At 43.5% G+C, this 72089-nt stretch overlaps 1 protein-coding gene and 1 long non-coding RNA gene across 2 annotated transcripts; both read left to right on the top strand.

Annotated features, from left to right (window-relative positions):
• The first annotated feature begins 17963 nt into the window (after window positions 1-17963).
• Window positions 17964-38134, top strand: LOC121232912. The gene is made up of 3 exons (XR_005931760.1): window positions 17964-17974; window positions 33496-33501; window positions 38049-38134. It is a non-coding gene; the product is annotated as an uncharacterized LOC121232912 (long non-coding RNA).
• A 3627-nt stretch (window positions 38135-41761) lies between these two features.
• Window positions 41762-43276, top strand: LOC121232859. The gene has a single exon (XM_041121327.1). The coding sequence runs from the start codon at window positions 41762-41764 to the stop codon at window positions 43274-43276; it is 1515 nt and encodes a 504-aa protein (XP_040977261.1).
• The last annotated feature ends 28813 nt before the right edge of the window (window positions 43277-72089 follow it).

The following is a 72089-nucleotide window of genomic DNA, read 5'->3' as shown; positions in this document are numbered from 1 at the left end:
AGCAGGAACCCCAGATGCCACAGCTCCTCGCAAATTGACAGACACACAAAAGGCTGTGTTACAACAGATAACTACTAAACTAGCTCACAAGAGTCTCAGCCGTTATACCCCAGAAATCCCATTAGAATTGCATATAACTATGCAACGAGAAGGAGCAAACGGACTAATATATCAATTCATTGATTCACGGGTATGTCCTTTGTTATGGCTGTATACCAGTTATCCCAAACAAGCTGCACCACAATTTTTAGTAGCATTGGCAGATGCAATCTCTCGAGGACAACGATGAACGCAGCAGTTATCAGGGAGAGATCCTAAATTTATTTCAACATCTGTTAGTCCCCGTAATTTTGAACAGTTACTAATGTTTGATATGTGTTTACAAGCGGCCTTAGCAGATTTTATGGGGCAAATTATCCCGGCTAGGGGTGACCCTCTGTGATGGGTTGACCCTGGCTGGTTGCCAGGTGCCCACCAAAGCCGTTCTATCACTCCCCCTCCTCAGCTGGACAGGGGAGAGAAAATATAACAAAGAGCTTGTGGGTCGAGATAAGGACAGGAGAGAGATCACTCACCACTTACCGTCACGGGCAAAACAGACTCAACTTGGGGAAAATTAACTCACTTTATTACAAATCAACCAGAGTAGGGTAATGAGAAATAAAACCGAATCTCAGAACACCTTCCCTCCACCCCTCCCTTCTTCCCAGGCACAACTTCACTCCCGGCTTCTCTACCAACCCCCCCAGCGGCACAGGGGGACGGGGATGGGGTTTACGGTCAGTTCATCACACGTTGTTTTCTGCCGCTTCATCCTCCTCAGGGGCAGGACTCATCACACTCTTCCCTGCTCCAGCGTGGGGTCCCTCCCACGGGAGACAGTCCTCCACGAACTTCTCCAACGTGGGCCCTTCCCACGGGCTGCAGTTCTTCACGAACTGCTCCAGCATGGGTCCTTTCCACGGTGTGCAGTCCTTCAGGAGCACACTGCTCCAGCGTGAGTCCCCCACGGGGTCACAAGTCCTGCCAGAAAACCTGCTCCGTGGGCTCCTCTCTCCACAGATCCGCAGGTCCTGCCAGGAACCTGCTCCAGCGTGGGCTTCCCACGGGGTCACAGCCTCCTTCAGGAACCCACCTGCTCCGGCGTGGGGTCCTCCACGGGCTACAGGTGGATATCTGCTCCACCGTGGACCTCCATGGACTGCAGGGGGACAGCCTGCCTCACCATGGTCTTCACCACGGGCTGCAGGGGAATCTCTGCTCCGGCGCCTGGAGCATCTCCTCCCCCTCCTTCTTCACTGACCTTGGTGTCCGCAGGGTTGTTTCTCTTACATGTTCTCACTTCTCTCTCCGGCTGCCGAATACTGCCTGTTCCAACTTTTTTTCCTTCTTAAAAATGTTATCACTCTCATTAAGAGTCTATTATCATCAACCTTCAAACCACAAACACCCATTTCAGAGAAACCCCTCCAAGGCCTCACTGTGTTTACAGATGCCTCCGGAACGACTCAACAGGCAGCTATAGCCTGGTTTTTGGACAATCTATGGCATACCAGAGCTTGGAAAAGCCAAGGATCTGTACAAATTTTAGAATTACATGCTGTGTTAACTGCTTTAACGACTTGGCCTACCATCCCTCTAAATATTGTAACAGATAGCGAATATATGTATAACTTAACACAACGATGTAAACGAAGTTTGCTGGGGGGGACTGGACCTGCTCGGGAACTTTTGTCAGTATTAGAGAAAAGACAAGAACTTGTATTTTTTGCACATATTAACAGTCACACACAAATACCGGGTGCTTTGACGGGGGGAAATGCTCATGCAGACAAAGCAGCAGGAACCCTCATTCTGACAGTAGGTATCCCCATTTTACAACAAGCCAAACTTTCTCATGAATTTTTTCATCAAGGAGCTAAAGCTCTAGCAAAACAATTCCGACTACCCCTGTCTGATGCTCGATCAGTGGTCGCTTCTTGTCCACACTGTCGTCAAACTAACTCTTGGACATGGGGAATTAACCCCTGCGGTCTACTACCGAATCAAATTTGGCAAACAGACATCACAGTCTACGAACCTTTCAAACCCCGGAAGTATTTACGCGTTACTATAGATACTTGCAGAGGCTATATTTGCCCTACTGCCGAAACTAAAAGTAACGCCACAGCCACCATACGACATCTTTGTCACGCCATCAGTGTCTTAGGGATTCCCCAAGAGATAAAAACAGATAATGGCCCCAATTATGTTAGTTCTCGAGTTCGCGAATTTCTGAATAAGTGGGGCATCTCACATATAACCGGAATACCCTACAATTCTACAGGACAAGCAATCGTTGAACGAGCCCATCAAACCCTAAAGACACAGTTAGAATGTCTTAGGGAGGGGGAGAAGGTACCTGTAAGCTATCAAAATGAACTGTTAGCCAAGGCCTGCGTGGTAATAAATCATATGCCACGAGGCGACTCAGATCCATCTCAGCATCACACCGCGGCACAGCGACATTTTTCTACCGCATTGCTATCTGACCGTACGCTGGGAGCACCAGTTCGGTATCGAGATCCAATCACGATGGAATGGCAAGGGCCGGTACCCATTTTACAATGGGGGCGAGGATACGCCTGTGTCCAAACAGACTCAGGACCCAGATGGGTACCGGCCAAATGGATCCAACCAGATGTACAAGGAACCAATAAGGATTAACAGCCTACAAAGTGATACCCCCAAAACTGCGGGGAGGACTCTGTTCCAAAGGACAATTGAAAGCCTGGGCACCTACAGAAGCACAATTAATCAACGTGACACGTCGAGAAAAAGGAACTGTACAGGTAACGAAATTGGACAGCTCTTGTGACCCCAACGTCCGTTTACCCACTGATTTTTTATACTTGACACTCTCATCAGTTACTCCAAGTAGGACCTTGGATAAACAGAATGAATATTCAAGCTTTAGCCTGTTTGGTTTTAAAACAAGGAAACGCCACTGCTCGAGCCATCGACGCATTAACAGCGCTTCAGGAAACGACAACAAATCAATTACAAGCACTACTTCCACCCATAGATTTTCTACTGGCTCAATTTGAGGTACGATGCAAACAAAACAACACCCTTTTTCCAGAATTTTGTTGTTTAGGCTTTACAAACAACACCGAGACACTGAAAACCATCAGACAACAAGCCGAGATCATTCGACAACTCCAAGATGCTGTAAAAACTGATAGGGATTTCAGGTATTCCTGAGGATTGGTTTGGCTGGTTGAAAAAATGGGGTTTCTCCATCATTGGAAGTCTGTGTATTTTGGCCGTTGTCTGTATGATCATTCCTTGTGCTTTGGCGCTTTTGAACAGTATGTTAGAATAGTTAAACAAACTATGCACGCTTATGTATTATACTCACCTATTGCGAGCGAGACTGTTTAGATGAGCTTAGGGAGGGGGAATTGTGGGAGAATTTGTGGGAGAAATTGTGGGAGGACGAAGGAAACTGCACAAGGCACAACTGTTGTTGTAAGTTTGCTAACTGCACAAAGGCACAATTATTATGAGCTTGCTGAAGAATGCACAAAAAGTAGAACAAGGTCGGGCGTACGTGACTGATAACAGGAGGGCGATGTGACTGAAGACAGAGTGCAAGACAGCATGCAGGCGGAGGAAACTATTCGCGTGATTAGAGGACTTTATGCAATTAGACTATTGTTTAAGCGCATGAACGGCACATGTTAACCAATCAACAAATGGCTTATGCGTGAGTAGATACTAGAAACATATATAACCGAGTGTTGCGCAGTTAATAAACGGAGAAATCGTTTGATCCACAGTATCTGTGTTGGTCCGTTTTCTCCCCAGGGCGAGTCCCTGGCGATGTGTCGTTTTCCCTAAATTGTTGCAGCGGAGAAAGTGCGACAGTAACTGACTGCTTATGTTGCAGGAGTTGTGAGCCGTCTTGAAGCCTCTTATTTGAAAGAAACAGATCATAAACCGTTATTCGTGTTATTTCAAACTCTTTTGGACTCGTTAAATCATAGAAAAAACCCAATATTTTATTATGCACGTGCGATCGCACACTTCACTGCCTGGACCATTAGAGAAGGTAATAGTATGGCAGATTGGTTTGCTGGACTCACCATCCTTCCTAATGCATTCGAGCAAGCATGGTTTTCACATGCCTTTTTTCACCAAAATGCAAAGGCATTGCAAAAAACATTTCAATTCACTTTTAATCAAGCCCGTCAAATTGTGACAGCTTGTCCGGATTGCCAACAGACGACTCTGTCTTTATCATATGGACTCAATCCGAGAGGCTTGCAAGCTTTAGAGATTTGGCAAACTGATTTTACTCACATTACAGAATTTGGTAGATTAAAATATGTCCATGTATCTAGTGATACTTTTTCAGGAGCACTTGTGGCCACCGCCCACACAAGTGAAAAATCCCGTGATGTGTGTAAGCATCTCTTACTCACTTTTGCAACCTTGGGTGTTCCACAGCAACTAAAAACGGACAATGGTCCAGCTTATGTATCACAAAAAACACAAGAATTTTTGCAACTATGGGGTATTCAGCATAGCACTGGTATCCCTCATTCTCCCACTGGTCAAGCAAATATGGAATGTGCTCATGGTTCGCTAAAAGCGATGTTATTAAAACAAAAAGGGAGAGTAGGGAATCTCTCTCCACAAGAAAAGTTAGCTAAAGCCACTTATGTTTTAAATTTTCTAAATCGCTGGTCTGATGCAGGCGGTCCACCGATATTTAGACACTTTTTATCCACATATCAGGAGCGGCTGGAAGTTAGGGGTAAGGCCATGGTTTTAGTTAAGAATCTAGAAACAGGGCGATGGGAAGGTCCATTTGCATTAATAACCTGGGGGTGAGGTTATGCTTGTGTTTCCACAGATACAGGCCCACGATGGACTCCCGCTCGATTTGTACGACCATCATCATCTGGAACATCCTAGATGGTGTGGCAATATGGATACCACGTCAGCCAAAAACTAACGTGTGGGTCACCTTGGCCAACATGACAGGTCAAGATTCTCTGTGCATTGCAACCCCATCACAAAGCCCATGAACCAATAGACAGGATGGCTATGGTTTGTGCAGCGTGCCTGGCCAGCGAGCGCATGCATCATAGGCTCCCCATATTGCAACTGAGGCGAATTTTGGCACCCGCTGGCCACGTGTGCTGAAACCTGTTCCTCTGCAAATGTATAAATACCGGAATTTTCCGAAGAGCATCGGGCTGGTGTACGGCAAGGCCACCGTTGCCTCCGTGGGGATGCCCACGTAAAGCTGGCACCTACCGATTGCTGGGCTGAGCTTGCGGAGCAAGACGGCACAAGAATGTACGGATGGTCCATCTTCCTCACAGTCCTTGGATGGACGTAGTCATGGATACCACTGCAAGCCAAAGAAAACATCTGGATGACCCTGGCTAACGTGACCGGACAAGATTGCTTATGCCTCAGTACAGCAACACCAAACAATCCCTTTTCCACATGTTTAATAGGGGGTTCCGCTGGCATCAACGAAGTTTAAGAACTTCTTGATGGAGACCCCTGTGCAGCAGGCCATGGACTCAATGGATGGGAATGCCTGGTTTCCATGGATCGGGCATTCACCATCATTGCCACCCCAGGAATCACTAATTCTGGGGTCCCTGAATACAGATTGGTGTAGCATTATCTGATTTACTGTTAGATGTAGATAGTATTAGACATGCAACCTTACAAAATAGAGCTGCTCTTAAATCATTAGTTAAGACAGTTTTGATTTGTCTTGTAGTGTTTTTATGTATTTTAATCTGTGTGCCTTGTATGTTGCAATGTGTTCAAAAATTAATTGATAGATCAAGTAAGGCTGTGTTAATCATAAACAAAGAAGGGGGAAATGTGGGAACACTTGACTCAGTGACCACCTGTGGAAACAATGATATTATTGCTCTGGTTGTCAGAAAGCCATGGGAACAGTGAGGTTCCTGGTGAAGTAATCATGCTGAAAGAACACGGAGCCAAGAATTGTGTAGAGATAAGATAGTTGCTGCTGAGTGGAAAATTTTGGAAACTTTCTGCCTATAACTGCTGGCTGTTGCGTCGGCCACAACTAGCAGATAAAAGGACTCGTTTTGTTCAATAAAGGGTCTTCATTTGCAACCAGCTTCAGAGTCCGTTTTCAATTGCTACATATGGAATGTTCAGTCTGTTGGAGGAAGAAACCTTTCTGCACCCAGCTGTGTTTGCATCATTTAGTTTTAGCATTCTTTGATCTGACATCTAACTATAAGCAGCTGCTGTGTAGTAACATGGCCATTTTGACCTATTGTCTAAAGGTGTAATAGTATGAGTCATGTAGACCAGATGGCACACAACACATTGCACAAAACTGGCATGTATGAGAAATAGTGTGGCCAGCTACTGTATCTGTCAACAACAGCTATAACTTAAGCCACTGCTGCTGAAAAATGTTACTATGCTAGCCTCAAATCCTGTAGAGACATCCAGCTCTTGGCTTCTCTTGAAAAAGAGTTCTGTTAGCAAACAAAAGGACCGAGTTACCAATTCAATTTACATTAGTCACTGAACAGCAAAAATGCTAAGACCAAACACAGAGCCACTAAACGTGTATGAAAGGTGACCAGACCATCTTGCTTTCCCTTCCAGATCTCAAGGTTCCCAGACCTGCTCTCACAGTTCTGATGTCTGCATTAACACAGGCACAGTGTTATACTGATAGCATATGTCCATACATTCCGTGTGATTTGCTCAAATTTTTATGGTTTTAATATTTTGTACCTGCTACAAAAACTGGTTTGCTGCTAGATAACTGTATAAGTGAGATTTGATATATGATCATATATGGTTGAAACAATAGACAAAGGGTAGCCGGGGAGGTAAATACAAAAGTGTAGTCAAGTGATTAACTAGTAATTACTCATAAGTTTTGCAGTTCTTGGCTCTTATGACTAGATGTTCCTGTATGTAGTATTGGGCAAAGATGTTTGAAGTTATACAAGCAAGAATGAGAGGATGATACTGAAATGATAATTGGATCTCAAAGGGCCCCACCTAGAGCTGCTCCCAGAAATAGTGATGAAAGAGAGCCCATGAATAGTCCTGTCACAGGGCGAACAAGAGCTAAACAGAGCAAAGTTATTCAAGCTCCTCTTCATCAGGCACTTGGGACTGAGGGTGTGGCAACTATTAAAGTACCCTTTTCTATTGTGGATTTAAATAATTGGAAAGTAGCAGCTGGGAGCTATCGGGAAAACCCTGATCAAACAGCCCATGCTTTTGAAACAATGATTCAGACTCAGGATCCTGATTGGAAAGATATACAAGTAATAATGGATGTACCTTTTGATAGTACAGAAAGAGATATGATCTGGAGGGCTGCTAAAACCCAGGTAGAAGCACAAGTAGCTTCTGGAGTATTACAGGGAACAGTGGAACAAAATTTTCCATCTACTGATCCCAAATGAGATCCTAATAATTTGGCTCAGAGAAGACTGTTAGATCAGTATCAAAAATGGGTTCTATTCGGAATTAGAACTGCTATGCCTAAGGCAATTAACATGTCTAAATTATATGAAATTAAACAAGATAGAAAGGAATCTCCCACTGAATTTCTAAGCAGATTAAAAGATGCTGCTAGGAAATATACTAATATGGATCCTGAGTCTGAAGAAGGAAAAGCTCAATTGGCTCCTTTATTTATAGGACAATCCTCTGATGATATCAGAAGAAAATTACAAAAATTACAAGGAGCAGATTCTCGAGATTGGGGAAAATTATTAGAAGTTGCTTGGGTGGCATATAGAAATAGAGATGAATTACAGACTAAAAAGAATGCAAGGTTAGTAGCTGCTCTGGAAGTAGGAGCTGGCATGGGACGAGGCAGAGGAGTTATTCCTCGAGGAAGGGGATGTGGTCGAGTGGGGCGGGTTGACCCTGGCTGAACGCCAGGTGCCCACCAAAGCCGTTCTATCACTCCCCCTCCTCAGCTGGACAGGGGAGAGAAAATATAACAAAAGGCTCATGGGTCGAGATAAGGACAGGAAGAGATCACTCACCAATTACCATCACGGGCAAAACAGACTCAACTTGGGGAAAATTAACTCAATTTATTGCCAATCAAACCAGAGTAGGATAATGAGAAATAAAACCAAATCTCAGAACACCTTCCCTCCACCCCTCCCTTCTTCCGGGGCACAACTTCACTCCTGGATTCTCTACCAACCCCCCCAGCGGCACAGGGGGACGGGGAACGGGGAACGGGGTTTACGGTCAGTTCATCACACATTATTTCTGCTGCTTCATCCTCCTCAGGGGCAGGACTCATCACACTCTTCCCCTGCTCCAGCGTGGGGTCCCTCCCACGGGAGACAGTCCTCCACGAACTTCTCCAATGTGGGTCCTTCCCACAGGCTGCAGTTCTTCACGAACTGCTCCAGCATGGGTCCTTTCCATGGTGTGCAGTCCTTCAGGAGCACACTGCTCCAGAGTGGGTCCCGCACAGGGTCACAAGTCCTGCCAGAAAACCTGCTCCGTGGGCTCCTCTCTCCACAGATCTGCAGGTCCTGCCAGGAGCCTGCTCCAGCGTGGGCTTCCCACGGGGTCACAGCCTCCTTTGGGTATACACCTGCTCCGGCGTGGGGTCCTCCACGGGCTACAGGTGGATATCTGCTCCACCGTGGACCTCCATGGACTGCAGGGGGACAGCCTGCCTCACCATGGTCTTCACCACGGGCTGCAGGGGAATCTCTGCTCCGGCGCCTGGAGCATCTCCTCCCCCTCCTTCTTCACTGACCTTGGTGTCTGCAGGGCTGTTTCTCTTACATGTTCTCACTCCTCTCTCTGGCTGCCATTTCTGTCTGTCCCAGCAACTTTTTTTTTCCTTTTTACAAATGTTATCACAGAGGCGCTACCACTATCGCTGATTGGCTTGGCCTTGGCTGGCGGCGGGTCCGTCTTAGAGCCGGCTGGTATTAGCTCTGTCTGACACAGGGGAAGCTTCCAGCAGCTTCTCAGAGAAGCCACCCCTGTAACCCCGGCCGCTACCAAAACCTTGCCAAAGGCAATACATCGAGGAATGGGACAAGGGAGAGGAACTGGATTAGGGTCACCAGTGGGATTAAAACAGCCCCTGGGACCGAATCAGTGTGCATACTGTAAACAAGAAGGACACTGGAAAGGGGAATGTCCCCTGAGACCTACAAGGTCACAAGTGATCCCAATTTCGACCACACAATCTCAGCAAGTTCCCCCTTTCTTGGGAAAGTTGAGTGAAAGTATCTGACGGGGACCAGAGGGGAGTCTCCCAGCAGAACCTCTGGTTACAGCTAACCTGGGAGAACAGAAAATTGAATTTTTAGTTGACACTGGAGCCACCTTTTCAGTTTTAAACACCTTAGAGGGGGAGTTAAGTTCTGATGGAATTAGTATTGTTGGTGCGACAGGTGAACGAGAGACTAGACCCTTCTTTAAAACCTTTGGCAATGAAATTAGGAAAGCAAAGGGTCACTCATCAGTTTCTGTATTTGCCAAATTCTTCTAAACCCCTGTTAGGGAGAGACCTACTTGAGAAATTGGAAACAGAAATTAAATTTAAAAATGGTGAGATTAAAAGTTTAATTCCAGAAACTAAACATATTGAAGCAGTGGCTTTGTTGTTACAGGACAGTTACTGAAAGCAGAAGATCATACCAGTCGAAGTAAATAATGCTGTAATTCCAATCGTCTGGGCTGGGGAAGTTCCTGGTAAATCCAAAAGAGCAGAGCCTGTGAGAATTGATTTAAAGCCAGCATCGAGTCCAGAAAAACCCGAAACTGGGAGAAAAACACAGTATACATGGACAGTCTTGCCTTAAGGCTTTAAGAACAGTCCTACCATTTTTGGAAATCAATTGGCACGAGAATTAGAGATTTGGAAGAAAGAAAATAACCAAGGAATCTTGTTGCAATATGTGGATGATCTGTTAATTGCAGCTGAGACAGAAGAACAATGCACAAAGTTAACTATTAGCCTTTTGAACTTTTTGGGAATCAGTGGATACCAAGTGTCAAAAGAAAAAGCCCAAATAACCCAGAGAGAAGTAACTTATTTGGATTTTGATATCCTGAAAGGACAGAGACAATTAGGAACTGAGAGAAAGGAGGCAATTTGTCGTCTCCCTGAGCCTAAGACTCTAAAAGAATTGTGAGCATTTCTGGGAATGGTTAGGTGGTGTCGCCTGTGGATTGTAAATTATGGCTTGCTGGTCCGACCTTTATACGAGCAGCTCAAAACCTCAAACAATGGATTTATAGATTGGACTGATGCCGGGAAAGCTGCTTTCAAACAACTGAAACAGGCTTTAATGGAGGCGCCAGACCTAGGCCTGCCAGATCTCACAAAGACATTTGAACTTTATACTCATGAAAGAAAAGGTATAGCTCTGGGTGTCCTGGCCCAATATCTGGGACCAAGTCGGCGAGCTGTGGCCTACTTCTCGAAGCAATTAGACAATGTGAGTCTGGGATGGCCTGGTTGTCTGAGAGCCGTCGCTGCAACTGTGCTACTGATCCAAGAAGCTCGCAAGTTCACCCTAGGACAAAGAATTACAGTGTACGTTCCCCACATGGTAATCACTGTGCTCGAACAGAAAGGGGGGCATTGGTTATCCCCTAGTAGAATGCTGAAATACCAAGTGGTGTTGCTGGAGCAAGATGATGTTTACTTAAAAACTACTACTATTGTTAACCCTGCTGTGTTTTTAACAACTGATCAAGTTGAAGGAGAACCAGAACATGACTGCCTGCAGACAATTGAAGAAGTCTACTCCAGCCAACCGGATCTCCGAGATGCGCCACTGGAAGAAACATATTGGGAACTATATGCCGATGGAAGCAGTTTCATCCGTGAAGGAAAACGTCTATCAGGATATGCGGTAACTACTACTGAGGAGGTAATTGAATCACGAGCTTTGCCTTCAAATGTATCTGCCCAAAAGGCTGAATTGATAGCTCTTACTCAAGCACTGGAACTAAGTCAAGGAAAGTGAGTCAACATTTGGACAGACTCAAAGTATGCTTTTGGAGTAGTACATGCACATGGAGCAATATGGAAAGAAAGAGGACTGCTATCTGCACAAGGAACCACCATTCAGCATGCAGAACAAATACTGAAATTGTTAGAAGCCATTCAAAAGCCAACAGCAGTCGCGATAATGCACTGTAAAGCACATCACTCAGGTAGGACTGTCCCTGAAACAGGTAACCGATTGGCTGATAGAGCTGCTAAAGAGGCTGCAGAAAAAGGCATCCTAGCACTAGTTCCAGAGAAAAGTGTAAATTTGCCTAAAGATGCTCCAAATTATAATGAAAAAGATGAAGAATTAATTATTAAATTGCAGGCTAACAAAAATGAAACAGGATGGGCTGTAACACCAACAGGTCAAATAATAGTCCCACCCGCAATAATGAGAGAAATTGCCTGAGTTGAACATAACAAAGTACACTGGGGAACAGAAAACCTTGTTAAGCATTTACAAAAGTGTATTTTGAGTAGAGATATGACAAAAATTATTCGAACAATTACAATGGGATGTGAAATTTGTATATGCAATAATCCCAAAACCCTTGTTGCCCCGGGGGTGGAAGCACAGCCCTACCATTTGTCACGGACTAGTCCAAACTGCACTGGAACAGGGCGATGCCCCTGAACATTTACAATACATAGATGACATCATCGTGTGGGGCAACAAGGCAGAAGTGTTTGAGAAGGGAAAAAGAATAATTCAGATTCTTCTGAAAGCTGGTTTCGCCAGAAAGAAAAGCAAGGTCAAGGGACCTGCACAGGAGATTCAGTTCTTGGGAATAAAATGGCAGGATGGACGCCGTCATGTCCCTATGGATGTGGTCAACAAGATAGCAACTATGTCTCCACCAGCTAACAAGAAAGAAACACAAGCTTTCCTAGGCCTTGTGGGCTTCTGGAGAATGCATATTCCAGGTTATAGTCAGCTTGTGAGCCCTCTCTATCGAGTAACCCAAAAGAAGAACTATTTTGAATGGGGCCCTGAGCAACAACAAGCCTTTGAGCATATCAGACAGGAAATAGCTCGTGCAGTAGCTCTTGGGCCTGTCCGGACAGGACCAGATGTACAAAATGTACTCTACACTGCAGCTGGGGAGCATGGTCTCACCTGGAGCCTCTGGCAGAAAACACCAGGAGAAACCCGAGGTCGACCATTAGGGTTTTGGAGCCAGGGGTACCGAGGATCAGAAGCCCACTACACCCCGACTGAAAAAGAAATACTAGCAGCATACGAGGGGGTTCGAGCCGCTTCAGAAGTTGTTGGTACAGAAGCGTATCTCCTCTTGGCACCACGATTGCCCGTGCTACACTGGATGTTCAAAGGAAACATCCCCTCTACACACCATGCAACCAGCGCTACATGGAGTAAGTGGATAGCATTGATCACGCAACGGGCTCGACTGGGGAAATCTAACCGCCCAGGGATTCTGGAAGAGATCATGGACTGGCCAGAAGGGAGAGATTTTGGAGCAACGCCTGAGGAGGTGGCTCGTGCCCAAGAGGCACCACCATATAATGAGTTATCAGAAGACAAGAGGCGTTATGCTTTGTTTACTGATGGATCCTGTCGTGTGGTAGGGAACCATCGGAAGTGGAAAGCTGCTGTGTGGAGTCCCACACGACAAGTCATTGAGGCCACTGAAGGAGAAGGCGAGTCAAGTCAGTTTGCAGAAGTGAAAGCCATCCAACTAGCCCTAGACATTGCTGAACGAGAAAAGTGGCCGGTACTCTACCTCTATACCGACTCCTGGATGGTGGCTAATGCCCTATGGGGGTGGCTACAGCAGTGGAAGAAGACCAATTGGCAACACAGGGGTAAACCCATCTGGGCAGCAGCATTGTGGCAGGACATTGCTGCCCGTGTAGAACACATGGCTCTAAAGGTACGTCATGTAGATGCTCACATGCCCAAAAGCCGTGCCACTGAAGAACATCGAAATAATGAACAGGTAGACAAGGCTGCCAAAATAGAAGTAGCTCAGGTGGACCTGGACTGGGAGCGTAAGGGTGAGCTATTTGTAGCTCGATGGGCCCATGAGACATCGGGGCATCTAGGGAGAGATGCAACATATAGGTGGGCTCGTGATCGAGGGGTGGACCTGACCATGGAAGCCATCACACAGGTCACGCATAAATGTGAAACATGTGCTGCAATCAAACGAGCCACCAGAGTAAAGTCTCCCTGGAACAGAGGGCGGTGGCTGGGTTTTCGATATGGCAAGGCCTGGCAAATTGACTACATTGGACCACTGCCACGAACATGCCAAGGCAAGCGCTACATACTCACCATGGTGGAAGCAACTACTGGTTGGCTAGAAACATATCCTGTAAACCATGCCACTGCCCGAAACACCATCTTAGGCCTCGAAAGGCAAATTTTATGGCGACATGGTACCCCAGAAAGAATTGAATCAGACAATGGGACTCATTTCTGAAATAACCTCATAAGCTCCTGGGCAAAGAAACATGGCATTGAGTGCGTGTACCACATCCCCTATCACCCGCAAGCATCTGGAAAAATTGAGAGATATAATGGACTGTTGAAGACTATGTTGAGAGCGCTAGGCAATGGGGCGTGGAAGCATTGGGATACAAATTTAGCAGAAGCCACTTGGCTAGTTAACACCAGAGGATCTGCTAACCGTCCTGGTCCTGCCCAAACAAAACCCCTACATACTGTGGGAGGAGATAAGGTCCCCGTAGTGCACATGGGGAAGTGGCTGGGGAAGGCAGTGTGGATTCCTCCTCCCATGGGAAAAGGCAAACCCATTCGTGGGATCGTCTTTGCTCAGGGACCTGGGTGTACTTGGTGGGTAATGCGGAAGGATGGGGAGACCCAATGTGTGCCTCAAGGACATTTAACCTTGAGGGAAAAATAATCTGTGATGTGAGTTTTATGTTGTAGGAAGTAATGTAGCAGGAATGACCTGAACTGCAGAGGAGTGAACTTCGCAAGGAACCAGACAAGTGCATCGGTGACCCAAACCAAGCCGGTGTTGGTGCCCAACGATCGAACATACTGCTTCTCCTGCCCTGACCACTCATCTTGATGGATGGGGCCCAAGTCATAACCTGTGTGTGAACATCGGGAGGAGTGGAAGAAGCCCATGGAATACCTATCTGTTAAAGGACAGGGGATAGTAATTAATAAGAATGTATAAATCTGTATGTTGGGTATAAAAGTGGTTTAAGTATGTAGTTACAGTTGTAAGTGTTGGTAAGAAGGGATTTCAGTAATGAGAATTAAATACAATGGCATGGTTAGAAGACATCTGTACTAAATTATGTGGGACCTGAGCATGACGCAAATGGTATGGAATAAGGGGTGGAGATTGTATTGGGTCTGGCTGAGATGGAGTTAATAGTCCCCCATAGCAGCCCTCATAGAGCTGTGCTCTGCATTAGTAGCTAGAAAGGTGTTGATAACACACCAGTGTTTTGGCTACTGCTGAGCAGCGCTGGCACAGCATCAAGGCTGTCTCTCCAACATTTTCACCCCCTCAATGGCAGGCTGGGGCTGGGCAAGATCTTGGGAGGGGACATAGCCAGGACAGCTGACCTAAACTTACCAAACAGATATTCCATACCATATGACGTCAGCTCAGATATAAAAGCTAAGTAAAGGGAGACGGAAGGGGAGGCATTTTTGTCTTCCGGAGCAACCACCACGCGTACTGAAGCCCTGCTTCCCAGGAAGTGGCTAGACATCGCCTGCTGATGGGAAGTAGAGAATAATATCATTTGTTTTTCTTTGCTTTCGCGCGCGACCTTTGCTTTCACTTTATTAAACTGTCCTTATCTTGACCCACGAGCCTTTTGCTATATTTTCTTCCCCCTGTCCAGCTGAGAAGGGGGAGTGATAGAGCGGCTTTGGTGGGCACCTGGCACCCAGCCAGGGTCAACCCACCACATTGACATATAACATCTTCCTTAAAGGGGTACCTTTCCTTCACACTTGACAGGAGTCGCCTCCAGAGGCTGAGGGCTTGTGTCCCTTTTCCAATTGCCTTGTCAATGCCACCTTCCCTGGCTAGTGATCCCAGCTGCTTGGCTTCCCTACCTTCTAATTCTAAGCTATTAGCTCCTTTGTCCCAGCATCGGAGGAGCCAGGTGATAATATGCTCACTTATACGGCGGCCAAAATCTTTTCGCATATCCCGCAGCTCACTCAAGGATAGGGACCGGGTTATTACCTCTGGTTCTGCCTCTTCCTCCTGTTCCCGTGATGACCCTGGTTCACCTTCATCCTTCTCTAAGCGAACTGTTTTTTTGTGTATTTCTTTTTCTGTACAGGGGCAACTGATACTGGTGCAGGTTGGTCCACTGGTTCAGTTGCAGTATCGCTCGCCGGGTCTTGGATAACCGCAGTGTCTGTCGCCAAGGTTTGAGTAGCTGCTGTGCTCATTGCTGGGGCTGGAGGGACCTCAGTGCCCGTTGCCGAGGTTTGAGTGACCGCAGTGCTCATCATTTTGTTGTTAGGTCCAGAGACCTTCTCTTCCCCTTGAGGGTACTCAGTGGTGTCGAACAGGGCTCGATAGGCATGGGCCAGGCCCCAGCACATTGCAGTGATTTGTATCTCTCTGGAGCTGCCGGGGTGACAGCATACCTTTTCCAAATATTTTACTAGTTCTTCTGGATTCTGCACTTGTTCAGGGGTGAATTTCCAAAACATTGGAGGAGCCCACTTTTCTAGGTACTTGCCCATACTACCCCACACACCCTGCCACTCATAATTATCCAGCCTCGGGGCAGACCTCTGGGTGATCTTCTTAAATAGTTGTTTAACCTTAAACAAGAGCTGAACCACATTCAGGAGCATGCTAATTCCCAGCAGTAGGGCTAGGACCGTGCTGGTATCAACATCCCAAGAGTATTCAAATTTTTCAAAATTCTCAAACACCATTGTAACTGGACTGAAGGAGAAAGGAGAGGGGAAGAAAGGTACCCCACCCTTAGACTGGTTTTCCAAGGAGGAAAGGTAAATGGTGTAATTATTAATAGTTTCCCACAGATGGCTCCCAGAGTATAAAGGTGACAATGCTGAGTGCAAATACCGGATTAATCCCACAGCCGACGACTTTATCATACCATAAACCAGTGTTATACAATACATCAAAGCGAAAACCTTAATCCACCTCCCACGGATGATAAGCAGCAGAAGAGGGACTATATACAGCAAGCGAGGTGATACATAACAGAACTTTAAAAACCAGAGCAACAACTCTAAGGACACATAAATCAACATAGTGACCGGCGACTATTAGACCAATATAATGAATGCTTATAACAAATTTGTTTTAACAAGCTCTGGTCAGGTTTTTTGTTATCTCAACCCTTCGGGCCCCACATTGGGCGCCAAAATGGAGTGTCGTGGTTTAACCCCAGCCAGCAACTAAACACCACGCAGCCGCTCACTCACTCCCCCCCACCCAGTGGGATGGGGGAGAAAATCGGGAAAAGAAGTAAAACCCGTGGGTTGAGATAAGAACGGTTTAATAGAACAGAAAAGAAGAAACGAATAATGATAATGATAACACTAATAAAATGACAACAGCAATAATAAAAGGATTGGAATGTACAAATGATGCGCAGTGCAATTGCTCACCACTCGCCGACCGACACCCAGCTAGTCCCCGAGCGATGATTCCCTGCCCTCCACTTCCCAGTTCCTATACTAGATGGGACGTCACATGGTATGGAATACCCCATTGGCCAGTTTGGGTCAGGTGCCCTGGCTGTGTCCTGTGCCAACTTCTTGTGCCCCTCCAGCTTTCTCGCTGGCTGGGCATGATAAGCTGAAAAATCCTTGACTTTAGTCTAAACACTACTTAGCAACAACAGAAAACATCAGTGTTATCAACATTCTTCTCATACCTAACTCAAAACATAGCACTGTACCAGCTACTAGGAAGACAGTTAACTCTATCCCAGCTGAAACCAGGACAAGTTTTATCTTGTACAGCCCAGCAATACATGAGTATTTTCAAGTACCAGCTACAAAGCTGCCAAGGCAATTTATATCATTCCATTTCTTCCTATTGCTTAAGATGTCCTTTTACATCCAGCCTGTGTCTCCCCTCATCTCTGTGTGCCAACAGAGCATATGCTTGCTCTGCAATGTGCGAAGTTGCAATGCCATGCAGGATGAGTAGCTGTTTGGTAAGACAACTCAAGACTCCTTTCAAGGCTCATCTCAGATTTGGGGATAACAAAAAAGAAAAATTTGAGGGACTCAAACATCACAGAATAAGATCGACTCAGGGAAAGGATCTGGGTGAAATGTTGATTTGGAGCTTGAGTTTCTACTTTTTAAATAATATTTGATGTATCATTTATGTAGTGAAATGCATTACATCATCTAACACATTGTCTTTTTTAATAGTACTAGGCCAAAGTTAACTTTAATCTTAGCCAGTGAAATGCCACTGTTTGCCAATTAACCTTTCATTTTTCAGTATCTATTCTTGGTGAAAATGAAATTGCCACAAACATAATTTAATTAGAATCACTATCAGCTTATATCAGTTCTGCTATGTTTTCATCTGCAGCAAAACCCTCTCAAAGCCCATCTTTACTGTTGATAGACTTCCACCAGCGTGATTTTCCAAACAGCAGTTGAACTCCATTTGTGTTCTAGTACTTAGAAAGGCTGAGACCCTATTAGAAAAGTTTGCAGACTAAAGCTCCAGTTCTGAAATCAAATCCATCTAGTTGAACATTTCTACAGATTTAGTGTCCAAATATTCTTACATGGACCTAGCTACTGGACCATGCCTGTTTTAAGATTAATTACTATATTATATGAGAGGAAGTGATAAGGGTACACATGATGGTTATATTAAATCAGTTACTCTTTTAAACAAATGTAAAGAGAACAAAGCAACAGATTTTTTTTCAGTCAGTGGTTTCTTGTTATTACATATTTTTGAGATTTACTATGTAAATTTTCATTATTCTAGAAGCCAGAGATCCACAGTGCACTGTATTATTTACAATTATTTTCATATGGTAACAGATTATCTTTTTCTTTCACAGGTAAAAATTTTCAACAGATGTCTGTAGACCAACCCAAAATAAAAAATCTTACTCCTGCACGGAACAGCCTAGCTCCCATACCCAACCACTGTGCTCACAAAAGTAAGTACAGGCAAGTCCCAGTTACAGTATCATACTGTGTGCCTCTGTAACTAGCATCTGAGGGCTTGAGGGAGGTTTCATGTTCCTTTTTCACAGCATCATAGAATGGCTGAGGTTGGAAGGCACCTTTGGAGATTGTCTAGTCCAACACCCCCTGCCCATAGCAGGGTCACTTACAGCAGGTTGCTCAGGACCACATCCAGTTAGATTTTTAATATCTCCAAAGATGGGGACTACAAAACTCTGGGCAACCTGTTCCAGTGTTTGACCACCCTCAGAGTAAAAATGTTTCTTCTTACTTATTTGTGCCCATTGACTCTTTTCTCTTCATAGGATACCACTGGGAAGAGTCTGGCTCCCTCTTCTTTACTTCCCCCAATCAGGCATTTATACATATTGACATGATCCCCCTGAGCTGCCTTCTCTTCTCAAGGCTGAACAGTCTCAGCTCTTACAGCCTCTCTTTTGAGGTTGGACACTCCAATCCCTTAATCATCTCCATCACCCTTTGCTGGACTTGCTCCAGTATGTCCATGTCTCTCTCGTACTGGGGGCCCTAGAACTGGACACAGCACTACAGATGTGTCTCACCAGTGCTGAGTAGAGGGGAAGGATCACCTCTCACAATCTGCTGGCAACACTTTTCCTAATGCAGTCTGGGATGCTGTCGGCTGTCTTTGCAGCAAAGGCACATTGCTGGCTCATGTTCAGCTTGTTGTCTATCGGGACCCTCGGGTCCCTTTCTGACAAGCTGTTTTCCAGACAGTTGACCCCCAGCACGTATTGGTGCAGGGAGTTATTCCTCCCCGGGTGCAGGACTTTGCATTTCCCTTTCTTGAACATCATAAGTCATAAGTCAGTCCATTTCTCTATCAGGATCCCTCTGAATGGCAGCATCTCCCATCCACTCCATCAGCCACTCCATCCATCTCCCATCAGTCACTCCTCCCAGTTTTGTATCGTTTGCAAACTTGCAGAAGGTACACTCTGCCTCATCATCCAAGTAACTAATGAAGACATTAAATAGTATTGGCCCCAGTATCAACTCCTGGGGTATTCCACTAGTGACTGGCCCACCTCCAGCTGGATTTTGCTGCTGCTGACAAGCCTTTTCTCCAATGAGTTTCATAGAGTTGGCCTAGCAGAAGCAATGTACGTCAATACAGAGGAGAGTTTGGTTCTACATTTGTTTTCCAGAGCAGAGGTGACTGGAATTCTCATAGACATGGGATTTTTCACTCTTAGTTTCACTCTCGATTGCATATGCCTGTATGACTCTGGTAGCTTTTCATAGGGGCAGGACATGATGTGACCTGGTGACTTACAATATGTAAAGAGATGGATGACAGCACCCTAACAACTTCATGGCAGAGAAAGGTTGGATATGTGAGATGAAAGCCAGTATAAGGACTGACTCTTCTTCAGACAGCATGAAAAATATCACAACACACTGATTTTTGTGTCCTTTTGCTAGCGAAAATTAGAGGCAAGAGGATTAGATCAAGATCATCAGGTTTCCAAAAACTTTTGTTATTTTCTGAATGTTACATAGGTGAAAAGATGTTCTATCTCTCCGTGTCTTAAGCACAGCAGATAGACTAGCTCTTACATGAGAATGGGAATCGTTCACTTCTCTCATTCTAACAGCAACTGTTTTGGGTAGCTTCTATAACACAGGAACTAAAATTAAAGGAACCGAGAAAGCAGCAGCCTTTTTTCCTCTGCACTGTCAGCCAGCTCCTCTTTCTCAAGGCAGTAAGAAGCAAGGTCCTAAAGGGCAGGGAAAGCCTCACCCCACTCCCACAGCCCAGGCAAAGTGTCAAGACTGTGAGTGTCCCAGGCTGTATCCAGCCAGTGACTGGGATGTTATTCACATACAAACACTAGCCTTACTCCCAGCAGCGTCCTGCCCTCGCATTCTTGTGCTCCACTAAGCACAAATCCCCCAATGTATTTTGAATGAGGATTTGCAGTTTACTATTTGCCATCCTGTAGATCAGCCAGGTCCTAAAGCATTCACATTTCAGAGCTAAATTTAAGGTTCATTACCTCTTAAGATCTGAGCTTCAGAAGCATTTCTGCAGCTATGACAACATTACTAAAAACAAAACAGCAGAGGTAGCTTTATTGGGAACATCAGATTGGGTACAGGAAATACAGAATCCTGCGCTGCAGCTGCACAGTAAATAAGAGAGGAAGAAGAAAAGTAGAGATATATGGAATACTGAGGTGGTATTCTCTGCCTGCTCAGAGAAAAGAAAATCATCTAACTGTTGCAAGGAGCCACCCGGAGACGTGAGCCGAGTAACAACTGGACACCGATACGGTTAAGGTTGTTCTCCCTTTATTGCCCGAATAGCGTGCTTATATACTTTATTAAGCAGAGCATCAGCTGTCCACGTGCCATAAGCTAAAACACCACTGGTTAATGTCTTTCTATCATGCTCCCGGCTCATCCTCCTGTTAGCTGCTCAAGCCTCTTCACGAGGTGTCCCACGGTTGCTTATCTCATTCTTCAGCATCCAGGAGTTACTTGTCAGGCCCTTCTTATCTTCCTTTTCCCAGCGTACAAGGACACAGCGTCCTTGTCCGTTTCAGCACTTTGTATGTTTATGCTTCATTCTCGCTCAGCCAAGAACTCCCCAACATCTAACTGCTTTCAAAACCCCAGCTCCAAGTCTTCTATTTTTAAGCTTTCTACTAATGTTCTCTGTGTCTTCAAGTTAAAACATAGTTGTAAGCAAAATTTTTAAAAACAATATTTCATAATCACTGGCGTTCTTGCAGTAATTCACACAGACAGACAGGATTTTAGTTCTAGTCTCATGCCAAAAAATATGTTCTACAAATAAGATACAATTATCACAGTTAATAATCATGGTGTAATTAACTAACACAGCACATTTATCCAGGTGCCATTACTGCTTAAACTTCAGCTCAAGCCAATAACACAAAAGCAAAGTTATTTGCAAAATAGATTACATTTCTTCTTTGTTAACACAAATGACACATTTGATCCTGGAGCTTTCCAAATAACTGTTTCAGAGCCAAGATGTCACTCACCCTCCATCCAGATCTAAAAATATTACTGTTATGGACACAGCCTTTATCCAGGCAAATAGCTCCAGCAAGGAAGCTTGAGTATAAACATTTGTGTTTTTCTAATATTTTTGTTACACAAGATGTGTGTTAAAAACATGCAACAAAAGCAGTAGAAAAAAACAAAACAAAACAAAACAAAAAACAACCAGGAAGATAGAAGGATAAAATAAGCATAAATTAGAAAGAGAACTGAAACTAGTTGGAAATTAACAGAAAGAAGAAACATCTCCCAGAAAAGGAAGGGCAATGAAAAAAGGAAGAGATGCTTTAACCTCTAAGCAAAAACATTTAAAAACACAAGTTAGAAAGAGGATAATAGGAATGAAACAGTAGCCTAGGAAAAGAGAACTTGAGTGACTTTAAACCATAGTTTATAAACTCCCAGCCTCCAAATGTTCCCAGGGCCAAAGAGGTCCCTCACATGGCTTCCTGAGTAGCCTTGGCACAGCCTGGCATCTCTGTTATTCTGCATGCTGCTGCTCTGCCCCCAGCACACCCTTCCTATCTCATCATGAGACTCTGACCCTGTCTGGATGCCAGGTGCCCACCAAAGCTGCTCTATCACTCCCCCTCCTCAGCTAGACAGGGGAGAGAAAATATAACAAAAGGCTCATGGGTCGAGATAAGGACAGGGAAAGATCATTCACCAACTACCATCATGGGCAAAACAGACTCAACTTGGGGAAATTAATTTAATTTATTACCAATCAAACCAGAGTAGGGCAATGAGAAATAAAACCACATCTTAAAACACCTTCCCCCCACCCCTCCCTTCTTCCTGGGCACAGCTTCGCTCCTGGATTCTCTACCTCCTCCCCCCTCAAGCAGCACAGGGGGACAGGGAAGGGGGGTTGCAGTCAGTTCATCACACGTTGTCTGTGCCACTCCTTCCTCCTCAGGGGCAGGACTCATCACACTCTTCCCCTGCTCCAGCGTGGGGTCCCTCCCACGGGAGACAGTCCTCCATGAACTTCTCCAGCGTGGGTCCTTTCCATGGAGTGCAGTCCTTCAGGAACAGACTGCTCCAGCGTGGTTCCCCCATCGGGTCACAAGTCCTGCCAGAAAACCTGCTCCAGCATGGGCTTCTTTCTCTCCACAGGTCCTGCCAGGAGCCTGCTCCAATGTGGACTTCCCATGGGGTCACAGCCTCCTTCGGGAACCCACCTTCTCCGGCGTGGGGTCCTCCATGGGCTGCAGGTGGATATCTGCTCCACCGTGGACCTCCATGGACTGCAGGGGGACAGCCTGCCTCACCATGGTCTTCACCACGGGCTGCAGGGGAATCTCTGCTCCGGTGCCTGGAGCACCTCCTCCCCCTCCTTCTTCACTGACCTTGGTGTCTGCAGGATTGTTTCTCTTACATGTTCTCACTCCTCTCTCCAGCTGCAGTTTCTGTTCCGCAGCAACTTTTTTTCCCTTCTTGAATATGTTATCACAGAGGTGCTACCACTGTCACTGATTGGCTCGGCTTTGGGCAGCCGTGGGGCCTTCTTGGAGCTGGCTGGTATTGGCTCTGTCGGACACAGGTGAAGCTTCTGGCAACTTCTCACAGAAGCCACCCCTGTAGCCCCCCTGCTACCAAAACCTTGCCATGCAGACCCAATACAGACTCTCACAAGGAGCCCTGGAAAACAAGCTTACAACTATCACACACCACTCACACAATGCCATAATCATTTTCCAAACAAATATGGGACTTCTCGAGAACTCTGCTGCTCTCACTTCTTCATGTGGCTTAGAAGGTCTGAAGCTATAGTGAGGTTGAAGAAAAGAAAAAGATTTATTTCTAGAGGTCATTAAACAATATTTTCTGGGGATCAGTGGTTGTTTTTGCTGTTATTCATCATGATTTGAAGTTTCTCCTTTTCCAAGTTAACAGCAAGGGATTCCACAAAGCACCCTCCTCTCTGCAGAGGGCCACCATAGTCCACTGCTTGTAAAGGAAGAGAGTCTAAGAGCCATCCCTTCTGCTAGGTAGCACATACTCCTTGGGCAATGCCTCCCTGACAGGCTTATTCTTGTTGCTGCAGTTTGTAATAGCAGCTGCTCAAGAGTCACTGCTGAGTGAAAAAGGCTCCCTGAATTAGTAGCTCTTATAGTATTGTTCATTCTTGGGTAGCTGACTCTGCCCTCTGAATATGAATAATTACTGGTGGTTTTGCTGTATATAGCTTCTGAATGTATGGCAACCAGCCTTAAGGGTTTTGTCTCTCACAGACCCCAGTGCTGGGTCTAGGCTTGTGTGTTTCAATACAAATACTAATACTTGTCATGAAATGTATTATTTCAAAGCCATCCATGTCCCAGTCCTGAAATCCTTATCAAATATCCTAAACTGAAGATCCTGAGTATAGCATGTAGGAGTAGGTGGAAAGTATTGATGTTTGGATGCTGTTTTTTCCTTCTTTGAAGGAGCATGGGTTTGTGATGGCTACCCAGTCATGAGGGTGAAGTTAAACTAAACTGCTTTCACCTTACTTAAATCCATCATTAAGGGCTTATCTAGTACATAAAGTGTTCTGGAGATTTTTACACGGGTGTAAATTTTGAATGCATGAGCATATGCCTATGCTCCAAAGAGGGAGATGAGTGAGCCTCTCAATATGCATTTGGTTTTCACACCAAAATTTCAATGAACTCAAAAGGATTCTATGATGTGCTGGAAAACAAATGGGCTCATTTATTGTACTTAGCCCTGATTCACACAAATTCAATACAAACTAAAGCAAAGCATTAATGTCTTTTTTTTTTCTTGGAAAGAACTAAGCCGTTTCCTGAACTTCTGAACATGAATGAACCTTGAATATGACCTGTGAATTACACTACATTGCCAGAGGCCAGGCAGCTCTAGTACATCACTGCCTGCTCAAGCCATCGCAACTTGAATTGTACTGAAATTATCCTGAAAAGAAAAAAAAAAATCTACCAAAATTTTAAATCCTCTCTATAAAGGTTCTTTGCCCCAAATAGATACCTGGTGAGTCTTAGAGAATTACTGCTCCTGATAAATAAATAATGAATGATGAAATGAGTATATGGCATATGGTACAGGGGAATATGGCAAGAACTTCAGCCTCTTTTGCACAATGTATATATAGTAAAAAAATACATAGATGCAAAGCTCTTCCAGTGCCCACTGAAGACATTAGAGAGGTAACATTTGTTTTCAACAGGGCAAATTTCTAACTTCTTAATTATATACTAGGTAAATCTACAGACACAGAAAGGCTTGCATGACAAGACTGGTGTGCTGCTGCTTTGCTGAGGCATGGAAGCTGCAAGGTTCTGTTTGAACTTCTTTAATATATTTCTGACTCAGGCACAGTCTGTGTCCCCAGATACCTGCAGGACTCTTACTCCTCTAGCCAGTTATTCCCCATCTTGCATTTGGACTTTTGGTGGTTTGGGATTTTTTTGTTTTGTTTTTCCTAAGTGTAGTGGTTTGCATCTGCCTTTGCTGAGTTCTGTTATCTGACTTTCTTAACATTTCTCCAATTTATCAAGGTCATTTTGCATTATAAACCTGTTCTCCAGGAAATAATTACACCTTGAGTGCCTTTTTTTCATCAGGTGTGTGTCCACATTATAGTAATGTATCTACCTTATTTTTTTATGAAAATTTGTGACAAAGTTAATAATCCTTCCTTGTTAAAACTGCATAATTTCTCACTTTGCATCCACTGAGCCAGTGTCCCAGTGATTCTTTTTGATGTTGCTTGATGAGCAGTGAGAAGGCAGACTTTGTAGGTTCAAAGATTCACTTCTGAGAAACACCAAGTGCAGGCAGGATTTTAGGTATGAAAGTTAGATTAACTGATCTGAAATTCCTTAAGTCCTCTTTTCTTGTCTTTTTTATTCTACAGCCCTCAAGACACTCCATCCACTATTCTACCTTTGAGTTCCTCAAGTGTGTTAAATGTTTAGTTTGTTTTGGGGATTTTTTTTAAGATTAAAATTGACTTGTAAGGTCCAGCTTATCACAGGTGTATTTTCATAGGGTTAAGAGAGAATACTCTTCTCCATTCCTCATTTCTGTATGATTTCCCTGAACCTGCACCAGGGAAATTTATGTCAAAGATTATGAAAAGGGAATAATCAAAGGGGCTGCTGGGAAAAATGCAAACATGAAGACTCAGTTTTTCATTGGAGTTGACTAGGAAATAGAATGATAATGTCAGGCTGAGATGGTCACCTTCTGAGCAGAGTGCTTTATAGCAGTATTTTTCCTGCATGTAAAGCATTGGGACAAAACCATGATACCAATCTGAGGACAAGTGGTTGGCTCAGAGAATGGTTTTTAATACCTGACCACTAGGAAGGATTTGTGGTTAGTTTCAAAGGATGAAGCCACCAAAATAGACAGAGAATCCAAATAACCTTCTGGAAGCTGCCATGACTAGTAGGATGAAACTGAAACTAGAATATCTCAGAGGCAAACATTAATAGCCTCTCATATATTCATCACAACAGATGCAGGTGGAAGGAAATCACAGATGGAATGAGAATGCAACCAAGGAAAAATAAATGTGAAAAATAGCAAGGAAGATTCTGTAGCCAAAACAAGGATGGCATTAACTATAGTAGGGAACTCTTGATATGGCTAGACTGAAAAACCTGAACTGTTTGTATACAAAGAAATTAAATTAAAAGAAGTTGATGCAATTCATAATAAATTCCAAGGAAAAAAAAAAGTCTACAATTAAGGTTTTGAATTCTCCTTTTAAAAACTTAGGAAGTTAGCGAGTTGCCTGAGTGAAGGAGCTTGAGGATTTAAATTTAGAGAAGACACAGAACTGCATTAACTCTAAAGCACAAACGCTGTTACGCTGCTGAGTGTGAGGTGGAGATTAAGGATGGTCTAAACCCACAGTTTCTTACAAAACTGTTAACACACAAGACATACAACAGCTGTGGCTCTTGTGTTTCAATGTGGGTCTTAGTGTGCTACAGGGTATTGTGCTTCTTTTGTGGCCTGTGACTTGCAGAGCACGTGTGGACTTATCTTCACGATTGACTGTGCCTAGAGCAACTCAGACACAGTGTCCCAGGTTCTTCCATTTCAATTTTCTAAAATTTTGACCAGAATTTACCCTGGGTAATAGAGCATCCCCCCACAAAAGTTTTGTTAAAACTAATATATTCCCATGGAACGTTTATTTCAGCCAGCCTGTATTTTTTGATGAAAAAACATCTTGTTGAAATCTCTCCAGACCAAGTCTCCTTCAGACAAACTATAGATTCACTGCTTATCAAAAGTAAACCTTTGAACTTATCAACTCTTATTGGTCACCAAACATGAAGTAAATCATTTAACACTGTAATTGTTTTCTTCAGCTGAAGATTAGCCCTGCCAGGCTTTAGGGATTTTTTTATTCATATTTTGATCACATTTTTCAAATGCAGGTTTAGAGTACACACAAGACAAACAAACAACAGTTCAAAGAAAGTAGCAAACTCATTTGTAAAAATGTCATGCTTCTCACTTTCTGTGCACTCTTTCTCTTTCTTTTTCCTCTAGTTCAGCTACCATCTCAGGGTGCTATTCTCCCACCAGCCCCAACCTCCAGATCTCAGAAAAGGGGACATGCTCAAAGTCATTTGCTATATTCTTTCTTGCGTGGTCTATCAGGAGAGCCTCCGAAACCAAGTCATGTCCTACCTGCTATCCCAAGCTAGAAGAAATCTAACCCTGCAGAAGAGCTTGAGAAATCTCTCACCAAACCAGTCGCTGAAAATTAACTCATTACACTGGCCTCAAACACATCAGTTGAAATATATCTAAGAGCTTGTTACAAGATAACTGTACAGTAAAATCTCATTAATTTGCACTAATGATGCTCTTGTGAACTGGAGTGTAAATGAACAAAAACCAAGAAAGGGTAGCACATCACAAAAGCTGCACTGTGTATTTATATAGGCATTTTCATTATAGTTTTAATTTATAACGGAATTACTAAATCAGTATTTAATGTGCTGTAGATCTATTTTGTGAATGGAATGCTCATAACATGCAATCTTGTTGCAGCACAGTGCTGTTAAGCCTTTCATAGAAAACAGGAACAAAGAATAAGATTTTCTGTGTGATTTAGAAGTTGGAATTAGGGAAACAAATTGACAGGGATTCTCTGTAGTTTGTAAATGCAAAGGTGCTGATTCTGAAGCTGTGTGCCATCAAAAATATATTTTTAAGATTAAAAAAATAACCTTGAAATAAAAGGCAGTTTTATCAAATGAGGTTTTTTGGCTCTTTGTTTTTTCACATATTTTCTACACTAAGTTTATGGGGTTTGTGACTTTAACAAGCCAAAAAAAGTACAGTGAAACACTAATCCTTGTGGGACAGACAGGGCTATAGCACATGCTGTTCAAAACTGTTCATTGCACTGACAGATTTGCATCTCTTTCATTTAATACTTCATATTCCTCAGTGACAAAAATGCAATTGTGTATTGTTATTTTCATAAAACAAGGATGGCATGGTCCTGAGTTATTAGCCATTATTTCATCACTTTGATCACCAAACTGAAGAAGAAAATCTAACTAGACTGCTGTTCAGTCAAGAGCCTTGGCAAAGTGCTATAGCCTTTAACTAAACATTTTGCAAGACTGTCCTTTCCTAGAGGCTGACAAAGAAGCCAACATCCCCTTATTTCTTCAGGATTCTTATCTAAATCTTGCTGCTATTACCCTGGAGGCTTCCCCACTTCGGATTACAGAGGGGCTTGTTAGTAGCAACCAAAGCGCGCGCGCGCACACACACACACACACACACACACACGGGGGGGGGGGGCACACTGCAGGCAGCATGGGGCAGGGGAGTAGTCCCCTTCTGTCACCCCTTCTGTATCACCATTGCTAGTAAATCTGTCCTACATTAGTTCTACATCAGCAGCTCATCCAACCAGGACATAGTGTTTCTGTTTATCTCTAGATAAATGTTTTATTAGCTGTACAAATGTTTCTTTTGCTGTGTCACAGTAAAAGACAAACCTAACATGAAAGAGAAGATAATCATGTAATCATATTCCAGTAGCTGCAGTTTCCAATTTCCTTGGGATAATGACTGTGAATAGGATGGCTGGTGGTTGTCACAGTCCCAGAAAGAAAAAAGCACATCACAACAGCTGTTCTGACACAACACAGGGAAGAGGGAACTTTTACACACAAATAAAAGGATATTTTATTTATTTTTAAACATCTAATCCAAATGTCAGGGTATAAAGCTTAAATTCAACAAGTGATGTAAACCTCTAGCTTCTTGCTGAAATCCATGAGAATAAAAAGCTCATGTGCTTAGGCCTGACAGGCAACCTAGTCCCTGAGGCTGGACGGAAAAAATACTGCATGACAAAAGCATGCTCCATTAAAGGAAAAATCAATTCTGGCATGCTCTGTCTTTGCACGTGACCAGTCCTGCTCAGTCCAGCCTCACTGAAAAGTCCAGAGTCCTTCCTACAGCAAAGCAGACTGGTATCTGCTCCATGGGGTCATTGCCTGAGCTGCTCTGCTCTCCAGAGCCCCTAAGCTTCTCTGCCCTGGAACTCCACTAGTTGCAACCCCCAAATTCTCTATTCCGACTCCAGCCCTTTTACACCTCTCCCTGTGGCTTCACACAAGAGGCAAGTGGTTCATAAGTCACTTCCTAGAAACATTCAAGCTTCAGTGCAGACCTTAAGGCACTATTAAAGTTGAAAAATCAATGGTACAAAGCAGATGCTTTTGCTGCAGACGGCAAGGAAGAGAAGGAAAAAGTAGTTCATACAGCTCTGGCTGGCAGCAAATAACCTCTATGTCAACCATGTCAGTGTAGACATTAGAAGAATGAGGTTTGTCTTTGCAGACTGAGCGCCCAAAGTAACCACTCTGGTAGAGATTAATTATATTTAGTTTAACAAACTGTTTGGAAATGGATACAGTGTGTGGAAGGAAGAGAAGACCAAATGGCACAGCAAGAAAATCTCAGTGAGATCAAATGTTTGTAACTCCTGTCGCCACTCTAGCCCTTTTGACTGGGTGAGAACATCGAGCTTTTTGCTATAAACTGGGATGCCTCAAAAGAGGCAGGTCACGTGCTGTAACTTCATTTTTTCCTGAATAGAAGAGGATCCCTGTTGCTATTATTGGCTTTGAAGAGGGGGAATCTCTCTTATCTCTTGAGCTACCCTGCCTGTCCAGGGACCAGGAGAGTCCTGGGCTACCTAATAGCAATCATGTACAAGCTGTGGTGGCACCCATTTGTTTGCCTGCTGCAGTTCCATGCTGGAGACAAGGATACAGGAGCAGTCTGTGTTGGCTTCCCATATAGGCTTGAACAAATTTCAAATGTTTCCAATACTGCAGCAAGAGAGAAAGGGAGAGACATTCCCCCACACCTTAGGCTAGACACTTCCGTTCCCAGAAAGGAAGTAATCAGCTTTCTGGTTTTCCTATTCAGCAGTGCTTTGTTAACACAGCATGAGTGTGTTACTGAAAAAGCCGGTCAAAGAAACTCTCTAAGACTCAATTTTAGAGTTTTAGAATGCAGGCATTCTTTATTGCAGTGCTGGGTGCACAGGTGTTGCAAATATTCTGGTAAAGAAATCAAAATTTAATCACATAGAAGAGTTAGGTTTGATTAAGAAGTAAAATTGTGAAGCATAATGTATAGGATTGTTAAGTTTGAAATGTAGCCATAGAAACTTTAGGAACTGTGTTATGTGTGACTATAGGAACCTTAATATTGTTAAAGTTTGAAATAGCTAACCATAGAAACCTCACCAGGAAGTTACTGGGTTTTCTATGTTTTGTTTCAAGAAACTAAGGAAACCGTCATGGACACCAGTTTGCTGCTTGGAAACCCCCTTACCCTTCCCATCTCGATTTGAGTATCGAAGATTCCAATCAGTAGAGCTAAGTGTAACTGACCAATGATTGTTTTTAAATAAGAATATTGATAAGGTTATATAATCAAAGGACCAATCATTATAAAGGTTAAATTTAAGAGTGAGCATAGTATGCATTTTTATGTAAAGAGCTTATGTAACAATGACCTGACAGAAAAAGTCTATAAAAACTGATGGATTTTGATACTAACTTGGACACGCCTTTGGAGGAGCAATCCCCCGTGTCCCCAGTGCTACAATAAATGAAGTGCCTGCTTCTTAACTTCACATTGGTGTTAAGGAGTTTTATTCCAGATTTTGGTAACACAGGGGATTACTCCACCTATCGTACACACCGTTACCTACAACAAGCAGAAATTTATATTATTCCAGTCATACATATTCATATTATCATTTACATAGTGCCCACCCTTTGGTCACATGCAGTGTGGGTCATCTCTTTCTCCTAGTTAACTGGCCTTGGCAAGTTTTAATTACAAAAACTCAGCAGAACTCAAAGCTTATCATCAGGGTCCAAGGCACATCAGGCCCGAGGCCTCCTGTCTGTTGGCGCCTTTAGTGCATACCATTGACAAAGCTCAAGGTTTTTTCTTATCTAATTAGTACATACCAAAATTTTGAAGTTATTCAAGCAAGCAAAAGTTTGTTAGTACAGCGATACAGTAAAATTTTCCTTCTCCTGCCTTTGTTCAAGGCATCAACTCCCCCCTTTTATTGAGACTTTGCACTTACAAGTCCAAAGCCTCAATACCCAAATTTAATTTTCATGTACACTCGACTACAACAGCTACAGCATTGAATCATTACACAGGCTAAGATTCACACACAGATTACAATTATTGCAATACTGAATAGATTTGTCAACCAAGTCCAATTAGGTAGCCATGAGGTAAGTTTGTGCCATAACTCCTCAAATCCCCAGGATGTATTGTCCTTTGTAACCTGATGTAAGAAAGAATTTTGTTTGTTTCCAAATCTCTGCTAGATCAGTAGAAATTCTGCCACTTTGAACTACATATGTGCAGCAGCTCATATTAACAATTGTACAAACACCTCCCTATGAAGCTGTCGCATCACAAATTTGGAGCGACTCAGGTTCGTGGATTTCCTTTGTCAGAATTAAGGTGAAACGACAGCAGGGGAGTTCAAACAACAATCAACATTTATTCCACCTAGCTAACCTTGCCCAAGTACAAGTGAACTTATCAATATGAACCTTGCAACATGTCATTAAGCCGCTGTTTGAAAAGAGAAGGGAGGTGTAGGAAAAGAAATGGAAAAAGGAACATGAAACTGTATCAGAAGGAGAGCCCTCCTGTTGAATCACGAGGTTCAGAGCAGACCCCCTTGCTTTCTGGACTCCTTCTCAAAGAGGAGCCCAGAGGCGGCTAGATCCACTCCTAGTCTCAGACTTGGTCAACGGTTTATGTTTAAAAGGATGAGGTGTAGGGACTGTGGAAAAGAGAGAAGGAAAAGAGGGAGAGAGAGAAAGAAAGAAAGAGAGAAGAAAAGGGTTTGACCAGTCCTGGGTCCAGCGTTGGTCCAGCCAGCGTAGAGATCCAGTTCCGGAGGGCACGCACTTAGAACTCGTTCTCCCTTCTTTTATAGTGTGTTAGTTGATGGTCTCGACATGCGCAGTTCCCGTTCCTGAGGTTCTCTGGAATCAGTCAGTGAGCTTTGGGGGGGTTCATTGGGGAGTTGCTTCTCTTCCCTGCTGGCATGACCGCTTAAGATAGAAGCACAGTCCCATCCTCCGTGGGGCCCTCCTCCTCCAGGTGCATATGCTGTGCTCCTTCTCCTGGTCATTTAATTTAAGGAATTGCAGCTTTGGAGAAGTGCGGGTCCCACCCTCCGTGGGGCCCTCTCCTCCGGCCACATTGTCCTGTTCACAAACTCCAGCGTTTTTACAGAGGCCGTTTTCTCCAGCAAAGTTTTTTAATGAATGTTTGAGACATTGACTATAATTTGTCAGACCGTCACAGAAGCCAACAGTAAGTCAAGAGCCATTCGATTTTGCATCACTACATGAGACAAACTAGATATTTCAATTTGTAATGCCTGTATGGCATCAGTGGTTCTGTTTTCAATGTCCTGTACTACAGCTGATATATTTACTATTGCCTTTTCCAATTCACTAACTCCAAGCCAAGGGATAAACCATCTGGCAAAACTGTGGAATCCTGTGGGGACGATCTATAAGGGGGTTATGAACCCTCCTGGTTCGTTTGAGAAGAGTTTTCACCCATCCCCTCTGTTCATGCAATTTGTCAATTATTGTTATATTGGGGACTACGGCTCCTAATGTGCATGCTCCTTGCCAATTGGGAGGTAGTAATTTTTGAGCATGTGTTCTGCATAACCAATACCAACCGCTTCCTTCTGGGACTTGGAGGCCAAAGTGATTTGATGTGTCTATATGACTTAGTGTGGGCCTCCAATATGATCCGGTCCTGTTGCATCCTGGGAAACATCCTGCAAAAGTTTTGTCTTTTCGTCTAGCAGTGTAACTATCACACCCATCATCCCCAGACTTAAGGGTGTGGGTGCTCAGAGACTAATTACCTGGCCCATATAAGCATACAGTGGAATTCAGATTATCTTTTATCATGGTAAAATTGTAACTTTCCTTCTTGTCTTTTTCCAGAGAGGCTTGGCCACCATGCATTGCCTGGATGTCCCTTACCATATTGTGGATTGTTAAATAATGATACATTTATTGGCAGTGGCACTCCTATCAAGAGTAGGACTTGGCTTTGTCCGGAGGTTGCCATTTGGGTACAAATCCAACAATCACTTTTGCAGAGTATTTGAGTTATATTCTGTGTTAAGATTAAGTGGAAGTTCTGATCCCAAGATGATATCTGGCACACTTGACTAATTGCTACCATAATTGTTACAGACAAAACATAAAAATCAGTCATAACTTTTTCAATTTCAGTTTAAGGGGAGACTCTTGTTCAACTGTCCATGAGGTTGGAGCCCTTTTAATCCTGCAATAATGAATCCACAGACCTTTCCTTTGGACCTTGACAGCTGTATAAGTAGTCAGGAGTACCTGGAATGGTCCCTTCCACTTCTCAGTCAGCGGCTCCGAATTCCACGACTTGACGTAGACCCAGTCTCCAGGCTGAAATGGATGGGCTGGTGTATCCAGTTCCAAGGGCCTGCTTGTCATCACGTACCTTTGCAATTCCTGTAAACTCTTTCCCAAGGACATTAAGTAATTATTCAAGTCCATTTCCCCTTTTATGTGGATGTCCCTGGTATATGTGGGGCCTGGTAAGGCCTTCCATAAAGTAACTTGTAAGGGCTCAAACTGTTTTTACCATGAGGTTGTATTCTGATTCTTAACAGCGCTAAAGGTAGTGCTTGTATCCAAGTCATTGATGTTTCCTGACATATTTTCCCAATCTGCAGTTTAAGTGTATAATTCATTCTTTCTACCTTTCCATTTGACTGTGGCCTATAAGGGGTATGGAGATCCCATGTTATGGCTAAGTTTTTACTTAATTGTTCTATAACTTCAGCAACAAAATGTGGCCCTCTGTCTGAGGACATTCCTAAAGCAACACCAAACCGCAGGATATTTCTTTTAAGAAGATCTTAGTTACTTCTCTGTCTTTATTGGGTGTGACAGGGAAAAGCTTCTGGCCATCCAGTAAAAGTATCAACCAGAACAAGGATGTATCTATATCCCCCTTTTCTAGGTAATTCAGTAAAATCAATTTGCCAATAGTCTCCTGGGGAAATTCCTCCTTTTGTAACCCCAAAAATCAATTTATTATTGGTATTGGGTTATTTTACAAACAAATTTCACATTTTTCTGTGATGGATCGGATAATTTCTGTCATTGCTCGGCTTATAACTATCTTTGAAGATGTTTTACTAATTTTCAGTTCCCCAATGTACTTTATTATGTTTTCGTTTAGCAATTTCTCTCATTAATGAGGGTGGGATCACTATTTGTCCTGTGGGTGTAACAGCTTCACCCATCTGTTTGTTCCTGTGCCTGTAAGGCTTTTATTAATTTAACATCTTTACTATCATATTTAGGTGGTGTTTCTGGTAAAGTTATTTCTTTTTCTGGTAATATGCCATCATGCCTGTTTCTGCAGCCTCTTTGGCAGCTTTACCTGCCAATTGATTACCTAGTTCTGGTGGGGTTTTTCCTGTTTGGTGGGCTTTGCAATGCATTATTGCTACCACCGTCGGTTTTTGAATACTCTCTAATAGATCTTGTATTTGTGCAGCATGCTTGATTTCAGTTCCTCGTGCTGATAGTAGTCCTCTTTCTTTCCAGATGGCTCCATGGGCATGTACAACTCCAAAAGCATACTTAGAATCTGTCCAGATATTAACCTTTTTTTCCTTCACTCAGTTCCAATGCTTGGGTTAAGGCTATTCTGCCTTTGGGCTGATGTTTTGGGAGATAAGGCTCGTGCCTCTATTATGCCATCTAAGGTTGTCACAGTGTATCCTGACAGTCTCTTCCCATCACAAACAAAACTGCTGCCATCAGTATATAACTCCCAGTCTGGACGGCTAGCATATATTTCCTCTACAGTTTGTAAGCAATCATGTTCTGGTGAACTCTCCACTCGATCAGTGGAAAGGAATACTGCTGGATTTACAACTGAAGTGGTCTTGAGATCGATGTCATCTTGTTCTAATAGTACCACTTGATATTTCAGCATACGGCTGGGGGACAACCAATGCCCCCCTTTTTGTTCTAAAACTGTGGCTACCATATGTGGTATATACACAGTAATTTCCCGAGTTTCTGTTGCAATTAAGATGTCATCTACATATTGTAATACAGTTCCTTGTCCATTTTCTTTTCTCCAAATCTCTAATTCCTTCGCCAGCTGATTTCCAAAAATAGTTGGGCTATTCTTGAAGCCTTGTGGTAGAACTGTCCAAGTATATTGTGTCTTTCTCCCTGTTTCAGGATTTTCCCACTCAAAAGCAAAAAGCTTCTGACTTTTAGAGTCCAAAGGAATTCAGAAAAAGGCATCTTTCAGATCTAAGACTGTGAACCAGCTTTGTTCACTGGTGAGGATAGTTAGTTATGTATATGGGTTTGCGACTACTGGATGTATATCTTGTACTGATTTATTGCCCTAAGATCCTGGACTAAATGATAATCTTTTCCATTAGCTTTCTTTACTGGTAAGATGGGTATATTGTATTTTGACTCACATTCTATCAGCAACTTTTATTTCAAGAATTTTTGAACTATTGGTACCAAGCCAGTTCTCGCTTCTAATTTTAAAGGGTATTGTTTAATTCTTACCGGTGACAATCCTGGTTTTAGATCAATTCTTACTGGTTCCGCTCTCTTAGACCTTCCTGGAACTTCTCCTGCCCAAGCGATGGGAATCACTGCATCTTCTGTTTCTTGAGGTATCTTGTCCCTTTTGGGATTTGTATCCTGTAACAACAAGGCTATGGCTTCGACATATTTAGATTCTGGGATTAAAATTTCAACTTCCCCATCCTTGAATCTGATTTCAGCTTCTACCTTTTCAAGTAAGTCTCTACCCAAGAAAGTTTTCAGAGAATTTGGCAATATAAAAACTGGTGAGTAACCCATTGTTTTCCAAGTTTAAATTTCAGGGATTTGAAAAATGGCCAGGTCTCATGAGTCCCTGTCGCACCAATGACATTTATGCTTTTGTTATTTAAATTTCCTTCTAGTGTATTTAAGACCGGATATGTAGCCCCAGTGTCGACTAAAAATTCTATTTCCTTATCTCCCAGCTTTGCTTTAAACCAGAGGTTCTGCTGGGAGAGGTTCCTCCGGTCCCTATCAGTCCTCTCTCACTGCTTACTTCAAATGCTTCTCTCAGCACAGCCACAAACACACTTGATTCCTTTTTCTTTAAACATTCCTAATCCTTATCTCACTTGTAAATTCCTTGCAAAAGCAACTGCCAGTAAATCAGCCACTTGTTGCTTTGCTCCTCTTTTATTTTTTTTTTCTCTGCTCAGTTTTCTGCTTTTCTTCATGCTCATCGTATGCAAACACAGCAACACTCAAATTATTTCTCTAAAATCAGGGGCCGTTTGACCCAGAAGGACACTAATTGTGAGTGCATCATTAAAATTTTGTTAGCAGAGCTTGTCTGAGTCTCCAAAAATCACTGGAACGCTCGTCAGGTCTCTGCATGCATTCTTTCACTTTTAGTCCATTTTACCAATTTACCCCTAGTTCTCTCCACATGCCCTAATGGCTTCTATTAAATTTCAGAGCCCTGTCTGACAAACGGCTCAGTCTCCTACATTGGGGGTTTTGTTTGTTTGTTTTTGTTTTTTTTCTTTTTTCCTAGTCTGTTATGCTAGTTCTGCTTAGGGAAATTTAACACCCACCCTTCTCCTTTTCCAAAGCTAAAATGAGGGGATCACTAGGTGCAAGATTTATACTGCATTCCTTTTGCCACTTCCGGATGTCTCCTCAAAGTAAAGAACATATCTGCATGCAACACTTCATCCCACTTCCCTTCTCTCCTCAAGAATAACATTAACTGTAATAAGGTGTTATAATTTAACATACCATTCATAGGCCACTTTCCCCATCATCCAGTTTATACAGTGGCCACCATTGATTACAATACTTAATCAAATTTTCCCTTGTCAGGACCCCACCCTGGGGGTCCGGCAATCTGTTTCCAATGTCCCAAAATACATCCCAAAGGTGACTTTTTCAAAATACCTCCCTTAGATGATTCCCCACCCATATTAAATATGAATAACAGAACAATTAAATGATCCAAGCAAACAAAACAAATCCATATTTCCAGTAACCAAATTCCGATAACCAGGCACAATTATATCATTCACAACCATAGCAGTATTACTGGTCCAACTGGCTGGGGACTCTAACCCAGTAGTCAGGGGACTCTAACCCCCGCAGGCACCTAGTCCAACCTCTGTGGTCTTTACAGGACCTCTGACAGAGGCAGACAGTCCAGGGACTCTAACCCCAGACTGTCAGGGGACTCTAACCCCCAACATTTGGGGACTCTAACCCCAAGGGAAAAGAAAGAATGCCTTCTCACCTTTCCAGGGGACTTGCCTTGAAATCTTCAGGTCCGGGGATCAGAGGTTCTCCCCAAGAAATCCTCGGTGCTGGCTGGAGGTCCAGAGATCCCACAGAGCCATTGATGTTCAAAGGCAGTGTCCCATCTGGGGTCGCCAAATTGTTACCAAAAAAGCCAGTCAAAGAAATTCTCTAAGACTCGATTTGGGAGTTTTAGAAAGCAGGCATTCTTTATTGCAGCGCTGGGTGCACGGGGGATCGCTCCACCTATTGTGCATACCGTTACCTACAGCAAGCAAAATTTATATTATTCCAGACATACATATTCATATTATCATTTACATAGTGCCCACCCTTTGGTCACATGCAGTGTGGGTCATCTCTTTCTCCTAGTTAACTGGCCTTGGCAAGTTTTAATTACAAAAACTCAGCAGAACTCAAAGCTTATCATCAGGGCCCAAGGCACATCAGGCCTGAGGCCTCCTGTCTGTTGGCGCCTTTAGCGCATACCATTGACAAAGCTCAAGGGTTTTCTTATCTAATTAGTACATACCAAAATTTTGAAGTTATTCAAGCAAGCAAAAGTTGTTAGTACAGCGATACAGTAAAATTTTCCTTTTCCTGCCTTTGTTCAAGGCATCAGAGCAGTTGTGGTACCTGATGACACTCTATCAGCTGTTGAAAAGGGACAGACTCCAGGCAATAAAACGGAATTACAACAGCTGTTAGGTACTTTGGGCTACTGGAGAAAACATATACCAGGGTTTTCAGTGATTGCCTGCCTTCTCTATGACTTCCTCCGAAGGAATAGGAAATGGGATTGGACTTCGCAACATACAGAAGCCCTTAACACTCTGAAAGATAAGCTTAAGGCTTATCAGAGACTAGGCCCGTTGCACCTCTACATGCAGACCTCCCAGGGAGACCGCAATGAAATCAAATTATTAAGTCCTCTGAGGACTATCTCCCCTTGTGTATGACTCCTCTCAGAGAGGGGCCACAGTAAGGACCTGGTCCCAATGAACACTTTAGCAACACCGAGGGAATCCTGCTGACCGTTGCCAAAATGCATGACCCGGGCTGGACAGACCAGGGAGTCCTGTTGATTTCGAAATTCCCCTTGGGCTAAATTAAGGTGAAATGACACCAAACAATCAGTTAAAGATTTTATTCATGACAGAAACACAACTGAACTGGGGAGGGCGTGGGTAGTAGGTGGCAGGGTTTCTCACAACAGGAATTGTCATGAGACTACTTCTGTAAACCATATAACCCGTGGTAACCATGTACATGAATTCAGGGAAGAAGGAGATCCCTCCCGTTGAGTCACGAGGTTCAGAGCAGACCCCCTTGCTTTCTAGACTCCCTCCTCAGAGAAGGGCCTAGGGGCAGCTGGATCCACTCTTAGTCCCAGACTTGGTCAACGGTTTTATATCTTAAAGGGATGAGATGTAGGGATTATGGAAAAGGAAAAAGAAAGAGAGAACAAGACAGAGAGAGAAAAAGGAAGAGAAAAAGATTTCACCGGTCCTGGGTCCAGCGTTGGTTCAGTCAGCTGAGGGGTCCAGTTCCGGTAGGTTTGCGTGGGTGGGGCTTCAGTTCGTGCCCTTTTATCATCCTTTCCCCTCCTTCGGCAGGCACTTGAACTTTTGAGGCCAATTAGGTGTCATGAGTGGTTTGTGAGCCTTTGGGCTTGGGGGGTTGTTTGGGGAGTAACTTCCCCTTCCCTGCAGAGGAGACCATTGTTTGATCTTTGTATCAGAACAGCCACATCAGAACAGGGAGCTTCGCACCCTCCGGCATGCCGTCCCTGCCCTCCTGTTGCTGATGTCTGTGCTGATGTGGGTGCTCAAGGGCCTGCTTTTCACCTTGGTTCCTTGCTGGGCAGGGTTCCTTGTTATGCAGAGTTCGTCTTTAAGCAGAACTGTGCCCCACCACAATGTTTGGGACATCAACTATTTTAGTATCTCACATCTCCTTATTAGCAGGAGTAATTTGCTTTGCTCTTTCAAAGCACGGCCTGTCTGGTTTGTTTCATCCAAGACCACAATTTTGTTTGAAATACTGCTGCCTCTGTATTTTACTGTCACTGCCCTCCAGCATGATCCTCTGATCCTCTTCTTGAATCTAGCATGTGGCGTTGACTCAGACCTTTAAAAGACTTGTACAGGTGTTGGTTTCTATAGCCATAAGTACTATAGTTGAACACTGTACAGTGCTTGAGGTGTTTTGTGTAGTTTCACCTTTGTCGCTGTCAGAGACGCTTTGCCTAGGAGAAGACATGCACAAGGATCCTCCAATACCACTGCTGTGCCCTTCTGAAGTACTTTTTTTCCTTTTAAGCAAGCCAAAGGGTTTTAGATCATGTTCTGAAAAATACTTCTTGTCATCAGCTTGTTTCTATGACGCTTACATCTGTAAAGCTGCCTTCTGGGTACATCTGAACGTTGGAATGAAAGTTATGCTGAAAGAAAGAGATGGATGATGCCTAAAAGGAAGGTTATTTAAGTTAAAAAACCTCATTAAATATCTGAATTTTTAGTCTGTAATTGCTTTGAGATTCTTCATATAAGTTTTCTCCTTAGTGAATTGTGACAGTATCTCCAAAGTCTCTCTTACAAAATGAAGGACATAGCTTTGTTTCCAATACAAAATTTTAATTACACAGATATTCTAAAACCATAATGGGTGTGCAAGATTCGTTCAGGCCGCGATAATCTACTGTTAACCTCCACCCTCCATCAGACTTTTGCACTGGCCATATAGGACAATTAAAAGGTGAATGAGTCTTGCTGATGGACTCCTTGGCCTCTCCACTTGATGAATCAGCTCATGGATGGGAGCCAGGGAGTCTCGGTTTGTCCGATATTGCCGCCGGTGCACCGTCCTGGTAGCAATTGGCACCTGCTGTTCTTCAACTGGCAGCAATCCCACAATGAAGGGATCTTCCGAGAGGCCAGGCAGGGTAGATAGCTGTTTGATCTTCTCTGCGTTTACAGTGGCTACACCAAAAGCCCATCGGTACCCCTTTGGGTCCTTGAAGTACCCTCTCTTGAGGTAGTCTATGCCAAGGATACAAGGGGCTTCTGGGCCGGTCGCAATGGGGTTGGCTTTTCCCACTTGTCCCCTGTTAAGGTCACCTCAGCCTCCAATATAGACAATTCTTGGCATCCCCCTGTCACTCCAGAGATCCAGATGGGTTCTGTGCCCTGTACCCTGATGGCACCAGCGTACACTGTGCACCAGTGTCTACCAAAGCCTTATACCTCTGTGGGTCTGATGTGCCAGGCCATCGAATCCACACAGTCCAGTATATCTGGTCATCCCTTTCCTCCTCCTGGCCAAAGGCAGGGACCCTCTATTGCTGTTCCTCATCAGAGTATTCACTGTCTGACCCTTGCGGTGCCAGACCAGAAGTCCCCTCACCAGAATCAAGGGAGGTGGGTTTCAGTTCTCCTACGCCTGGAGGATCGCTGATTGCTTTCTGTAAGAGGCTGAATTGTTATCTCGAACCATTTGCCTCAAAGATTGTGAGGTATGAGGGACTGGGCTGTCATCAAGGAACTGTGAACTGCTCATCCAGAGCCCTTTGTCTCCAAGATGGCCGGTTTAAGCGGGACACTCCTCTGTCCATAAGGACGATTACCAGGCCATTGAGGCATTCAGGGGAGGAAACTGGGCTGGAGCTGATAAGATATTGGTTTCTGGTATCGATCACGCGAAGGTCGTGTGTGATGAATGAAACCTGCAGCGCATGACATCATCGAAATATGCCCTATAAAGAACCCCTAGAAACAAGTGGTGAAGGGGGGCCTTTTCTTCCTCACCAAAGAATTGAAGATTGAGGACCAACGGGACGCCGCTGGATCCGTGCTGGTGACCTTCCTTGACCGACTGCTGGCCTGAGGACCAACGGGACGCCGCTGGATCCGTGCTGGTGACCATCCTTGCAACTCCCACCACCGACTGCTTGCCTGAGGGCCGACGGGACGCCGCTGGATCCATGGTGGTGACTATCCTTGCAACTCTATCCCGACTGCTTGCTTAATTTCTACCTTTTCTTCCATTCTATCCTATCGCTACCATTTTTCCACTTTTGATACTTTTGATAATAAAACCTCTTTTGACTATACGGCATTTGACCTCGTTTGTGTCTTAATCTCGCTCTTGGGATCATATCGAAACCTTCCCCGACATTGGATCGGGACATTTAAATTGGCGTCACGGACAGGATCCCTTGAGACGAGAGTGCCGTACTGTTTCCCTGCTTTAATACGCGAGACCTCTCAGGAACGTAAGGGGGGCAGGCTTGTGGTGTTTGAAACTTTACGTGCTGCCTTCCTGAGACGACTGCTTCCCCGCTTTTTATAAGGTGTTTGAAACTTTACGTGCTACCTTCCTGAGACGACTGCTTCCCCACTTTAATACGTGAGACCTCTCAGGAACGTAAGGGGGGCAGGCTTGTGGTGTTTGAAACTTTACGTGCTACCTTCCTGAGACGACTGCTTCCCCGCTTTGTATAAGATGGGTGATAGCAAAATTGCCCGTTTGGGGAAAGAAGCTTTGTTTGATTTTTTAGAAAAACATAAAGCGCGACCCTCTGTGCTTGGGATAGACTGGGCTCAGGGAAATTGGTATAATCTGCAGAGCGTTGTTGATCGGATGGTCGCTTTACAGAAAGATGCTAGAGTGCGGTCAGGGAAAGGAAAAGCAATTGTCTGTGCCGTTCTCGGAGCCAGTCTGGCCGCAGCAGTGGAGGATAGGGATTGCCACCTCACTGCAGAATCTCAAATTATTGAATCCCTCCAAAATCTTGTTCAGTCCCTTATGGGACAAGTGGCGGGATTAAAAGCACAACTTGAAGCAGAAAAGAACCAAGTGAAACATTTGCAAATTGCTCTTAAGGAGCAGCTCCTTGCAGGTACTGTCCGTGAGGAAATTCCTCCAAGATCAGAAATTGGCTACCCCTTTAAGGACCTGCAGGCAGCAAAAGAGAGAGTGGAGAAGTTGGAGCTGCCTTCATTGCGACCTTTAGTCAAAACTGAATATACTTATGATGATGAGCAAGACCAGTCCCCCCAAGTTACAACTAAAGAGGTCCCCTATACTGCCACTGAGTTGGCAAAACTAAAAAAGGAATTTGGCCGAACCCCTAAGGAGTCAGAAACGGAGTATGTGTGGAGAGTATCATTGTCGGGGGGGGACCAGATTCTGTTAAGTGAAAAGGAGGCGGAAGGGTATTGGGGACCGGGAGTGTTTTTAACTACTGGGAATCACCGTGCCCCCTGGTCTTTAACCCAACGGGCAGCCTATTGGGCGGGGGGTTTGAACCCCTTGGAGAGGGGAGATCCCCTCGCGATTACGGGGACTGTTGATCAATTAGTGGAGAGTGTGCAAAAGGCAGCTTGTCTGCAGATGATGTATGATCGAAAATTGGAGCCTAGGCAGGAGTCCCCAATGATGATGTTGGTGGATCCTGAGCGAATGACTCCCCTTATACGGGGACTCCCTGATTCCCTGAAACCAATTGGTATACAATTACAAGGAAAGATACAGGCGATGCCCCAGGGCGAGAGTGTTGGGGCTGCTTCAGGAGGATTCACGCCTGATCAGCACCGCCGCCCCCCAGATAAGAAAATTTGGACTTGGGGAGAAGTGGCCCAGGAATTAATTAATTACGGGCGCAAATATGGTCCTGTTAACCCTCCAGCCACCAAAACAGACTCCAGGGGCTTGAGGCGGACTGAAGTAAAAATAGTTCCGTGCCCTGGGAGTGATAAGAGAACACCCCTTGCTAAACCGCCGGGGGGGAGAGATATCCCGAACAAACGTAATATACTGTGGGCGCGGGGATACCAGAAGGGGATCCCGCGTAGCTTAATGGACGGGATGCCAACAGACAAATTGGAAAAATTGGTAACAGCGTGGCCTGATAAACCAGTAAACAGAAAAGTGGATTTTGAGAATACTACCCTGAGCACACCTTCCCTGATTGATTTATCAGAAACAAATGCCACCCAAGAGCCGGTGGGAAACTAGATCCTTCGCCTTCCAGTGGTGAGCGGGGGGGGCGAAGGTTGGATGTATATTAGACAGCTCACTGAAAACGGCCAGGGTGATTTACTAATTACAGGCATTGTGGGACCAAGACAAGTCCCAGTCACCTTTTTGATAGATACCGGAGCTCAGATTTCAGCTATTAAAACCTAAAGATGCTGCTAATTGCGGAATTACACCCTCCAAACAGCGGCTTTTTGTGGCAGATGCATTCGGCATTGTTCAGCCACAGGCATTAGCAATGGTCAGCCTGCGTTTGCCAGGAGAAGATAGTGCCACTACAGTGACAATGGTTGTGGGGGAGTTTCCACTTAACCTTTTAGGACTCGATGTTTTAAAAGGAAAAACCTGGATTGATAACCAAAGCAGACAGTGGTCGTTTGGCTCTCCCACAATAGATATTCGGCTGTTAAAAGCCGCGCCGCTGCTTCCCCCTTCAAAGCTTACAAATGTTAAGCCCTACCCGATACCCTTGGGGGCCAGAGAGGGAATAGCGCCTGTGTTAGAGGACTTAAAGGGACAGGGTATTGTGATTCCAACCCATTCTCCTTTTAACTCCCCGGTGTGGCCAGTGCGAAAACCTAACGGCAAGTGGAGATTAACTGTAGATTATCGCAGACTTAATGCAAATACTGGTCCATTGACAGCTGCGGTACCAAATATTGCTGAGCTTATAGCTACAATCCAAGAACGAGCCCACCCGATTATGGCAACAGTGGATGTTAAAGATATGTTTTTTATGGTCCCCCTGCAAACAGAGGATCAAGACCGCTTTGCATTTACTTGGGAGGGCCAGCAATTTACTTTTACCCGACTCCCACAAGGATACAAGCATTCCCCCACTCTAGCTCATCATGCGTTAGCGCAGGAGCTAGAAGTAATTCAGACAGAGGAAGGAGTCAGTGTTTATCAGTACATTGATGACATTCTTGTAGGTGGGGATGAAACAGAAAAGGTTCGGAAAACTCAAGATAACATAATTTCCCACTTGGAAAGCTTGGGGCTGAAAATTCCACCAGAGAAAATACAAACACCCTCAAGCGAAGTAAAGTTTTTAGGAATTTGGTGGAAGGGAGGGATGACATGTATCCCCCTGACACCCTTTCCTCATTGGATCAGATTAAAATGCCAGAGTCAAAAAAGGATTTACAGCACGTACTAGGATTACTTGTGTTTTGGAGGAAACATATCCCTGATTTTTCAATTATTGCAAGACCCCTATATGACTTGTTGCGAAAAGGGGCTCAGTGGGAATGGACCAGGCCCCACGAAGAGGCATTGCAATTGCTAATTTTTGAAGCAACTGCCCATCAAGCCCTTGGTCCTATTCATCCCACAGACCCTGTCCATATTGAATGGGGATTTGCCAAAAGTGGGTTATCAATACATTTATGGCAAAAGGGCCCCAAAGGACCCACTCGACCTATTGGGTTCTATTCTCGCAGTTTTAAGGATGCAGAAAAAAGATATACTGCTTGGGAGAAAGGTTTGTTTGTAGTCAGTCTAGCCTTGAGAGAGGCTGAACGGACTATTCGACAGCAGTCTATAGTACTTAGAGGCCCGTTTAAAGTAACCAAGACTGTTTTAGCAGGAACTCCGCCCCCTGACGGGGTGGCTCAGAGAGCCTCTGTACGAAAATGGTATGCCCAGATAGAGCATTATTGTGACATTTTTACTGTGTCTGAGGGGGCAACAAAGATGTTAACCATTCAAGAGGAAACAAGCCCAGATAGAGAAACGCCTGAACTTCCTCCTGTAATACAAGTGGCCCCCCCCTTTTCTGAACAGTTGCAGAATGTTTGGTTTACTGATGCTTCCTCTAAACGAGAAGGAAAAACTTGGAAATATCGAGCTGTAGCGCTCCGCGTAGATGAGGACAAACAAATAATCACCGAAGGGGAGGGTAGTGCTCAAGTAGGAGAATTAGTTGCAGTATGGAGTGTTTTCCAGCATGAAACTCAATCTACCTCTCCTGTCTATATCTATACTGATTCCTATGCTGTATTTAAAGGCTGTACTGAATGGCTTCCATTCTGGGAACAAAATGGGTGGGAAGTCAATAGGATACCTGTATGGCAAAAAGAAAAGTGGCAAGATATTCTAACCATTGCTAGACAAGGAAAATTTGCAGTAGCCTGGGTAGCTTCCCATCAACAGGATAGCACCCCTGTTAGCCAGTGGAATGGCAAAGCTGATGAATTGGCCCGATTAGCTCCCCTCCAGAACACCCCAATAGCAGAAGACTGGGAGCGATTGTTAGAATGGCTACATGTAAAAAGGAAACATTCGGGGATCAAAGATCTCTATTGTGAGGCCCAAGCTCGAGGTTGGCCAGTTACCAGGGAAGAATGTAAAACTTGTGTGTCTGCCTGTGAACAATGTCGTACCCGCTTGGAAAGACACCCCCTAGAAGGTGACCCCCTACACCTAAGGGAGGGGAAAGGGTTGTGGGAGGCTTGGCAAGTGGACTACATTGGCCCCTTCCGAAAATCAGAAGGAAAGCATTATGTGTTAGTTGGAGTAGAGATAGTGTCAGGATTAGTCCAGGCCGAAGCCTTTACCAGAGCCACTGGGGAAAACACAGTGAAAGCTTTGAAAGAGTGGTTTGGCACTTTCCCCAAACCTCACTCAATTCAGTCAGACAATGGTTCCCACTTTACTGCTAACATAGTCCAAGATTGGGCAACCCAGGAAGGGATCTCGTGGGTACGCCATACTCCGTATTATCCACAGGCAAATGGAATTGTGGAAAGAACAAATGGATTGCTGAAACGCTTCCTCAAGCCACATAAGCCTGGATGGGCTGAACGGCTACGGGATGCAGTGACTACTGTTAACAGTCGTTGGGGAATGAATGGGTGCCCGAAAATTACAGCGTTTTGCCCAAAGACCCCAACCATTATGCCAGCTCCAGATGACCCGGATCATCCCAGAAATCCATCACACTTTCCGGGCCAACCAGTCTTAGTTGAACTCCCCACGGTGGGAACCGTACCTCTGGTACTGGAAACACCAATGAATAAATATGCTTGGAAAGCAAAAGATGCTTATGGAAAGGAACATAAAATCAATACCAGGTGGATTATTCCATCCTTCTAATAACAATTTACTTCCGGTTCCTTAGAACGAACCGAGTCTGTTTTTTTTTTTCTTTTCTCTCTCAGGTGAAGACTCTGGAGCGGACCCAAGGAAATACGTGAAGCTGTTACTTGTTTGTATAGTTTTGTCGGTGATTGCTTTGTTAATATTCACAGAATGTTCATTATACCACCACAGATGTTGTTTTTGTTAACTATTGTTACCGCCTTTAATATCTGGGGAAACTCCTGTGCCCCTCTTTTCGGCTTGGAGTGGCAAAATGAATTTGTGGCTCTAGGCCAGCAAGTGGCCAACACTTTTAATCTGACTAATTGTTGGGTATGTGGTGGGCCCTTAGGTTTGGAAAGCTGGCCATGGACTGCTGTCCCTATTTCCCCAAAATGGTTAGTGAGTAATTACAGTGAGGTCAAAAATGATTCTTACTGGAGTGAAGACATGCAGCCCTGGACAATACAATACCCAGTCCAAGGTGAATATTGTCTGAACCGAACACAGAAAGATGGTATTCCCGTGGGAAATAGCAAGTGCAACTGGACCTATACTTATGACAACCATTGCCTCACTGATGGTTGTAGACCAATTGATTGTTCAAACCATAGGGCAGCTATATCACTGCCAGAGGGGGGCGACCAGGCATATTGTCGCCTTTTGAGTTCTAGTTCTCCAAATTTTGTGCCCCGCTGGTCTGGATGGGCCTGGGTGAATCAAACAGGACACAGGAAACAGTTTTCCCATTTTTGGTCTTCCACTAATCAGTCTAATAACCTTAATGTTACCTGCTTTTGGCACCATGATTCTGGTGCCTGGAAATGCAGACTCACTGATAAAACATATTCTCATCTCCCTGATGGGACTCAAATTTGGTGGTCAAGTGATAATAAAGACTACTGTAAGGGACATTTGAGTATAGGTCCGGATGGGCTTCCTATCTGCTGGGACACCACAGAGGGGGTGGGAAAAACTGTGGACAGGTTGTTGATGAACGGTCCATCAGATCATCCTCTGGGAGTAGGTAATTCAACATATTTCCAATCACCACAGACACCTACTGGTTTGTTTGAAAATGGTGCACGAGCCTTAAAGGGTCACTATTGGGTGTGTGGCCAACGGGCCTACAAACTGCTACCAACAAATTGGACTGGAGTGTGTTATGTGGGGGTAATTCACCGCTTTGTTTTTCCTGCTCCCAGACGATGAAGGGGATGGACTGGGTGTTAAAGTATATGATGATCTCAATCGATATCGACGATCCATTGATACCTCTATAGCAGGTGGGAGTGGTCAAACCTGGGGCAAAGACAAGTGGACGCCTCAACGTATCATACAACATTATGGACCTGCCACCTGGAACCCCAATGAGTGGGTTAGCGGTGCTCGAGAACCTATCTATAACCTAAATCGCATCATCCGGTTACAAGCTGTCCTAGAGATCATTACTAACGAGACAGCCCGTGCCCTTGATCTATTGGCGGATCAAGCTACACAAATGCGAACAGCAATATTACAACATCGCATGGTTCTCGATTACCTGCTAGCCGAGGAAGGAGGTGTTTGTGGTAAACTAAATGATTCTAACTGTTGTTTAAAAATTGATGACAGCGGGAAAATTGTTAAACAAATTACTGCGGGAATACGAAAGCTGGCCCATGTTCCTGTCCAGACATGGAAAGCTGGGACATAGATATGTTTTCCTGGCTCCCTGGAGGTCCATGGGTTAAGCGAATCCTATTTTACTTGTTGTGTGGCTTTGCCATGTTATTCTTTTTACCATGTGTCATTCCATGCTTTATACAATTGATTCAACGTGTTGTAACTAATATGCAATTTGTAACTACTATTTCGCCTGACGGTGTTAAACAAATTCGCGCTGTGCACCGAACCACACGGTCGGTAATACAGATTGTATAAAATGCTCTTTTCTGGCTTTTCTATATAGCTATCTTTTCTCAAAACCACCATGGGTCCTGAAACAATCTTTGAGCCACGGGGTGGTGTTAGAGGCTGAATTGTTATCTCGAACCATTTGCCTCAAAGATTGTGAGGTATGAGGGACTGGGCTGTCATCAAGGAACTGTGAACTGCTCATCCAGAGCCCTTTGTCTCCAAGATGGCCGGTTTAAGCGGGACACTCCTCTGTCCATAAGGACGATTACCAGGCCATTGAGGCATTCAGGGGAGGAAACTGGGCTGGAGCTGATAAGATATTGGTTTCTGGTATCGATCACGCGAAGGGTCGTGTGTGATGAATGAAACCTGCAGCGCATGACATCATCGAAATATGCCCTATAAAGAACCCCTAGAAACAAGTGGTGAAGGGGGGGCCTTTTCTTCCTCACCAAAGAATTGAAGATTGAGGACCAACGGGACGCCGCTGGATCCGTGCTGGTGACCTTCCTTGACCGACTGCTGGCCTGAGGACCAACGGGACGCCGCTGGATCCGTGCTGGTGACCATCCTTGCAACTCCCACCACCGACTGCTTGCCTGAGGGCCGACGGGACGCCGCTGGATCCATGGTGGTGACTATCCTTGCAACTCTATCCCGACTGCTTGCTTAATTTCTACCTTTTCTTCCATTCTATCCTATCGCTACCATTTTCCACTTTTGATACTTTTGATAATAAAAACCTCTTTTGACTATACGGCATTTGACCTCGTTTGTGTCTTAATCTCGCTCTTGGGATCATATCGAAACCTTCCCCGACATTGGATCGGGACACCTTTCTTGGTCCTCTACAGCAACTACGCTGGCACCTCCGCCTTCTTGGGTTACCCCTTCGTACAGCTGGCCCTCCCTCTCAGTTCACATACACGGCTTCCAACTTAAAGGTGGGTTCACCTCCTTCCCACTGTCCTCATGTCCTCCTGTGGATGGGTTGACCCTGGCTGGTTGCCAGGTGCCCACCAAAGCCGTTCTATCACTCCCCCTCCTCAACTGGACAGGGGGAGAGAAAAATATAACAAAGAGCTCGTGGGTCGAGATAAGGACAGGAGAGATCGACTCGCCACTTACCGTCACGGGCAAAACAGACTCAACTTGGGGAAAATTAACTCACTTTATTACAAATCAACCAGAGTAGGGTAATGAGAAATAAAACCGAATCTCAGAACACCTTCCCTCCACCCCTCCCTTCTTCCCGGGCACAACTTCACTCCTGGATTCTCTACCACCCCCCCACAGCGGCACAGGGGGATAGGGAATGGGGTTTACGGTCAGTTTCATCACACGTTATTTTCTGCCGCTTCAATCCTCCTCACGGGGGAGGACTCATCACACTCTTCCTGCTCCAGCGTGGGGTCCCTCCCACGGGAGACAGTCCTCCACGACTTCTCAACGTGGGTCCTTCCCACGGGCTGCAGTTCTTCACGAACTGCTCCAGCATGGGTCCTTTCCACAGTATGCAGTCCTTCAGGAGCACACTGCTCCAGCGTGGGTCCCCCACGGGGTCACAAGTCCTGCCAGAAAACCCTGCTTCGTGGGCTCCTCTCTCTCCACAGATCCGCAGGTCCTGCCAGGAGCCTGCTCCAGCGTGGGCTTCCCATGGGGTCACAGCCTCCTTCGGGAACCCACCTTGCTCCGGTGTGGGGTCCTCCATGGGCTACACGTGGATATCTGCTCCACCGTGGACCTCCATGGACTGCAGGGGGACAGCCTGCCTCACCGTGGTCTTCACCACTGGCTGCAGGGGAATCTCTGCTCCGGGCCTGGAGCACCTCCTCCCCCTCCTTCTTCACTGACCTTGGTGTCTGCAGGGTTGTTTCTCTTACATGTTCTCACTCCGCTCTCTGGCTGCCATTTCTGTCTGTCCCAACTTTTTTCCTTCTTAAAAATGTTATCACAGAGGCGTTACCACTATTGTTCTGATCTGTCATTGATTTATTATTAGTTAGAATTAATCATATTTAATTTTAATATTTTAGCAAAATCATATGTAATGTTGTATTTTATACATTTAACCACCAACCAGTGTCTGTTGTGAAATCCCCTGTATGAGCCCGTACCAAGGTCGGAGAAATTGGCTAAAATCATCTAGTAGGAACATTTAGAACTTAGATAACAAGATAAAGAAATTAAAATCTGATTATAAAAGAGTTTGGTTTGACTAAAAAGTAGAAAATTGTGAAGCATAAGTATGGGAGTGTTAAGTTTGAAATGTAGCCTTAGGAACTTAGGAGCTTAGAAAAATGTATAATGTTAACCATAAGAATTTAAGTATTGTTCAAAATCATTTAACCATAGAAGTTTTGACAAAGGATTGATAGTCTTGTAGTGTTTTGTTTTAAAAACTAAGGAAACCATTATGGACACCAGTTTGTTGCTTGGAGACACCTGAGAGGTCAAGAAACGGACGAGTGAGGAAGACTATGAAAGACCACCAGAGGACTCCTGAGGACCACCAGAGACCTTCACTGCGCCTGTGTAAAAGGACATTTACATATGCTAATGATTTCCCAGAAGTCTAATGAATATGTATAACTTTTCTTGGAAATCTAATGAATATGCATCAATAAGTCTTAATATAAGGTGTAGTGTTTTGGGTGACAGGTGTGCGTGGTTTGTGAGAGGACTCGCCCGTGCACCCCGGCGGTCAATAAAGAAGTGTCTGCTTATCTACACTAAATTGGTGTTGATAAGTTCTTCATTCCGAGCTTTTCGGTAACACTATCACTGATTGGCTCGGCATTGGCTGGTGGTGGGTCCGTCTTAGAGCCAACTGGTATTGGCTCTCTCTCGAACACAGGGGAAGCTTCCAGCAGCTTCTTACAGAAGCCACCCCTGTAAACCCACCCCCCCAGCTACCAAAACCTTGCCACACAAACCCAATACAGTCATGTTTATATTTTAATGTTCTGATGCCATTAGAAGAAAGATTCTTCTGAGACTATATCATCTGTGTCATAAAGTGAATATACTGATTAAAGCAGTAAAGATATCATCTGAAGGACAAAATACAATAGACTTTAAAACTAAAACATGGACATTAAAATGCCAAAGCAATGGCTATTTTCTTACACAGCTTAGGCAATAGTGTGTGTTGTAATTTAATATGGAATCATATATAATTTAGGTTAGAAAAGACGTTTAAGATCATTGAGTCGAACCCTAAGTCCAACTGTAATATTGTACATTACATGAGAGGATGGTCTCAGTTTCTATGGTTCCATTTCCCAGGAATTTTTTAGTACAGAGTTGCTCACAAACAAGGTGTAACAGTTATTGTCAGCAATTACCAAGTCGCTGACACGTTTAGAATACAGCTTAATTGGTTCCATAGGGCTGTTGAACAATTCTATGGAACTGATGCATTTTACCATAATACATTTAGCAGGGTGCATATATATTGAAACTTATTGTAAAGATTCCATGGAAACTCATGAATCAGACTTTAATACTTCAGAGTGTAACTCAGATTTTGTAGAATAGTGTATTTTTAAACGTTACGATGACTACTGTACTGCTTGCCTTATAGATACTCTGAAAGATGCTACCTATATTTGTTTGATATCTAATAACCTTTTTCCCCTGCAAAAATTGATAGCAAATGGGGAAGCTGAATCAGAATTTTATCAACTTCCTGACCTTCAGGAACTGTTTGCTGATGAGTTTATACTTTTCTTTGTAAACAAAATCTTCTCGTGGTTTACCCCAGCCAGCAACTAAGCACCACGCAGCCACTCACTCACTCCCCCCCCCACCCAGTGGGATGGGGGAGAAAATTGGGAAAAGAAGTAAAACTCATGGGTTGAGATAAGAACAGTTTAATACAACAGAAGAGACTAATAATGATAATGATAACGCTAATAAAAATGACAATAATAATATAAAAGGATTGGTATATAGAAATGATGCACAGTGCAATTGCTCACCACCCGCCGATCGACGCCCAGTTAGTCCCCAAGCAGCGATCCTCCGCCCCCACTCCTCTCCATTTATATACTAGATGTGACGTCACATGGTACGGAATACCCCGTTGGCCACTTTGGGTCAGCTGGCCCTGGCTGTGTCCCCTCCCAACTTCTTGTGCCCCTCCAGCCTTCTTCTTGCTGGCTGGGCATGAGAAGCTGAACAATCCTTGACTTTAGTCTAAACACTACTTAGCAACAACTGAAAACATCAGTGTTATCAACATTCTTTGCATACTGAACTCAAAACACAGCACCGTACCAGCTACTAGGAAGACAATTAACTCTATCACAGCTGAAACCAGGATAAATCTACTTTTTTTTCCCCATCCTGTGCATTTGTCTGAATAAACTCCAAAAATAAAGGTACAGTCTTATCAACAATTGATGTTTTATTCAAATAGCATGTTTGGATTTGTATCTGCATCAGGCACTTTTATAATTCCTTGATTAAGTCTTTATCTACAAGTAAATTGAGGCAAGTTTGTTCCTCTTTTCAGTATCTTGGAAATATCCAGTTGAATCTCTTTTGAGCAGCCAACAGTACCCAATTTTAGTCCATTTCATAAACTGCCTCAGTTTTCAATTTCTTGATGTCTTATCTGGTAAAAACTGACTAAAGCATCTCTTAATACTATTTTTATGAACTATCAGGAGAGATTTCTTGTAGTTCAGTAAGAGCTTTTAGGTTTCTTTAAAATAGTGTTGCTGAAATCCGGAATAAAACTCCTTAACAGCAATGAAAAGTTAAGAAGCAGGCACTCCTTTATTGCAGCGCTGGGCACACGGGGGATTGCTCCACCTATCGTGTGCACCTGTCTAATCTACTGTGCAGGTTAAATATACACACCTGTTATACATATTCACTAGATTTCTGAAAAATGTTATACATAATCATTAACTTTCCGATAAATCATTAGCATATATAAATGTCTCTTCACGCAGGTGCAGTGAAGGTCTCTGGTGGTCTTCAGAAGCCCTCTGGTGGTCTTCCATAGTCTTCCTCACTTGTCCGCTTCTTGACCTCTCTTAGGTGATTCTGCGCAGTACGATTCTCACCATCATCTATATTAGTTTACATAAAAATGCATACTATGTCTATTCTTAAATGTACCTTTCTAATAATTGGTCCTTCAGTCACACCATCTTATTAATATTCTGATGTTAAAACAATCATTGGTTAATCTCACTTAACTCTACTGATTGGAATCCTCAATAATTAGATCGAGGTGGGAAGGGTAAGGGGATTCCAAGCAGCAAACTGGTGTCCATAACGGTTTCCTTAGTTTCCTAAAACAAAACACTACAAATCAACAATCTTTGTCAAAGTTTCTGTGGTTAACTGATTTTAGACAATTCTTGAATTCTTATGGTTACACATAGTACATTTTCTAAAGTTCCTAAGTTCCTATGACTACATTTCAAACTTAACACTCCCATACCTATGCTTCACAAATTTCTACCTCTTAATCAAACCAAACTCTTTTATATAATTAGATTTTAATTTCTTCATCAAAATATTTGCAACAATAGTGTCCTCCCTTATTAATTAGCAACCCCCTTAAAAAGCTAATATATTAGTATTTGGTTTTCCAGTAAGTAAAATTATGAATCTATTTTTTCTTATATATATCCATTTGCTTCACAAAACAGATTAATAGTACTGCATTTAAAAATTACATTTCAGTAAGACTTTTCTCTAAGCTTATTTCTATTTCTCTATTTTAGTGCTGATGAACTACTCCTGACAGAAATGACGTTCAATGGTCTCTTCAATGACTTATCTGCAGAACAGGCAACTGCACTACTAAGCTGTTTTGTTTTCAAGAGAACGTGAGTTACTTCTTGAATTTATGAATTCTAGACATTCCTGTCTACCAACAGTATTGCTTTTAAATCAATTCCAGAAATTGGTCATAACAGTACAAAGGCATTGCACATTTTTACTCTTTCCTAAGGTGTTTGTCATGAGCCTCCTATTGAACTTACGAAAAGTATTGCAGCTTCAGTGCTAAAAATGTCTTTCCTCATGATGACATGCCAAAGGTTGTGTAAAATGCTGTCCATGTAATGAATCTAAAACCGTTTCCTCCTCATGCAATTGTGAGAGACTGAAGAGTTAATGTCTCAAACATTGTGGTGGGGCAAGATCTGCTTAATGGTGAACTCTGCATAACAACGAACCCTGGCATAGCAAGGAACCACAGGTGAAAAGAAGCCAGTCAGCACAGATCAGCAACAGGACCAGGAGGGCTGCTGGAGGGTGTGAAGCTCTGTGTTCTGATACACTCTTCTGATATGCTGAGCAGGGCAGCTCACCATGCATGGTGAAAGATCACATCTGCAGGGAAGGGGAAGTTACTCCCCAAAAAGACCCCCAAGCCCAAAGGCTCACAAACTGTCAAGACATCTAAAATTAGCCTAATGAGTACGAGTGCCTGCCCAAAGGAGGGGCAAGGATGATAAAAGGACACAACCTGAAGCCCCAGGCACGCAAGCCCACCGGAACTGGACCCCTTGGCTGACTGGACCAATGCTGGACCCAGACCGGTGAAATCTTTCTCTTTCCCTTTTCTATGTCTGTCTTGTTCTCTCTTTCCTTTTCCACAATCCCTACAACCTCATCCCTTTAAGATATAAAACCGTTGACCAAGTCTGGGACTAGGAGTCGATCTAGCTGCCCCTAGGCCCTTCTCTGAGAAGGAGTCTAGAAAGCAAGGGGGTCTGCTCTGAACCTTGTGACTCCACGGGAGGGATCTCCTTATTCCCTGAATTGATGTATATGGTTACCACAGGTTACCTGGTTCACTGAGGTAGTTCCACGCCAGTTTCCTGTTGTGAGAAACCCCGCCAAGTTCAGTTTGCTTCTGTCATGAATAAAATGTTTAACTGATTGTTTGGGTGTCATTCACCTTAATTTAGCCCGAGGGAATTCTGACTTCAACACGACTCCCTGGTCTGTCCAGCCCCAGTCATGACAGCAATGAAGCAATATTAATAGATTCTCAGCATACATGTGCTTGTATGTATGTATGTATAAACACATATCCTTATAATTTAAAATGTAGAATGATTATTTCAAAAAAGAGGCTTAACAATATCTGCTCCTACACTCTGGGGTGAGGATATCTCTAATTCTGAGACATGCCCATGTTATATTATTTGGACAGTACCCTTGACCTGTTGATGGAAATGGCAGTACCACATGGAACTGATACCAAAAGAGCTGTTAAATACAGACCGTATGTTATTATAAGCAAAACCATGGGCATTTAATACCTGATGCCGTTGTTTTCCCACCTACAAGCTCTATAGAAGTTTAGTATCATCAGGAAAATACAGTAAAATAAACTTCCATATAAAATATTACTGCAGATAGCTAGCAAGATGTATCATTCAGGTCAATTTTAAATGTGGAAAAGCACATTAGCAGCAGATGCCAATAAATTATTTCTGTTAGTAGAAGGGATGCCAAGGTAAGCCATTATTAATAAGCAACAGAAAATTAAATGTTAGAATAAAATATTATGGTTCACTCAACAGTAGTACTCAGGTCTAAACACGTAGGACATAAAAATGTTGCTGTACTTGAATAGCTATATTTTCTTATATAACCGTTGAATTTTAAATTTTTAAAACATTTGCTTTCTATATTCTTAAAGAAAAGCTTGTAATACAGTTAAAGTAGTAAATGATCAGCTTTTTGGCTGTTCAAAACTATGGAACAGCTAAATAGAGGGAATTTTTGGAAGTGTTCAGAAAGCAGGTGCTTTTTTTTTTTCTTATTGTTGGCATACTGTACAAAAAGATTTTGTTTTCTGATGTAGTTTGAGGAACAAGTACTTGGGGAATTCAGTAAATTTTAGAGTGTTTGATAATAGGTTTGAGAAGTCACTGGAATAATTTAGGAAGGCATTAGCACACATTTCGATGCAACTTCTATTTTTGCATCTAATTTGGTGTAGAGCAAATATATGGGAGCGCATGAGATTATTTAATGTCTTCTTTTTCAGTCCAGTGAAATGCCAAGATTGACAGAGCAGTTGGCAGGACCACTTCGGCAAATGCAGGCAATCTGTCTATTAGAAATCTGTCTGAGCTCAGCGTTAATGGTAACATGAGTAAAGTGCATGTATAATAAGCGCACGAGGAAGACGTGATTTTGGATCGTCAATGAATTTGGCTGGCACTGATTGCATATGGTTTTGCACTGTGTAATAATGGGTTATCTTGTTTGCAATAAACTTTATGCTAATTTAGAACATGCCTTTAAAAACTTTATAATCTTGCTTACTACACTGTAAGTTGTTAGTGCAGGCAGACTTAATGTAAAAATTAAAAAAATTGAAGAAAATTAATTCTATCCCAACCGAAACCAGGACAGTGGTTTACTTTCTGATTCTGAATAATTTCACACTGAAAAGGAAACCTCATCTTGTTTGCAGTATCTAGTAATATGGAAGCCTTTCCACTGGTTAAACACTTAATCTGTTTAAGCATATTATAAATTTAAAATATTTTATTTAAAGGAGTGTGCAAAAAGAATTGCCAAGGTGTCAGTAGAAGCAAAACTGGAAATTGATGAAGAAAATTACTTAAATTCATTCAGACCCAAACTAATGGATGTTGTGTATACATGGGCAAATGTGGGAGCAGCTCAGAACACCTGACATTTGTTTTCAAGAGTGACCATTAGAATTTGTTGTGCTGCATGTTTGCCAAGCCTTTGAAGAACTAGTTTTACAAGGTCAGGTTGAAGGATGGCCTTGTGTAGGCCCTGGGAAGATGTGGCTGAAGACAGTCACGAGTATGTCTATGGAATGTTTTTATCTTTAACTGTTCTGAGGACTGGCAAACATCCCAGCTGGGCCAGATATGCCCTCCTGTGTTAGTAGTATTGGCTGTATGCTGTTAGTACTTTCTGGATCTTTGCTGAAACATATATAAGTTGGATTCTTTTGTGAAATAAAGGGAATCTTGCACAGAGAGTTTGAGCGCTTAATTGAGTCTCCGCAGATGGTGACCCCGACGTGATCGAGAGAAGAAGACGACGTGATGGAGAGAAGAAGCTGGCACGATTAAGAGAAGAAAACGACGTGATTGAGAAAAGAAGAGGTGATTCCCCTTCACTGCAGAGACCATGTAATCTAATGGGGAGAGTTTTGAAGAAGTGGCCACGACTCTGAGAAAATAGGAGACAGCAACCCCTGCGGAACGGGTGAGTTGCGAGATTGTGGTAGCATGGGGCAGTCAGCTTCCCAGGAGCATAAGCTCTACTTAAACGTTTTTGCAGCAGATTTTTACGGGCCTCTGGGTATAAAATAACAGAGGGACAAATTGCTTCGCTTTTAATATGGGTAAAAGGATAATTGTAACTGGTTTCCCACAGAGGAAACTTTTGATAGCAAGGTTTGGGAAAGAGTCGGGGAGCGTTTACAAACACGAAAAACTTTGGCCTTTGGTGTATCAGAAAATTTAATTATGACATGGAGATTTATTTATGCTGCGCTGGTGCATTTACAGCCGGCAGTGAAAATCATACCAATACAGCCTGATACTGCTTTTGAGGAGACAGTCCGTAAGCAGGCCGCTAATGAGCAGGATTCTGATTCTGATAATAATTCTTTTGTATCAGGCAGGGTGGACTCTGAAAAAGAGCCGGATTTATATCCCTCATTATCTCTACCACCGCCTGCACTAACAACCGTTAACGCACCCACCCCGCCGGCAGGCAGGCAGGCAGGCAGCGGGCGGGCAGCACGGGCTTCGCGGGGGTTGCCGACCCACACCACCGCATACAGGTCCCCGCCGCCCCGCCGCTGCCTCCCGCCGCTTTCGCACCCCCTTCGCCGCCGCTGCCTCCTGCAGCCTCTGCGTCCGCCACAGCCGCCGCCGTGCTGCCGCCGTCCCCCACCCACCCCAATCGCCTGGTACTCCCTCTCCAGGGTTTGCAGAACTTAAACAGAACCTGGCTTTGCTGCACTGCCTGTAACTCCTTCTCCTACTAATCCCTCTAACTCTGTGCCTCTGTCTAATCCTGTGGCTCCTGCTTACAGCGGTGTGGAGAAAAAACTGTAGTGCCTTCAGCTCCGCCTTTAACAGACTTTGATACTAAATGTGACCATTCACTTAATGATTTGGGAAAAAATACACATAGCTTGATGAAACGCTGTCGAGAAAAAGCTCTACAGCAAGGTGATCCCATGTTCACTTTTCCTGTTATATACAAACCCCATACTCCACCACAGCATGACGGTTTACCTATGAAATGATAAAAGAATTATGGAAATCGATTCGTGAAAATGGGTTACACAATTCATTTACAATGGGACTAGTGGAAACAATTGGAGGCACTTATACTATGACTCCTTGGGACTGGAAATTGCTTATGAAAACGGTGTTGACTTCTGCTCAGTATTCTGTATGGCAATTAGAATACAATGATTTGTCAGTGGAACAAATTATGGACAACTTGTCATCAGGGATAGCTATAGATCAAAACATGTTACAAGGAACAGGCCCTTACATTACACCTCAGGCACAAGCAGCTTTGCCAAAGCAAGTTTTCGATCAAGCCACTCATATTGCAATCATGGCTATATGATGAGTACCTGAAACTGGGCAAAGTACCACTTCATTTGCCTCTATACGACAGGGCTCTCAGGAACCATATGTATCTTTTATTGATCGCCTTCAAGCTGCGATAACACGGCAGGTAGAAAATCAGGAAGCTGCAAAAGCATTATTATTTCAATTGGCTTATGAGAATGCAAATACGGACTGTCAGGCTGCACTGAAGTCAGTTAAAGGAAGAGCTACTGACATTGGGTAGTATATTAAGATATGTCAAATATAGGGACAGAAACTCATAGAGCTAACATGTTAGCTGCTGCACTGTCACAGCAACTAAATGTTCATCAAGTTACTGTGAAATGTTTTGAGTGTGGAAAATTGGGACATATGGCTATGCAATGTCCTAAACGACAAAAATCCAAACGTGATAAACCTGTAAGTCACTTCTGCCCTCATTGTAGTAAAGGATATCATTGGCGAATCAACACAAATCGAAATTTGACAAAGAAGGTAATCTCTTCCAGGGAAACTACAGGAGGGGCGCGAGACCCGGTACCCCACAAACCAGCAGGGTCTGGAATTCAGTGCAGGCACCACTAACCGATGGGACTGCTACACAAACAGGCAGCCTGCAAGAACCATCTATGACCTCCAGCCCACAACTACAGGGAGTGCCGGGCTGGATTTGGCAACAGCAGCCGACCTCTCAATAAAAGAACAGAGAATTTATATTGTGGGGACCGCGATATTCGGACCTTTGCCTGATGGCATGTTAGGATTAATAATTGGACAATCTAGTGCTACGACACAGGGAATAATTGTATACCCTGGAGTTATTGATTCAGTTTATCAAGGGGAAATTAAAATCATGCTAGCTTCAATGCAAATTACATGTACAATTCCGGCAAACACAAAAATAGCTCAATTAATATTGCTTCCTTGTTGGCTACCTCAAAACATGCAAAATAATCGAGGCAACGGTAACTTTGATAGCACCGGGAGTCCTTTTGTATTGTGGTCACAGGAAATAACACAGCAACAGCCGATTTTGAAATTGCAAATTGAGGGTAGATGGTTTTTGGGATTGCTAGATACCGGAGCAGACGTTTCTATCATATCAAAAAAGGACTGGCCAACTTTGTGGCCATTGCAAATAGCTCTTTCTACAACTGTTGGTATAGGAGGCACTCGACAGCCCATGCGAAGTGCCAAACTTTTGTCAGTAAAGGGGCCTGAGAAGCATGAAGCATGGATTCAGCCTTATGTACTTGAATCATCTGTAACTTTGTGGGGCAGAGATTTATTGAAACAATGGCACATTACCCTAACCACAGTCACTTCAAATTTATCCTAAGGGTCACTGATGTAAAAACCCCTGCTCAAACTTACGTGGCTAACTTCTGTGCCCGTTTCGGTCGATCAGTGGCCGTTAAAAGGGGACAAATTGATACAAGCACATAAATTAATTCAAGAGCAGCTGCAGCAAGGACACATTGTCACTTCAACTAGTCCATGGAATACACCGATTTTGTTATTCCCAAAAAGTCGGGAAAATGGTGATTATTGCAGGATTTACGAGCGATAAATGCAGTGTTACAACCGATGGGGATTACCCAGCCGGGAACACCAAATCCTGCAATGATCCCTAAAGAGTGAGAATTACAAGTCATTGATTTAAAAGATTGCTTCTTCACGATTCCTTTACATCCTGATGATTGTGCACATTTTGCCTTTTCAGTGCCTAGTGAAAATAACGCTGAGCCTATACAGCATTATCAGTGGACAGTGCTACCTCAGGGCATGATGAATAGTCCTACTATATGTCAGATAGTAGTTGCTGCGGCTATTCAACCGAGCCGAGACGCTTTTCCAAATGCTATAATATATCATTATATGGATGATATTTTAATTGCAACAGAAACAACACAGTATTTGGAAAGTGTTGTGCAACCTCTTGTAAATTCTTTGCACACCTTTGGACTTCAAATTGCTACAGAAAAAATTCAAACGATGCCACCCTGGAAATATTTAGGGTAGATTCTTACAGAAAGAACAGTACAGCCTCAATCATTAAAGTTGCAGACAGATATACGAACTCTGAACAATGCTCAAAAATTATTAGGAAAAATAAACTGGGTACGACCCATGTTAGGTATAACCACGGAGGAGTTAAGTAATCTCTTTAACATTCTGAGAGGTGATCCTGATTTAACATCACCATGGATCTTAACTCCAGCTGCCAAGGAAGAGTTAAACTTAGTTTCACAAAAGATATCTATGTTACAAGCCTATAGAAGGGACGTAACTTTACCTGTTGATGTATATGTCATACAAGGTCCAAAACAACCTTTTGCTATTATAGGGCAACATGATAAAGTCGCTCAGAAAATTTTATATTGGAACGGGTGTTTCTCTCTAACACTTTGAAGAAAACTATTACACAGCCTTTAGAAATGATTGTGACTGTGGTACAAAAAGCACGGTCGAGCACTCAGTGTCTCATTGGTTTTGATCCCGATACCTTGTATCTTCCTTTTTCAAAGCAAGATTTTGATTACCTTTTTGTCCAATCACAATCACTGCAAATCGCATTGGCCGACTTCACGAACAAAATTTCTTTCTCACTGCCTAAATGTAAGTTACTGCAAAACCTTCACACATTAAACATCAAACCACAGACGACAGTATCAGATACTCCTATTGTTAATGCTTGTACAGTTTTTGTGGATGGCTCTGGAAAAACTGGACGAGGTGTAGTTGCCTGGCTAGATAATGGAGTATGGCACACATCTGTTGTTCTGTTACAAGGTTCCACACAGCGTGTGGAACTACAGGCTGTTTTACATGCTTTATTTCCATCGGAACCACTCAATATTATTTCTATTTCAGAATATGTCGTACATGTTGTACAGCGATTACCAGGATCTTACTTAAAGGAGATAAATGATGAAGACTTATTCAACAAATTTTGGAATTGCAAACTCTTTTAAGTAAAAGAGCTATCCTTTGTTTATTTGTCACATTAGGTCCCACACTGTGCTGCCAGGACCTTTGACTAAAGGCAATGCCGTGGCTGACTCTTTTACTATTGGCACAGTGCAATTCCACTCTGCTGTGGCCTCTCATTACTTTTTTCACCAAAATGCTGCAGCATTGCAAAAGATGTTCAATTTGACAAAAGCACAGGCTAAAGGTATAATTCGTTTCTTGTCCAGATTGTCAAAGAGTTGCTTCGGATGCAGTGAGCATTGGAGTTAACCCACGTGGTTTACACTCTAATGCCATTTGGCAAAGTGATGTTACACATGTATCTGCCTTTGGCTCCTTGAAATTTGTGCATGTTTCTATTGATACCTTTTCCTCTTATATTTGTGCTACTGCTCATTCTGGAGAAAGGGCACGTGATGTACAACGACATTGGTCACGATGCTTTGCAATTATGGGGGTTCCTCAAACCATTAAAACTGACAACGGTCCAGGGTATGTAGCTAAATCTACTCAATTATTTTTGCAGCAGTGGCAGGTATCCCATGTGGCAGGAATTCCACATTCACCTACTGGACAAGCAATAAACATAAAAGGGGGAATATGCCACCACAAGAACAGCTAGATAATGCTATGTTTACTTTGAATTTTTTAAATTGCTCACCAGACTTAATGGCCAGCACAGTGATAGATCGACATTTTAAAATTCCTGATTCTATTTCACACAGACCTAAAGTACTGTATAAGGATCCTTTCAATGGACCTGGTTGGAATGGACCTGTGGAACTAATCGCTTGGGGGCGAGGGTATGCTTGTGTTCTTTTTCGCACAGGAACCAAGTGGATTCCAGCTAAACACGTGAAGCCATATCATGAGCTGACGAAACCACTCGGACAACCCAATCCCGCAGATGAAGACTCTGAATTTAAAGGAGAAGAGACAAATGAGGAGGAAGCAGCGTATCGAGAATGGAAAAGCTATCACACAGGGACATTTGAAGAGAATGCAACAACAAGCTAGCGAGATGATGCAACGTGTATCCTACTCCAAAGAATACCTTTTTTAGCATACCTGGCAATAGTGGCCAGCAACAGTATTGTAAGAATTCTAATCTTTTTTCTTTGCAGATGGGTTAAAAAGTGGGATTTTGGTCCGTGGATAAACACTGGGGGAGAGGTAGATAGCCGAGAAAAACGCAGACTGCTGGATGATGACAATATGCCGCACATACAAAGCCCATGAACCAATAGACAGGGTGGCAATGGCTCGTGCAGCGCGCTTGGCCAGCAAGCGCATGCGTCATAGGCTCCCTATGTTACAGTCGAGGCGTCTTTTGGCACCCGCTGGCCACGTGTGCTGAAACCCATTCCTTTGCAAATGTATAAATACCGGGATTTTTCCGAAGAGCATCGGGCTGGTGTACGGCGAGGCCACCGTTGCCTCTGTGGGGATGCCCACGTAAAGCTGGCACCTACCGATTGCTGAGCTGAGCTCGCGGCGTAAGATGGCACAAGAATGTATAGAATCACAAAGATTTGGTGATGATATGTACTTCACATCCTTATGTTTTTGTAGCAGCTCAATCTGTAGATATCGCTTTACGTAACCATACTTTTGAAACTAATCTGTCAACCTTGGTATTTTAGCTGTTTTACTCATAAGAATACATCTGAACTAAGTCTTACAGTAATCATGCCAATATGATGTCATGCTGAATTGTGGATCCCTGTGAATATGACCAAATCGTGGGAAAGGGAATCAGGATTAAGTCAATTATCAAGGCTTTTAAAGCGGACAATTAGTCACCCAAAACAATTTATAGGATGGCTCATTGCCTTTATAATATCAGCTATCATTATTGCAGCTACTGCCGCCGTTGCTACCATGGCGCTTGTGAAATCCGTTCAGACTGCTCACACAGTAGCTAATGTATTAAAAAATGTTACGGCTGAAATGAATACCCAGGTACAAATTGATCAACAATACTAGAATGATTGGATGCTTTGGAAGCAGTGGTAATTTGGCTTGGAGTGTATTGGGTTTGTGTGGCAAGGTTTTGGTAGCGGGGGGTTACAGGGGTGGCTTCTGTGGGGGCTGCTGGAGGTTTTCCCCTGTGTCTGATAGAGCCAGTGCCGGCTGGCTCTAAGACGGACCTGCTGCCGGCCAAAGCCGAGCCAATCAGTGATAGTGGTAGCAACTCTGTATATAAAAAAAAAAAAAAAAAAAAAAGACAGAGAGAGAGGAAGAGACAGAATAAAATAATAAAAACAACGGCTGGAGAGGGGGAAGAGAGATGCGGTTGCGGAACACACAGAAATGGCAGCTGAAGAGTGAGAACATGTAAGAGAAACAACCCTGCAGACACCAAGGTCAGTGAAGAAGGAGGGGGGGGAGATGCTCCAGGCGCCGGAGCAGAGATTCCCCTGCAGCCCGTGGTGAAGACCATGGTGAGACGGGTCGTTCCCCTGCAGTCCATGGAGGTCCACGGTGCAGCAGATCTCCACCTGCAGCCCGGGGAGGACCCCACGCCGGAGCAGGTGGGTGCCTGAAGGAGGCTGTGACCCCGTGGGAAGCCCGCGCTGGAGCAGGTTCCTGGCAGGACCTGCAGATCTGTGGAGAGAGAAGCCCACGGAGCAGGTTTTCTGGCAGGACTTGTGACCCCGTGGGGGACCCACACTGGAGCAGTGTGCTCCTGAAGGACTGCACACCGTGGAAGGGACCCATGCTGAAGATCTTCGTGGAGGACTGTCTCCCGTGGGAGAGATCCCACGCTGGGACAGTGGAAGAGTGTGATGAGTGCTGCCACTGAGGAGGATGAAGCGACAGAGATAACGTGTGATGAACTGACCGCAAACCTCATTGCCCGTTCCCCTGTCCAGCTGTGGAGGAGAGAGTGATAGAATAGCTATGGTAGGTGACTGGTGTTCAGCCAGGATCAACCCATCACATAGACAAAATGCATTATAAAATAGAATGAAATTACATTGCAATTGGGAATTTCAAAAACAAGGGCTCTGTGTAACTCCTTTACAAGGGAATGAAAGTGTATGTGATTGGAATTAGGTGAAGGCGCATTTGCAAGGTGCATTTGCTACTAATATTGCAGGAGAGACCTAAGACCTTGCACAGATATTACAAGATCAAATGGGAAATATACGAAATTAGCAGAATAAGGTGTTTTTCAAAGAATTGTCTAATAGTGTTAAATGCTTAAATCCAAAAACATGGTTTGAAGGTTTAAATTTGTGTATCTGAATTTATATTGCTATTGGAGGGTTATTAATCATTTGTGTGTGTCCTAGTTTCAGCTGGGATAGAGTTAACTGTCTTCCTAGTAGCTGGTACGGTGCTATGTTTTGAGTTCAGTATGAGAAGAATGTTGATAACACCGATGTTTTCAGTTGTTGCTAAGTAGTGTTTAGACTAATGTCAAGGATTTTTCAGCTTCTCATGCCCAGCCAGCGAGAAAGCTGGAGGGGCACAAGAAGTTGGCACAGGACACAGCCAGGGCACCTGACCCAAAGTGGCCAACAGGGTATTCCATACCATGTGACGTCCCATCTAGTATAGGAACTGGGAAGTGGGGGCGGGGAATCGCCGCTCGGGGACTAGCTGGGTGTCGGTCAGCGGGTGGTGAGCAATTGCACTGCGCATCATTTGTACATTCCAATCCTTTCATTATTGCTGTTGTCATTTTATTAGTGTTATCATTATCATTATTCGTTTCTTCTTTTCTGATCTATTAAACCGTTCTTATCTCAACCCATGGGTTTTGCTTCTTTTTCCCGATTTTCTCCCCCATCCCACTGGGTGGGTGGGGAGTGAGTGAGTGGCTGTGTGGTGCTTAGTTGCTGGCTGGGGTTAAACCACAACAGTGTGTTTGCAGCAATCAGAATCACCTGAGGAGCAGTACGAGGATTGCGTCAGTTTGAAGCTAGAGTCCTCGCTGCCTTCCTCATGAATCTGATGTTCCTAAACAAAAATGGGGGAGATGTGGGAGCAGCTCAGAACACCTGACATTTGTTTTCAAGTGTGACCATTAGAATTTGTTGTGCTGCATGTTTGCCAAGCCTTTGAAGAACTAGTTTTACAAGGTCAGGTTGGAGGATGGCCTTGTGTAGGCCTGGGAAGATGTGGCTGAAGACAGTCACGAGTATGTCTATGGAATGTTTTTATCTTTAACTGTTCTGAGGACTGGCAAACATCCCAGCTGGGCCAGATATGCCCTCCTGTGTTAGTTGTATTGGCTGTATGCCGTTAGTTCTTTCTAGATCTTTGTTGAAACATATGTAAGTTGGATTCTTTTGTGAAATAAAGGGAATCTTGCACAGAGAGTTTGAGCGCTTAATTGAGTCTCCGCAGGCAAATGGAGCTAACTTTGTTCACATCTGCAAAATGACTGATGTGTTTGAAGGTATGTTAATCAGTTCTTCTTTTGGAGGTGTGAGATGGTAATACCATAACATATACAAAAATGTGTTCTGAATATCCTTATAATAGATCGTAAGATTTCTTAACTCAGATGTACTCAAGTATCTGCATGGCTGAAACCAAGTGGGGAAAAAATTGTTTACTATATATCTTAATTTATAGTTACACTGTTGATAATTTAGCATCTATAGAAGACTTTTAAAAGTCTCTACATCTTTAAACTTTCTATAAAACTCAGAAATCCTAAGTATTGCAAAAAATGGTAATACTTACCTTTGCTACAGGGAAAAATACCATATTCCAAATGCTTGCCATTAAGAAGTACAGCTCTTGCGTTTGTCCTCATTACAGTCAAGTGTTTTATTTACTTGGCAAGTTGAACGTTCCTCCTGCTGTCTTAAAGATGACAGAAGTGAGAGGTGGTAACCAAGTCTCTGTTTTGGATGGGTCATCACAGCAGTGCAATACAGATTGCACTGTAAAAAAACTAAAAAGCCTAGAAGTAACCTGTCACCTGGGTTAATTTGGTTCCTAAAATTAGAGTACTAGAAACTGCCCCTTGAGGAAAGATACTTAGGAGTTTTCTTTATTTTAAAAGTAGGATGACTTAAAGCCCAGATACTTTGTAAAAAGACAAACTATTCACCTGAAGGTCAAACCAGAATGAAAAACCTAATTTCTTCTTTTACCAGATATGTTGAAACTTGTGAGAAACAGTAGGATGGGTGCACCAGTCTTACAAGTCTGTGTAATGACTGATATTTGAAAATCCTTTTTGAAGTTGTTACTGTCACCATTGTCTTGCCTCTCTCAAATGCTGTTTTTCATGTTTGTGTGTACACAGTTGCAAATGGGAGCCCTTAAAACAAAGGAATTAATGCATTTTGGCAATCCAATGCATAGACCGAGGAACTTCCTAAAGCAGGTTGCCTGAGAGCAACAGGAATCCTGACAGTCTTTGATTCTGCATTCAGCAGATTCCACCTATTGCAATGAATGTCTGAGCCTTATATCTACTGTCAAGGCATCCTGAGTAAGGGGAACACAAAAGGAGAAGCAGTAGCTGGCTTATGTTTTTATGTCAGTGCTTGACTGTTCAGAATACACAGGGGCAGTAATGTTTTCCATGTATTGTATTTTGGTTAAGGCTAGTCAGTCAGTTTTGTCCTAGTCAACAGTGCTAGCTCCCACAAAATTAGATCTTATGGGCCTATTTTGAGAAGTTCAGGTCTTGTGGCAGGGGTTGACACATGATTCTTCCCTTAACTTTTAATAGGCTGGTTTTATGTGCATTGTCCAAAAGGAAGTAAATGGCCTCCTTTTCAGGTTGCAGCATAAGCCTGAGTGCTCAAAGAGCAAGCATCAGTGCCACAAATAGGAGCAATGTTGATTGGCTAATGAAAATGAGTTGGCATTAAGCTGAAATGTGTGTGTTGGGAAGAACTAGAAGTTAGAGAAGCTTTTTAAAGCTGTAGGGAAGAATGGTTAAACTAAGTACCCTATTAATCAATTCCAGATCAACTGTTGTGTTTTGTGGAAATAAGTATAGACAGTAGTCATTTATTCCAAAACTGCAATTTTTTTCATGCACAAAAAAGTATTATTTCTGCAACAATCCCAGCTATGCTTCCTGTAAACAAGTACTCCCTGGAATAGTCATTGTGGTTGGCCTTGTAAATGGAAATGCGCAGGATCTCTGAGAGCTGAGCTGGAGCCTGCCAGAACGCAGCGTGGCCATGCTTGGGGGAGCGGCCCACAATCCACTTGCTTTGGAAATGTGCTTTGTGTCCAATAGATGACATTTCTACCTCATAGGAATAGATTTGATTGCTGCCCTCACAAAAACAATTCTTACTATAGAAACTGACATGACATACTGGTACCACGTGAATGTTATTTTTTAGAAGGCTCATTTTACTTTTCCTAACTTCTCACTTTCACAACAGCTTTGTAGAATGTTCTTTTTCTATAGACAGTTTTTCTCCAGATATTATGCTTTGTCCAGAGGTAGTATTTACCCTGTTTTTTTAAAACTGTAGATTATTTTTTAATATTTATTATTTTAAAAGTTATTTTGCATACAATAATTTGACTCTAAGTGTGAGATGATGCTGGAGGAAATGACCAAACATCATACTGTTTGTATGTTGCTAAAAGAGCATAAGCATTAGGCTCATTCTGTGCAACTTGTTATAGTGACTTGGGCTGAGCTGAGAAGTTAAGAGGAGATGAATGGGTAACAAACTATAGTTACAGTGTAGGAGCTATTTCAAGATTGAGCTTATATGCACTTCTGTAAGCACTCAATTGTGTAGTAGAGTGGTCCATAGACTCAAGTGGCACAGGAGTAGTAAGTGTTAAGGTAGACCACTTACTGTCTCTGCCAACAAAAGAACTAAGGGCTATCAAAAAAAAAAAAACCCACCCTAAAAAACCCAACTCGCACACCAATGTGTGGTGGTTCTTAAAGCAGCAAACTTGTTAGTCCCCCAAACCTGTATGGTTTTTGAGAGAAGTCTGGACAAGTACTTGAAAGAAAAAAACCACTAAGAATTATTAAACAGCTCAGAAAGTCCTCTGAGCAGATAATAGAGGCTGTGAAAATAGTAGAAGAAAACAAGAACAGGACAAGCAGTTGGAGATAACTTCAAGGAAATGTCTGATGGAAAAAGATACTGTTAAACAGAAACCAAGCTTAAAGACAGATGGCTGTTCTTACCCTTGGCTTCTAGATAACTTGAACAGGGTTAGAGAAGGAACTGTTGCTTTGGTCCAAAGTGGGCTCAAGCAACTGAATTATTCAGTGACATGATGTGGCAGGGGATGCAATGTTATCCCTCACCCTTTTTATACAGGTAGCATAATTTGTTGCATGAGAAGGCTAGAAGAATTGCTTTGACAGATGTGCCAGGCTGCAAAAGCCATTGGAAACACAGAGTTGGAAAACAGGTTTGCAGAGGGTATGTATTTCACTTCCACAGTGTAAAAAGTAATTCTAGAAAGCATATGAAAGGCAAGTTTTGGGTATAGGTTGGGGGGGGGGGGGTTTGAATGATTTGGGAATATAAACTTCTGCTATTGACTTCATGGTAAACAGTATCATTGCTCTCTTTCCAGGTACTATCTATGTTAGAAAGTTTGACTTAAAGAGGTAGTGTTGCATGAGGCATACTGACACATTAACCAAGTTTATGGCTGAAAATGGATGCACAATGACTTCTGTTTAAGACTTGTATCACTTTACTGCAGAGTATCACATGCCTGTCACTATACTTAAAATAGATAGGGATTGTTTCAGTTATAATTGCTAGATATTTATGCTTTTTCTTTTTCATAGGAATTATAAAAATCAAGAGATGTGTTTGCTGCAAGCCTTTACCTGTAACAGAAGGTATCTTCTAAAAACATTACTAGATCAATTCCCTGTTGTGGTTTAACCCCAGCCAGCAACTAAGCACCACGCAGCCGCTCACTCACTCCCCACCCACCCAGTGGGATGGGGGAGAAAATCGGGAAAAAGAAGCAAAACCCACGGGTTGAGATAAGAACAGTTTAATAGAACAGAAAAGAAGAAACGAATAATGATAATGATAACACTAATAAAATGACAACAGCAATAATGAAAGGATTGGAATGTACAAATGATGCGCAGTGCAATTGCTCACCACCTGCCGACCGACACCCAGCTAGTCCCCGAGCGGCGATTCCCCGCCCCCACTTCCCAGTTCCTATACTAGATGGGACGTCACATGGTATGGAATACCCTGTTGGCCACTTTGGGTCAGGTGCCCTGGCTGTGTCCTGTGCCAACTTCTTGTGCCCCTCCAGCTTTCTCGCTGGCTGGGCATGAGAAGCTGAAAAATCCTTGACTTTAGTCTAAACACTACTTAGCAACAACTGAAAACATCGGTGTTATCAACATTCTTCTCATACTGAACTCAAAACATAGCACCGTACCAGCTACTAGGAAGACAGTTAACTCTATCCCAGCTGAAACTAGGACATTCCCACTTCACATTATGGAACAAGTTCATCAGCTTCACATGCTACTTCCATCTCAAGTCAAGACATTATTTTTAATGGTGTGTATTTAAACCACTATTATAGCCTCACAATCTTATCCCATTATTGCCACGTGCTGTTTACATCTTGTTTGGGTGTGGTCTGCATGCTCATGTAGTTCAGCTTTGCCACCTTCCACAACAGCTTTAGCTGAGCAAGAGGGTTCAGTGGTTAGTCACTAGTATTCTCTTGAGCGTCACTCTCACTTGCATTTCTTTAAAAGCTATTTAAACCAAAATTGGACTCCTCACCATGGCAAGGCTCACAGCAGCTCCCTCCCTGATACACGTTTCTCACAGCCCCTGCAGCTGCAAGACCAACTCTACCTACAGTATCCTTTCCTGCATTCCTTTGAACATACCACCTCAGGTTCCTTGATCTGATTCTGCAGCTTGCACTCTCCCCCCCACTTCACTAAGTCATACTAGTAGAGGTGCTAGGTATAGTGCTGCATGAAGTGCAATAAATGAGAAGCCTTCTCTCGTGATCCCTTCTCTTCCTACATCATCTCTTCCCTTCCTACTGCAAAGCTGAGAACTGCAGAACACAGTTTAGGGAGATCTTCCACACTGAAGGCTGATTACCCAGCATGTGGCTTCAGCTGCACACTAGATGAGTTTCAGTTTCCATTTAAATGCTGAATTCGCTCAGCTCAGTTTAGTGCTCCATTTTCTACTGCTTTTCCAGCATGCTCTTACCTCACCTTTCTGTTTCTGGAGATGAACACTTCAGTTCTTTCAGCTAAGGGTTTTGTTTTGTTTTCTTGGTTTGAGGTTGGTTGGGGGGGGGGGGGTATTATTTCCTCAACTTTCAACTCTTTGTTCTCTGTAACACCACTTTCTACTCATTCTTGGATTACCAAGCATCAATAAGACATCCTCTTAATCACCAACACCTTTCACTAAACTTATTTTCCTAATAAAAAATACCCTCGTCTCTTCGACCCCTGATACTTCTCATTCCCTGCACTCCTTTTCTTAGAAGTTGAGATTGTACCAAAACAAGGGGTAGGATTATGTTTTAGTCAACACAGACATTTAATAACAGCTAATGCAGTTTGTATGGTCTCCCAGACCTGCTCCAAGATTTGTTTTTCTAATTCTTTCTAACAACTAAAAAATAAAAAAGCTTTATCTTGAAACAAACCATACCCTTCTGACTTTCAGCTGATAAAGTTTTATTTTGGAGGTGGTTATTCCAGGTGAGCTTCAGTTCTTGGTAACTGAATTCTTCAGCATGACCTCAATTAGTTCATGTCTCTGAACCAGAAGTCTCTCTTCCTTGATCTGTCCCTTCTCATGAAGATTTATCCATGGCACTCTCTGGTGGCAGCCAGCACAACTGCTTGGCTGCCACTGAGTTAACCAGTCCTGCAGCTTCAAGTTTAGCTGATTTCCTGTTCCTTGGTGTTCTGGTTTTGGCTGGGATAGAGTTAAATTTCTTTCTAGTAGCTGGTATAGTGTTATGTTTTGCGTCCAGTATGAGAAGAATGTTGATAACACACTGATGTTTTCAGTTGTTGCTAAGTAATGTTTAGACTAAGTCAAGGATTGTTCAGCTTCTCATGCCCAGCCAGCAAGAAGGCTGGAGGGGCACAAGAAGTTGGGAGGGGACACAGCCAGGGCAGCTGACCCAAAGTAGCCAAAGGGGTATTCCATACCATGTGACATCATGCCTAGTATATAAACTGGGGGGAGTTGGCTGGGGGGGGGGGGGGCAGATCACTGCTCAGGAACTAACTG

The sequence above is a fragment of the Aquila chrysaetos genome (genome assembly GCF_900496995.4).
Source record: "Aquila chrysaetos chrysaetos chromosome W unlocalized genomic scaffold, bAquChr1.4 W_unloc_1, whole genome shotgun sequence".
In the NCBI taxonomy this organism is placed as follows: Eukaryota; Metazoa; Chordata; class Aves; order Accipitriformes; family Accipitridae; genus Aquila; species Aquila chrysaetos.
The sequence above is the reverse complement of the archived record's forward strand: the minus strand, read 5'-3'. Positions and strand labels throughout refer to the sequence as shown.

Coding starts and splice junctions, on each gene's coding strand:
- LOC121232859 (XM_041121327.1), top strand. CDS start 41,762: ATGGGTGATAGCAAAATTGCCCGTTTGGGGAAAGAAGCTTTGTTTGAT.